Source organism: Amblyomma maculatum, chromosome 5, assembly GCF_055883805.1.
Source record: "Amblyomma maculatum isolate TAMU_Amacu chromosome 5, ASM5588380v1, whole genome shotgun sequence".
NCBI classification, from domain to species: Eukaryota; Metazoa; Arthropoda; class Arachnida; order Ixodida; family Ixodidae; genus Amblyomma; species Amblyomma maculatum.
The window spans coordinates 146254216-146326304 of NC_139348.1; positions in this window are offsets into that span (position 1 = coordinate 146254216).

Sequence of the window (72089 nt, forward strand, 5' to 3'; positions counted from 1 at the left end):
CCGATGCTCGTGGATCCTGCGTCTCATGTAATTACAGCCCCGCTGCTCGTGCAACACTGCTGTAATAAGACTAAAACAGCATCCTTCCGTTATTTCGCAATCTCACCTTCAGAGCAACAAACCATCATTTCTACTGCCTTCGTTTTGTCGAAGGCTACACTACTGAAGGTTTTCAAACCGTCGGCGTGGCACCATGGCAGGAGCTGCCAACTTGAGTCTGTCGTTTCACGTGGGACGGTTATGTCGGTATCAGCCTGCCAGGACCCTGGTATTCATGTTACCTCTATGGGCCACGAAGGTACGTTCATACGGCTTGGTTAAAGCGGGGCTTTATATGTGGGTTGGTAGCCTACGCTATCATGTCATACCCCTAAAGGCGAAGCTTAAGTGTCCCCCATATTTAGATGCAATAAGTGCCTTTACCCCCCCCCCCCCCCCCCCTAACACGCCGGTGAAATTAGGTGCGTTCAAAGGGGCGCTGGTTGTGTTCGATGCAACACTCGGTCGACCGCAGCCGAATCTTTCGCTCCACACTCGGTTCAGAGGCGTTGAACCCGTGTAATGTTTTGTTCTTCAGGTTTTTCTGCCAGTACTGTGGTGCTGGAACTGAAACAAATTAGGTGACCTTTTCTGCAATGAGCAAGCACAACCATTTTTCTTTTTTTGCAAAGATTGGATACTTTCTCCCGGGTAGTTATGGGTCATTCGACTATCAGGGAATTTGCAGTGCCGAGCAAAGTGCAATTAGCTATAAAGCAAATTAAGGAATAAATCCTCTTTGAAAGTTTCATAGCAGTATGACATGAGTGGCCTTCTCGGATTGCGTTAGCTGAGCACAAATAAAATGATGTGTCTCCCGTGTACGAGGACAGTCGTTCACCCCGCGACCTATTCTCTTTCAGTAAAGAAGATGCAGGTGCCGTATGCAACTACATCTCTCGTATTTTTTGTTTATTTCACTTCATATATCATCAACGCCTGGCATGTCCCTGACCTGGGAAGTAGAAAATCCGTGGTCTGCCCGCATGCAGTTGGCGCGGACCTGCTAGGGATGAGCATCCACGAATGCGAACGCTCTGTGAAATGGGATCACGCACCGAGCGACTAAACGCACGTAACACCGAAGGACAGGAAGTATATATATAAATAAATATATACAGAAAGAAAGAAATCGTGAACTGACCGGATTAACAACAACAGAAGACTAGTATTGTTGGTTCTTTATACATCCACCGCCTAAAAATGTATAGAACACATTTGTGAGCGACATGCTTCGTATCGGTACATAAACACCGGCTGAGAATGTTCGCATCAGTAAGGAGTAGTGCACCGGGTGAGCTACACTGAGCGTGAACTGAGATTTGTATTCAGAAATGTTCATTCAGAGAACGTTTTCTTCTCCAGAGAATTTAAGGCGTAAATACCTGAGGAAAGGAAATTTTTGCGAAGTAAGCATGTGGAATAGAAATGTTTCACTTTTTTTAGAACTGGTACACTATGTATGCTGCGAAGTGAAGAAACGTTTGGCGATGTGCATTTCTCTTTTGCTCTTACTAACAAAATATTTGGGAATGGCATGAAGCATCGCTCCTCTGTTTAGGGGAAACTATGAAAATGTTAAGATTATATGTAACCATTCATGTCAAAAGAATAGAGTGGTGCACTAGACATTGCCAGTACATGGTTACCACTGAACTTTTTTCATACCGCGATGCTGAGCTTGAATCTGCGTGCACTACACCCAACTGTACCATCCACAAAGGGAGACACCGCAGAACAGCGCACGGAAAAAGGCATGACGACGGATGAAGGCGACAGACAGGAACGTTTTTTCATATGTATATACTAGGAGGCCCTATTCAGTTCATAAATTCACCTCGTGGATATTTTTGCTTTGTTATAAAAGGAAAAGGCGGCAGTATGAATTACCTCATTAACACTTCTTTTTGGGCGAGTTGGTACATATTTGGAAAACTTTGAAAGAGCGCAAACACACACAACCACTAAAGACAAGAAACGAGACACAATGAATTACCGAACGAACAAACAAGCGAGGAGCACAAGCTGTCGCCAGCAGCGTAAATATGAAAATCTGCGTCAGCAGGCTGCGCCACATGCAAAGGTCACGGCTAGAAAGAAAACAAAGTGGCCCAGAAAAGGCGCGCTGTGTACGCCAAAATACTACGCTTAACCCACCAGAATGCCTAGGTGAGCGTGTTTATTGGCAATTTTCCTGGTTGGCCGCTATAAATAACAACGCATGGCTCTTTCTCCCACTAACGGGGCGTTAATGCATGTGTGCTTTCCATTTAAGGCTCCCTTTGTTTATCACGAAGCTTCAATCGTAGTAGGAACGGAAAAAAAAAATTGTTCCACGACGGAGCAGTTCATCATAAAAGTTATTTCCAACGTGCAGAGGAACATAGTAAAATTGGACGCAGAGTGAGCGTACTGGTGAAAAAATGGATTGATGCGATGCGGGAAATCTTTTTTTCACTGGCATTCTGAATTCATACTCTTTCAATCATGACAATTTTTTTCCATAGAAAATTTATTACAAATTCGATTCTACTCTGATTGCTTGTATTCTAAAGTAATTTTTTCATTTCTATTCGCAATAAGTTGTTTTGCGAAATTTCGTGCAGTCTTTCTTAGTCTGTTCTCTTATTCCCTATAGGTGCAGGGAGAGATTTAGAAGTGGAATTGACAGGTGAAGCCTTCACGCAGATGGTTATTGTTGTTATGGTGGCATTGGAATGGCAGTTCGCTGACGACAGGTTGAGAGAGTAAAATTATTCCAAATTCCACCTTCCTCCTAACATGTTTGGCAGGTGGAAACGTCCCACAGACGCCGCAGATATGCCCAAGCTTACCAGTTCATGCGTTCATTACACACCCGGCGCTAATGCATTGAATGTTTGCCATCACCCGGTGCGTTTTTACCGGTGCTCTCGACAGTACGAGCCGCAAGGATGGCCGTTAAATTACGCCAAAAATACAAGAATGCACCTTAGCGTAGTTACGCAAAGCGCCGGGCATCTCAATTCTTCTCGCTATGAGGTGGTAAACCCCAGTATCACCAAAAAATACATTCCCAGTCGAAAAAAACTACGGAACTGTGCCAAAATTACGACAAAATAATCTGTAGTTCTGCCGTATCCATCAGATTTTTCTGTAGTTCTGTGGTACTTTTCTGTCGTTTTGTAGTTTTTTTTTGTAGTATATTTCTGTTGTCTGTAGTTCTGTAGCACCTGTTCTAACTACAGAAATTTCTGATGCTACTAGAGAATGTTCTGTTGTCATAACAGGTTTCCCGTCAAAAACCGCACAGAAATCCTGTCGTAACATCGGAAAATTTTCTGTAGTTTTTTTCCGACTGGGAATTCCGTGGGGCCTTAGCACTAAAGCGTGAACTCTTAGGCGCACAACACGCGGCTGTTCAAATGCGGCCGCATAACTTGCATATAAGAACCTTACCACGCGCGCAGATTCTCCCCAACTGGCCCTGATCGCTATTTCACGGGGAACTTTCGCACTACACGAGTGTTCGCCATACAGATTTATACGGGTCTGCAAGCTGAATCAGTGGTATTAACTTGGTTTCCAAATAGTATGTAAGACCGATTACTTAACGCAAAATATATGGATTACCGACAATGTTACACTTTACAAAATGTGGTTACTGCATTAAGCCCCGGCAGTGCTACACGTCCTCCACCCAAACATCTACACGAGTGATATGTGCAGTGTAGGTCAAGGGGGTCCGGCGGACCAATGGCACATCATGTGGGACTGTGCCAGGTTCCCGACCGAAGCTGCATCAAGGACATACCCGCCGGAACTTCTAAGTGCTGTGCAGAATACAGACAAGGACATTCAACTGTGGGCCGTCCAGTAGGCCCGGCGTTCGCTCGAAAAGCACAAGCTTCACAACCCACCACAAACGGGCCAAATGAGGTAGTGCAGAGTAGGGCTTAACCCCGGGTAAACGCTTGGCCAGCGTCACGACGCTTCAACCCGTCGTTCGCCGGCTCCCTATTACAGACACACACACACACACACACACACACACACACACACACACACACACACACACACACACACACACACACACACACACACACACACACACACACACACACACACACACACACACACACACACACACACACACACACACACACACACACACACACACACACACACACACACACACACACACACACACACACACACACACACACACACACACACACACACACACACACACACACACACACACACACACACACACACACACACACACACGCACACACACACGCATACACACACGCATACATACACGCATAAATACACGCACACACACACGCATACACACACGCATACATACACGCATAAATACACGCATACATACATACATACATACATACATACATACATACATACATACATACATACATACATACATACATACATACATGCATGCATGCATGCATACATACATACATACATACATACATACATACATACATACATACATACATACATACATACATACATACATACATACATACATACATACATACATACATACATACATACATACATACATACATACATACATACATACATACATACATACATGCATGCATGCATGCATGCATACATACATACATACATACATACATACATACATACATACATACATACATACATACATACATACATACATACATACATACATACATACATACATACATACATCTAACTTGTTACTTGGAAGTCTGGCTGTAATTTATCAGTGTTCATAAACAGTTGGCAATGAGCTATGCATTGCTAGATGAGAACTGAAGGGACAAAGAGAAGACCCCCCCACAATCCACAATAGGGCTGTAAAGTCATTGAGACACGCCCATTCAGAAACTTCGCAGCCCTGTATGATGTCTAAAAGCAGCGCGAGGTCTAAGAAGCCTTGGAGGAAACTGTTAGATAACATGACTTTACTGAAAGACAAATGGCCTGCTTTGTATTGCTGTCTGCGGGACTATGCGACACGCTTGGCAGCACGCTGATAACGCCCACTATCGTAATTTGTTCGTCTTTCACAGAAGCATTAAAGTAAGAAGCATGCCAATACTTGCGCCTTGAAACTAGAGTGAAAACGCTAAGAGCTAGAGCACCTAATTCACATTTGGCCTAACTGCACTAAATTGATTTTGCGACGCGCTTGGCAGCGCGCTGATAACACCCACTACCATAATTTGTTCGCAATGCGCTTTCTGCTTCCGTTGAAGACAAATACTAAGTTTTGCTGATAAAATTCCATCACCGAACGTGCGCCACATAGGGAGAAATCTTCATTTCACCGGCAGAAAATGGGAACCAGCAGAATGAAACCGTTATCTTGATGATTAATCTGGTGGCCGGGCGCCTACCCTTGCGTATCTTCCAAAGAGTGGAATCAGGTAATTATCACAGCTGTCCGCTAGGCGAATATTCGCAAACCCGTGGAAGCTATTTTCTCTTATTATCGTCTGAGAGAAGTCCAAATATTTAACGCTTGCGGGAACTTCCCCCTTTGACTCGGAATAAACACATCAGCGTTACGGACTGCACGCAACACAACAAAAACTGTGTGGTTATTGCTCGAAATCCACGGTTTACTTACTCAAGTCGCATCTGGTTACGCGAGCTTCAGCTCCAGTAGAACCAGCTGATTGATTCCTTGAAGATGAATAGAGTTAAGCACGCCTTTACTCCATCTAATCGTCCACAACTTTACGGCGCCATGCAGCGCGTGGCATATACGATAGCGGCATCCGCGTACTAAAACTTATGTAGGACGAAGTGCAAAAAATAAAAAACAAAAATCAGGTCAAGGTCTCCTGTACTCTGCATGCACAACTTTCAATTTCTCCCGAATGATAGCGCAAATGTTCACGGGCAAAATACCAGAGGAATTGTTTTCGAAGAGAAATTTGCACAGATGGAGGTCGGTGCCAGGATCGCGCATGGAAAAAAACACGTATGCAAGGGTCTATTTTTGGGACGTGCTGCAACGAACTGTTAAAAAAGAATTACCATTAGACTCATACGGGATTAGATTCCTGCCAACTGAAGATAATGATGGGATTCCACTCGATACGGTTATGGTAATAGGCCTGCACAGTCTATGGCGGTCCAGAATGGCGGGTTTTCACTGTGACCCTGACGCCCGCCCTGCAAGGCTCTACTTCCGCGAGAGTATACACGCATTGGTTGAAATGCACAAATTGAAGACCACTGTGCCAGACTGGATTTCAAGAGTCGAACCACTATGCGAGCTGAAGGAATTTTAACTTGACAAAGGCAACTCGTATGAGCCTGCCGGCTTCTGTATTAAGTGTCATGCTTGTGGTAACCGCTCTGCTGTGAGCATTTGATTGTAGCGCGTTTTTGTTGGTTTTGTTGTGTGTTGGTGATGACCGGCAATGAAGAAAAAAAAAAAAGACGCGTTTCGGTGGAGGTGAAAAACAATAGGCGTCCGTTATTGCGCCTTAAGGAGAGTGGGCGTCAAAGGTTACCGGACACTCAAAATTATTCCGACGCCCTCCAGTACGACGTCTCTCATAGGATTTCGCCAAACTCAATCGTCCCGATGACATAACTGAACAGGCAAGTGTCACTGTAATAGGAGGGACGAGGAAGAACTAGGACATGTAATTTATGTAATTATGGACGTGTAATTCTAAATGCCGCATTGGCTCAGTGGTTACATCCCTCGGCTACTCCGTCGGTGTATGTACATGTAATCGAACCCAACCACGGCGCACCCGTTTCAATGAAGGCAAAATGCAAAGGCGTCCGTGTGCTGTGCAATGTCAGTGTATGTACAATAATGGTTCCTAGTTGGTCGAAATTACTCCGGAGCCCTCCACTATGTCAGCTCTTTTTACTTTTCACATTTTACTCTCACCTTCTTTCTTCTTCTCCACGACTCTGTTAAGGTGTTCCCCGAGAAGTGTGACAGATGCAACACCCTTGCTATAAAATATTTTACCAGTTTTACCAACACGCTCACACCACTCACTATGCTGAGTTTCAGTACCAATGTTTAATTTGGTTTTATTTAGTTTAGCTTGTAGGGTTTACGTTCTAATGCGACTCAGGCTATGAGACGCTGCAGTGGTGGTCTCCGGAAATTTCTTTCACCGGGAGTCTTCACTTATATCGCATAGCAGATGGACGCCACTCAGCTTCGCCTCTATCGAAACACCGCCGCCGGCAGTCGGGTTCAAAACTGGGTATTCCGGTACAGAAGTGAGGCATCCAGGGCGCCTTTTGTTCGTAGCCCCAGATTCTAAGGGAACGGCTTCGCGACGATAACTCACCCTTTTTCCCGGCTAACGCGCCCCGACGGCTGCCTGCGAATGCATTAATATCGTTGGTGCTTAGCGAATTTTGAAGCGATGGGGTGAAAGGGGAGCTTGAAACTAAAGTACGATTTCGTGTGGACAAATTCCGGAACCGTCGATAGGGTCTGGACGTCCAAAACAACATAACTTAATCCACACTTCATAAAGGTTGCACTGTGCAACAGTGAGGAAGTCACTGTAAAATTTCACGTTGGTACGCAGGGTCTTCACAACGAGCGGAATTACGGTTGCTAAAATATGAGATATATTGTGATTATCAGGCCACAGCATGTCTCAAGCATCATTAGGATTAGTAGGCTAAATCAGTGGCGCAGAAAAGAAAACTGCTGTAAAACGAAAATGGAGCGGGACTATGGATCGAGAGAAGAACACGCAACCGATTCGCGCTCGAAGCAAGTTCGTTGAACAGGGTTAAAAAGATTTGGTTTGGTTTGGTTTGCGGGGTTTAACGTCCCAAAGCGACTGAGGCTATGAGAGGCGCCGTAGTGGAGGACTTCGGAAATTTCGACCACCTGGGGATCTTTAACGTGCGCTAACATCGCACAGCACACGGACGCCTCTTCGTTTCGCCTCCATCGAAACGCAGAGGCTTACTGTAAATTGTGAAAAATAAAAAGAAATCGTAACAATTTAACCACTTTTCAATCTAGTTAGACGAGCAATAAAATAACATGATAATGCAGGGTTTTGTGTAATTTAGCGTGCTTCCGTATTCCACTCGCCATGGCCTATTCATTGATATATGGGTTAAGGGAGCACGGACTTCGAATTTTTATAATTAGCTAAATAACAATATTGAAGACCCGTAAGTACGGTAGTGAAATATTATACGAAATAAGCTGTCTAAGAATATATATGACTTCATGCTACACAGCGGCATAAGGACACTGCGGGAGGGTATTGCGTATTTTTCGCTGCAAATTTAACACCTCCACTACAGCAAATTTTACATCCTCTTTTGAAATTTAGAACAGCAGCACGATTAATATTATCTCAAATATTAGCTATCTGATAAAGGGCCTTCTACGAGCTTCCAGTTTACTGTATAGTGTGTTCCAAGAAAACGCAAGAGCGAAGGAGGCAGAGGGTTGCAGATTATGGTAGAGATATATTTTTGCCAATATGCGAGAAAAAGATGGACGAGGTTAGTTGTTCATTAGAAAGCCTCGCCAGGTCATTCAGCGGACGCATTTAAGGTGACGATGATATCTATTACTGGTCACATCTAGCAAAACCTGTCAGTGGTGCTGTTAGTGATGACCGCTAAAGGGATTCGACGGAAGGCCCTGAATTAGGACGGAGTTCTTATGCATCCTTCTAGTTAACGAAGAAAAGTGCTTACCAAACTACACTTACATCAGCGGCGACCGGAAAGGGAAGCGCCTTCGTGCCGGCGACCCGCTGTCACGCAGGGGGCGTCCACGCGACAGGGCGCTTGTCAATACAGCTTGGAAGCCGCATATAGCTTAGCATCACGGCCCTGTGCATGGCTAGACAGGGAGGCAAATCACGTGGCGAAGCAGACGCGCAAAAACAATGACAGCACATCGAACACGCGGGGAACCTCGAACAAACGTGACCGCGGAGAGGCAGTTATAAAAACAACAACAAAACACACAGAGGCAAGGCTCCCAAAGTCTTAATGGTTATTTCGAGCACGTTTAAAAGCATATTTCTTTTACTTTGATTCCAATATTTTTTTTTATTATGAATAATACACGCTAGCCATTTTCTATTCCAGGCCAGGAGTAAGAAAATTCGTAATTAGTAAAGTGACAACATCCTTTCCTGTTCGAGCTGCTAGCTCAACAATAAAGTACATCGGAACTAAAACAAGACAAAGCTGCTGTCAGACGTTGCTGTTCGCGTTTAGGTCCGACATGATGGTGTGTTCGGCATCGAACTTTCCCTCCATTTATTTGCCTCAAGCGCCATGTGGCGAATCAGAACTCACCTATTATATGAGAGCTGCACCATTGTTTCTCAATCGACATACGTTAACACTTTGTTGCAAACGTGGAGGCCCGCAGTTCAACCCAACTTTTAGTTCAACGCTCTAACTTGATGTTTTAAGCCATTACTCTACGCAGTCCATTTTTAATTTTCACCACAAGAATGTGGTGTCTTTTAAGTTGCAAATTTGGATGTTCTCATTCAAAATTGTTGCTTGTAGAGTCATTACAATCCGATATTTACTTACGTTTTGTTATTTAAAAATAGAAGCACAACTCTAACATCTTTGTTTTTTCATTTCAGTGCTGTGTACGGCTCACTAATAGGGTGTATATTTATGTGGTTTATAGCTGGAATCTCTTAATGTCATTCTTAATTAAGAGTCGCGAGATTATATCGTTAAGTGCACCCCTGTCGAAAAAAACTACAGAAATTTTCTGTTGTCAAGACAGAATTTCTGTGCTGTTTTTGACAGTAAACCTGTTGTGACAACGTAATTTTCTGTGGTTACAAAAAAATAAGTACTACAAAATCGCAGATAACAGAAACCCACTACAGAAAAATTACAGAACTACCGAAAAGTACTACAGAACTACAGAAAAATCTAATGTTTACGCCAGAACTGCAGAATATTTTGCCGTATTTTCGACATGGTTTCATAGTTTCTTTTTTCTACAGGGGGGGGGGGGGGACACTATGCCCTTTTCATTTTAAATACATTTCATTTGTGTCGGTAGATCGTGCTGCAAGTTGGCTCACCATGTTGTATATTTAGAAGCCTTTTATACTATTCGGCCATCAACGCCGCAAGTTTGCACGCTCTGCCCTCGATGTGGAGACCATACCGCAAGTTGATATGCTCCGCGCTTGACAGAATGGAGACATGCAAAATAGATGACGAGGTAAGAACTCTTAGGGTTGAAGGGACCAAGTTGTAATGGTGGGGAACCAGAGGCTTTGGTACCAAACGTACAACTGCAGCGCACTGGAACAGACTCATCCAGCACTGCCACGCCTCCATGGTTGGCCTTGAATATGCGATGTCCTAAGGTAGACAACATAGGGACTAAAAGTTTCTTATCTGATGTTTTCGACGGAATTTATAACATTCCAAGGTTCAAATTTCTCCTTAGGGATATCGTACGCTTCTGTAAGGAATGAACGGTTTTATATTCCCTGCATTCATTGTTTCACCGGTGTTCTATTTCTTTTTTCTGGTGAAGTCTAGTACGTTTCCGTCAAATCTAGCACCGTCTTGCGGAAAAACATCAAGATTCAACGCATCTGAACCGAATATGGAGCGAAAGCATTAGGTGCGGGTGACCGAACATTCTTCCTCTTCTTCTGCTTCTGCTTCTTCTCCTTTTCTTCTTTTTCTTGTTGTACTTCTTCTTCCCACGTATTAAGCCCCGCTTTAGCCAAGCCGTATGAATGTGCCTTAGAACTCTATAGTGTGAACGTGAATTCCAGTGTCTAGGCAGGTTGATTCTGACTTAACCGTCCCATGTGAAACGAGAGGCCCAAGTTGGCAGCTCCTGCCAGGGGACCACGGACACGGACACGGTCAGGGCACACAGCGACGAGCGGTTAGACCTGGCGTATAGTATTGCTTTCTCAATAAAATATTCAACTGGTTCTATTTCCGGATTCAATTGATTGCTATAACTGTTACATAACAGAAGAGTTGATCAAATTCTTCGAGCATTCAGCAACGTGGTGTCCGTTTGACAAGCTATAGATTCGCAGGCAAGCAATTCCTGCTAACGACTTCCTTCCTGCTCCATATAAGGTTGCTCCACTGCCCACAACTTTTGTTTCTTTGTAAGTGCACGAGTAGGACGTCTTGCTTTGAATTATTTACAGGACTGGAGGCGCAAATGTTTTCTTGCTCGTTAATTGTTTTAGAAATTGATATTGCGCCACGACGTATGACATACACGCCAGGGCTGATAGATGCGCATCAAATGCTCTATTATCGCTCTCTTTTACTCACCGATTCCGCCACCGGGTTTTGCATGGCGAGTTCTGAAAAGACGTCATAAATACCGAGGAGCAGTGACCTTGTTCGTGTTGGTGCTAGAAGTTGTGACGCACTGACATCTGCGTCGGCTACTTTCGTATGTATGTACGCTGTGCGCTACAGCGCCCGTATAATGTCTAAAGGCGTGCTGGGTGGTGTACTGACGTAAACGGGACGAGCGAGGAATCATGTCCAAGGTTCATGCGGCACAGAAGCTCTCAAATCTTGCAGCTAGATTGGTCCGATCTTCATCGGCAGCTCGCGTATGCCGATGCGGTTTCGGCGTTGTAATCAGCTTTGCCACACTACGCACACGGCAGTGCTCTGCCCACGCATTTTTAGGTGGCCTGTAGCCAACATAGGCTTTGTTCGATGGGTTCCCTAGTGACTTTAAAAAACGCCTGAGTGCTGCATTCTGCTACGCGACTGTGGCGCTTGTAGCGATGAATGCTGCTATGAGTAAAGTACTCTTTTACATTGTTTGAGTGCATTTGTTAAGTGTATTCTGCTTGGCAGCGACGAGATCGCGTTCCTTGTATCTTCGCAGTTGTTTTACGTTTACTGTTGTGCGGTTGATTTTACCGAATGCGCGGCATTAATTAGTAGGAAATCAGTTACACAACTGTCACTAATTAGTAGTTATTAATTAGTCATTAATTATAAATCAGTACGGAGTTTGTAATAAATAGTTATTTAATTAGTCGTTATTAATAAATAATCATTGATTTTCATATGGGCATATGAGGTACGCATTCGTGCCTGTGATTGATCGAGACCTTTATGACGTCATCTCGTCTCGACTAATCAGAGCCGCTGCAAAAGCGTCACAGTTTTGCGGATGACAACAATGAAGGAATAAAGGCTTTCACCTTAAAATATGACACCTGAATATGCTTAGCGCGGCATATTTCCTTCGCGTTTTCATTCTGCCGCAGCCGTGCTGCGAGCCTATGTCTTTGTTCCATCACTGTGTATTTTATCCGCTGCATGCTTCTTTATGCGCTAGCATATAAGCTTTGAAGGAAAGAAAAACGGGTTACCAGTAGAGCTCAAGTAAATACTGCTTGATTTACGCGGAGCTTCACATCAATCGCCCATATGACACTACTGAGTCGTGGTTCTTGTAGCCATAGAGTTCCTTACACTACCTAGAGGGAAAGCTGAGGGCGCTGCACTTCAGCCACCATGGGCGCGCTAAGAATCATGGGCCGGTGTGCTACTTGTTGCGGGACAGTCGGTTTTTCTCGGATGCATGGAGTGGCGTTACTGCGATGTTTCTTTTTTGTCATCATCATCATCTGAAGGTGCGTACATATATACGGCGAAAGCCATAGTGAACTTCCTTAAGTGATTGCACAACGATAAATATTTTCATAACATTTTTTTTTTATTTCAAAGTTTGCCTATTAAGTACGAAATATTGGTATTTGTGCTGCTCAAAACTAAGCCAATAGGAGAAAGAGCCATCGCTTATATTGGATAAATCTCACACTGACATGCTGTTTCTTTTTCTTTTTGAAATTTATAGTCACAATATTGAATGATAGGACATTATTTACTGTAGAACAACGTTTATCTTTGCATTAGTTCTGGCCAAAAGTTGTAGTTCTTTACTCGGTAGCTCTCCGGCCCATGATGCTTTCAGCGCCCATGGTGGCTGAACTGGCCGTCTGGAAACTCCATGTAAACTCCCATAGACGGCAGCCCAGCTTTCCCTTTAGGTAAGAGTAAGAAACTCTATGCTTGTAGCCAACGGCTCCAGTGAGGACGAGGCCACTGTATACAGCCGTGGCTGGGGGCGGACGGATACGCAAAAGCACGGCTTGCATCAAAATATATCATTGTATCGATATGCTGCGTGCTCGAATGACAAGCTAGTTATTATCCCATAGATCCGTGCCCTACGAATAGCAGTAATTATAAGTGCCCCAAGTTTGTTTCCTGCTTGTTTAGAAAACGGTTCCTGTAATAGCTAAGTATATTTCAGGTAATAGCCCGGGGCTTGGCACTTACCGCTGGAATACTCTCTGGAAAAAACATCACGCACACATCTGCCCTACTTTTGTTTACATAGCTGTATGCGAGCAGGCCACAACTGCGCGCTCATTCGGCATGGAGTGCAAGCTGCGTTCTATTTAGGTTCGATATTCGCCTACCATACGGGGAAAGTAAGCGCAAACAAAAAGACAAAAACAAAAGAAGAGACAAGACAACGCGCTTCTAGCGCGTTGTCTTGTCTCCTCTCTTGAGTTTGTCTCTTTGTTTTCGCTTACTTTCCCCGTATGATCATGAACCAACTAGCCCAGCAACAAGTTCTACTTCAGTATCTTTCTCCTACCATTCGGATCGGATGTGTGCTCGCTTGTTTCCGTATTACGATAACTCTGCAACAAGGGGGCGATGAGCGCCAGCCTGCACGAACGCTTCCCAAGAAGACAAGAAGATCAGCGTCCAATACAATTCACTTATTACCGCCTGTAAGATCGTAATGATAAGTGCGTAATAATGAACTTTTCCTTAACGCTAACACACAGTAAAAGCAGTCCCTCATTGAACTTGTTCCTAATAGCGACGAGGTATAGACAAAAGCAGCTGCTCAAGCTGTCACTGTTCATGTGGTCTCTAGTTACAGAGCTATACGTCTTTCCTAAACTCACGCGCCATTAACTATCATGCTAACAATGGGTTGCGATTAGGCGAAGAAGCACGCATAAGAATTCTGGACTGACTTAGAATATTCGTATGTTAAGAGTTTTTTCATCTACTATTTGGCACACGGAACAATTAAATAAATATTGAACTGACTTTTAGATCCCTATAGTTTGGATTCCTAATCGATAAATATTATGATGCTTTTATTCCAAAGCTCTCGGGCATCGTTTGCGAAGTCAAATACACTTGGGTTTTGCCCTCAAATAATCGGTAAAATTCTATAAATTTTCAATTTCCTTTAATCTCTCCCACTGCAGGAATTGGTAACGGGGCTGGTGGAAGGCGCTGCTTGGTACTCCACTTCGCCGTCTTACTTGGTCACTGCCTATTATGACGGTATAGAATACGATAAAAAATACTATCAATCAATGAAAACAAGAGGGCCATGAAAGAAACAAAAATCATTCTCAAGCATTTGATTTTTATTGGAGTTGTATTACAAAAATGCAACTGCATGATGAACGAGTCACATGTTTAGTACTGCTGGATTCATTCTACTTGCGTGCATTATATTCCAACGTATGTGCAGCCAAGAATATACGGCCAGAAACATCTGCTATTGCGTTCGAGGGTTTGGATGGGCTAGTGACGTAGCTATTCCGTCAGTGAGAGAGACGTTATTGTAGCCAGAAGTGAAACAACGCGAGCAACAAAAGTGAAATTTAAATTCAGCATTTTTCGCACGAATTATAAGAGTGCCTCAACGGGCAGGCAAGTCTTGCTTATGTTCTAAAATGTCTAGAAAACTCGCCAAAAAGGCTACTACACTTCATCTTGCATATATTAGTGAGCATGGCGAAGATATAAGTTATTTATATATCATCATCTTCCTGATTAGCAGCCCAAGTACGTACACAACTTAAGTCTTTCGCACATCTCTCCAAATTAATAGTGTGACAGATAGCGCGTCACATTATGCAGGAAGTTTCAGAAATCTCCTTTTATTCCCGCCTGACCTTAGGCCTCCATTGCTTCACTTGCCTTCTCCTGCAATCAATTCTTGACCGGTAATGACCACCGGTTAGCTTGTCTTTTTACAATGCTCTATATGTTCTTTCTTGGCTTCCAGAATATCATTAACTCCCGTTCCTTTCCTAACCAGTTAGGGTCTATTCTTGCCAATTTGCATCAAATGTATTTTTTTTTTCATAGCACTCTGAGTTACTATCAATTCAATTTTAGCCGTTTTCTTTAACCTTCAAGGTTCATACTCGTGGATGATTACCATCCAAATGCAAAGCTTGCAAACTTTGCCCTTGTGAACAAATACTAAGAATGTCTCATCGCCAGAAAGAGAGCCTACAGAGTTCCACTCATTATTCTTCGCCTAGTTATTTCGCTCCCGTGTTGCGGTAAGTGGTTTTGACATGAATCATAAATATATATTTTCTGAAGACTTACAATGCATCTCTGGGTATCACAAAGAGCTCGCGGTTCCGAGATCGTTAATGATTAAAGTTGTTCTATAAAAATTCTTATTAGATCGAACTTTTTTCCTGGCTGTTATTATAGCACCTGCTTTCTTTGTAATTCATTCTTTGCTATTTGTGTAACTCGACATGCTTGCGTTGAGCGAAGAATCCAGATATAACCACCGCTAGCAGCTTACAATCAGACCATTGGCTGGCCAGGTAAAAGCCGCGCACAGCCATTGGACTTCATGACTTGGCAGGACGCATGCAATTTATTATGCTATTGTTATGACTTGTCGTGTTCAAAGTAAGAACATAACGCAGTATCGGAGTTCTCCAAAAATTGCCAGCATGCGCAGTTCTTTAAGCGCTCTATCGTCACATAGTGCCAGACAGTCTTGATTTTCACCAGCATCAGAATGCAGCCACCGCGACTGGGAGAAGACTGCGATATCAGCCCTGCTTTGCGCCTCCATATTTCAGCAGCCGAGCACCGTTACGATTAAGCCCCCGAGGCGGGGGCTTGTCTTATTTCTGTGGTGCACAAACTGCCCTGCCTATGATGTTACGGATGATGGAGTAATTCACAGTGCAGTCCTAGAATTCCATATTTATTAAAGTTTCACAGCGACTACATCAATCCAGCGGGCGTAGCAGCCGTAAGCCATAGTGACTGAGCCTGTACGAAATTATGTTTAATTTTTATATTTTCGTTCCTTCTGCAGTGGGGTAAGCTAACCTAATTACTCTTGTGGTTTAATTCAGTAATAAATCTAATTTCACAGCATCTGAAATTAACAAAACATTTCGTATAAAAGGACCTACCTGCTACAAAACACCGCAGTCTTGAAAACCTGACGCATAGTGCAATAATAATGGATACGGCGCGTCAGTTGAACTCTATTCCGGGGCACGTTGATGCGGGTGCCCGAGCAACGAGAGCTACCGTCGCATTGTCTGCTTTGTTGCGAACACAATCGCCTCTGTAATTCACGCATTTCTAAAATGAGATGTCGCCCCAAGGCCTTTTCCAGCGCGGCACACAAGGCCTCTGTTTTCCTACGAGCTTCAATGCAAGCCAGTGTAATCAGATATCGTTTGATCGGAGGTGAACATGTGAGCACGGAAGGCGAGACAGAACAAACCCTGTTTCGTTCTAGAATGGTTGTTGGGAAGCAGGTCTGCTGGATGTGACTTGTAAACAATGGGTTTGATAGCGAAGGGATATAGAGAGCTATAAACCACGCTAGTGCTCCATCTGTTAACAAATCGGCAGAAACGAAACAATTTTGGAGTATCCCAGAATACTCGGTGCATGAAATTAGATTTCATGCGTCGTTAGAATGGTTGTATTTCATTCGATAACTTCATAACGTCGCCATCGCCGCCCAATCTCTCGTAACCTCTCTCTGCGTCGTTGGGCTCGTGGCAATTTCAGCGATAGCCTCATATTCTCCATAATGCAACACGAAATTCTTGCTTGATAGTCAGACTTGAAAATGTCAGTCAAGCTAGGGGTCTACATTTAAAAGACACTGCGAGTCACATTGACCGGATTATTACATGTTGCAATGAAGAAACGGACATTGTATACGCGACTTCAACAGCGGCTGCACTAATCAAAGCAAATAAAAAAAGAAATCCGCAGATATGTGTAGCGCTCGATGGGATTGCGACACAAATGCGTTCCGACTTCAGCATGTGTCTTTCAAGCAGCACTGCCTAGAACATTCCCAACAACCGCCAAGATTTAAAGGTATAAAGCTGGAAACACCACTGTCACCATCTCGAAATAGCGATCGCAGTATCATCGTCATAGTCATCAGGCAGTAGACGTCCACTGCAGAAGAAATTGCTTGCCAGTACTTCCAATCTGTCATTTGTTTCCCAATCCTTGACCAATGGGCCCCCCTATTGAATTTTCTTTAACTCGTTTCTCGAAGGCACTTTGCGGCCAGGACACATTTACCTTGTCTTCCAACCTAGTCTGTCATCCAAAGCACTCCGACATATCTGCTGTCACTTTCGTGCTATCTCTGCCATGTCACATATAGCTAGTTCGTTTAACATGCCCCACCTCACTATAGTGTCACGGGGCAGTGACGAGGCCGTAGGCACAGTCGGGTAGACTTGAATATCACTGCAATAAACTTTTTCATGGTTGACTTGCACCCGCTGAATACATAAGCAATGCGACGGTGACGATGATAAAAATGCTCGGAGGACGTCCAACTATGAATACCAGTAGAATTCGGCAGCGCTAAATCTAAAGATAGCGAAGAAACATTTAGATAACCGGCCGAAGAACCTGGTAACATCTAGAACGATATAGAAACAATCGTACTTCACTGCGATCACCGCCGCGTCTCGCGAGAACGAGCATGAACAAGATCGTTCTAAGCGTTACAACCACAGATAGAATTCCTCGTGCTGCGAGGTGTTGAAAACAAGAAATATGGCTTTTAAAGGTTCGCATCAGTATACTCTCCCCTTTATTCCATTAGGGATATTCGAAGCTCGAGTCATTCTTTCTGTGCCTTCGCGTAACCTGCCGTTCTGGTTTCCGCAACGCACTCCGTTGTGTTCAATTTCAGTTCGCAATCAATCAATGTGAGTGGCAGGAGAAACAAGAGCCCTACGTTCATGATCAAGCACATCGTAAACAGATACAACCTACGCAGACACATTTACATATCCCACAGGTTTTATACAACACCCCTTGATAAGTGCACGGGTATCTCGCCCACACGACAACCCGTGGCAAGACGATGGCCTTTACTCTGTCATAAGCTGCCAGTGGCACCCTAGATGACTGCCCATTTTTGTCAATTATACTTATAGACAGAAGCGTGGCGTTTTCATGACATGCATATATTAGGTGGCGCATTTTGTTCCTTTCATAATAATTTATAGGGTCGCTCCAGCTATGTGGACTCTGGAACTGATGGGAGCAGCTTTCGATTAACACGATCACTTTTTCTGAAGTGGAGAGGAAATTGAATGGCATATAGAAGCATTCCTTTTGAAACGGGATGGTTACAATGTCTACCCTGCTTGGTTCTTTTTTCTCATATTTATTTATTCTTGTTAAAATGCGGTCCTTATAAATTTGTCCTTTTTATATAATTTGATTCATACTCTTCCTACCTTATTTCATCTCCCTGTACTTCAACGACCAAACTTACAGTCGGCTTTCCACCATACATTCACTCGCCTGACCAGTTTTATTTCGAAACTATAGGGCTAGAGGCAGAGGTGTTGTGTCTGCATCCAGATCCGGATGGATATCATCACACTGGAGAAAAGATCATCAGATGTTTCTACAGAATTACCATACACTGCAGATATGATTTTGGTTTATGGGGTGTAACATCCCAAAGTGACTCAGGCTATGAGAGACGCCGTAGTGCCCGGCTCCGGAAATTGTGACACCCCAGGGTTCTTTAACGTGCACTGACATCGCACACCACACGGACGCCTAACTTCTCACCTCTATCGAAAGCGGCCGTCGTAGCCAGCATTCACTTCGTCGTCTTTTTGCACAGTAGTCGCTAGAGTGCTCTAACTACTGCACCACCGCAGCGGGTCACACACTGCAGATGTGTCACCTTCGTCTAATAACTTTTCGTAGTTGCACGTTCTAACGTACTCTGGACTACTCTCGAAAATTCGGGCTCAACCTCTTCAGGTATCGTATAATTATTTCATCCTGATCTGCCTTTTGCAATATGTAACTGAACACTCTGCTTATTTTGCATTGAATTAATCCAGTTTTCATCATCTTTGGTTTTTCCTGTAGATTAAAGCCTTTTATTGCTCCGTTCTTACGTCCAGTAAACTTAGCAATTAATTTCCTAGTCTTTTTTACGCTATTATAAGCCAACGATTTCTCATTATATGTATTTACATACATTAGCTGTGCATCTGTTTTTCAGATTACTAAGGCGTTTTTCATATCATATTTTACTCTTAGCTTCCCATAATTCGGAAGATGCTAATCCGTATACCTTTTTATTGCCATGTTTGCGACTTCTAGCGCTAACCATCCAGCAGCTTATCTATTTGTAATCTAGACCTTGTCTAAGCCGTTATGCGAGAAACCGCATACCAGAAAGAAACAAATCCTGACACCATTGTTCCTTTTCAATTACCCCTCAAAACCCAATACAGCTGTTTGCAATTTTCTTATTCGACATGACTGTATACAATGGCTGTTAAGAAGTTTTCTTGCTTCTTAGAGCGGACATCGTTAATCCTCTTGATTGGAATTTCGTCTGTCCGTATGTATGTTTGGGAATATTTGTTTCTGCCCTTATCCAGTTTTGATTAGTCATTTCAAAGATGCATATTATTCTGGACGTACAGTAAATAGCGGCATCTCCTGGTTGGCAATTGCAAAACACGGCGTGGTAATCGTGAGAGTATTTTGCATGGCATATAATTCAAAAGAAAGAAAAAAAAAACAATCATCCTGAACGATTCTACCCGAAGAAGCAAATTATCACGGCATGTTCTTCTCCCAGCTGTAAAATACGACCTGAAATATGCATCATGCTTTCAAATGAGGTAACTATTTTAACTGCCATAAATATCGACGGGGTGGAAGAAAATATCAAAATCTCAGCGTTGATCTCTAGATTCTAGCGCCTTGAGGTACGGGCTAATAGCCGTGTGAACTATAAATGCTAGACCAAATTTACGAGGCTTCCTCCCAAGACACATTTAGTCTAAGTCAGCTGCTGCTAATCTCTCCGCTCTGCGATGGTGAAAGAACCATCCGGGAAATTAATCGAAGTTACTAGCGAAGTTACGGGGTCAAGTGGATGCAGCTAGCACAGAACCGGGTTAAGTGGAGAAATATGGGAGAGGCCTTCGCCCTGCACTGGGTATAATCAGGCTGATGATGATGATGATGATGATGACTAGCGATTTGTTGGGGGTACATATTGGCGGCTTCTTGAAACTCATTTGGCAGCAGCAGACATATTTAGAGCTTCAGCATTTGGAGTCGAAAACTGAGCCCTTTTTGTACCACTCGATTCAAACACAGTGTGAAATAGAGATCCCGAGATGGTCGCTCGAAATGCATGGGAATGTAGTGTTGCCGCGGGGATCCTGAGTTGAAAAAAAAAAAAAAAAAGGTTTTTGAAGTATAACTGCAGTTTTTTCGTGAAAATATTTGTAAATGGCGTCACCTGCTTTTGAGTTTCGCTGCTTTCTAGTTGTAGTGTTACTGTACATATACTGCTTTCGATAACAACGTGGTAATCAACAGATACGAGTCATTTGAATTTGGTGATTGATGCCTACACTTCTGAGCTACGGGTTCCAACGAATATCGCTTTAGTTCCTGAAAGGACTGTGCGAGAGATTCTTGAGACAGACAGAGACAGATAGAGATAAAATTTTCTTTGTATAGCGCCTCATTTGGCAAAATAAATACGCGTGTCTGCAGCCATTTCTCCAAGAATACAGCTGAACCGTATTATGTCGCTGCAGAATGATCAAGCATGGCAACAACTGCACACTAATTCGAAGTCGAAACTGTTGATACTAATCATGGTTATTTGGGGACCTGTTTAGGCTAAAGACTAAATATCAGCTCCAGATCTTTTAGGCTGTTCTAATTTGAAAGATTTTTTATTAAAAAAAGTGCGTCAATGCGGATCATGTAAATTTCACTTCTAAGCCTAAGGCAGGAATAAAAGAAATAACGGTCTTGTTCGCGCTATCTTTCAAGTTTATAAGTCGAACAGTGAGCCAAATCCCGGCTGCATTAAGGAGGAGTTTTATCATGGACAAATACACGTCACGCAACGTGGACCATTCGGTAAGGTCACTGAAAACAAAAAAAAAAAATATGCGAGGTCTTAGGGTTTGTTTTTGCATGCGCCCAATACTGTCATAACGCTTCTAGTGGGCTCGATATTACTCACACAGAATATATATAGCCTATAAGGACCACGTGCATAACGAAAATGAAAGGGTAGGTTGGCACGAGTAATCTGTATTACGTCCGACACGCCAGACAAAGCATCGTACGGATAGGCGATGAAAGTCCTGAGGAAGATATTCAAGGAACATACTAAATCCGTATGTATTCTCTATCACACATATTTCTCGTGACTGGTTAATTTTTTTCAGGCAGCTGATAAATTAACGTTTTAGTAGGCAAGCTCCCATTTTCCCTCTCAATTATTCCATGCATGCTTTTCACGTAGTTTAACAAAGTGCGAGTTAATGGTCCTTTTTCAGAACTAACCTCAGAGTTTCCTCTGAACGTTTTTAAAATGCAAACCCTAAACTGACGCACTATTTCTGCGGTACCTATTCAACTTCCTGATTCTTGCCCTCAATACTATGTGATGTTTAGAGTGAAGGCTTAAAAATCTTCGCGGTTTTGCGCAAGTGTAGTAATGCTTTTCGCACTCTAGTACAAGTTAAAATGATTCCACTGCAGGCCATATTGAAGATCTAACCGTTATATAGAAAAAATAAACTCAAGCTCTCGTCTTAAAATTCTCAAATTGTGGTATATCAGGCATGTTTTAATAACCATTAACTAGCAAATATCGAGAAATTGCTACATGCTGTTTTCACGTTGTCCATTTATTATAAGTGTAACGAACCGGATGCAATTTGATGCCAACATGTTCTGAGAGAAATCAACGGAGCAGTCCGGCAGATTTAGTTGGTGTCATGGACGTCTGATGTGTGGATAAAGCGCGGCTGTGAACGGGTGACATTGGGCCAGCATCCAACAAATTCTTGCATTTAATCTCTATGAAGTGTGGAGTGTAAAATAAGAACGCGTTTGTTCGGAAACAACTTTTCGCTATTTATAGACATTTCTGGGTCTGAATTTTTGTATAGAATTTCATGAAAATTCAACCAGCAGCGTAATATGAATTGCCTACTACCGGAAGCTATACTCACGGCTACAAGGGAGAAAAACATACACTTGCGGTTAACGGACAGTGGTATGAGCCAGAGCTTGCTCCGGGTTCTTGGAGACAAAGGTCTACAATAACTACTTTAGGTTGAACACAACCCTATCCTGTGCCACATCGAAAGTCTTTGAATAAAAAAAACTGTTAACTTACAACGTACCGTTTCCTGACATTTTGGCAATAATAATTAGGCCTTTATTATTCGATTTTATATTTCACTGCACTAGCATGAAATATATGGTCAAGCAGATTTCTGCTCCGGTTCTTCGCACCAAAAATATTAATTGAATGCCTGTTCTGGTTAGAGTCCGGCAGACCACTCTACCCTAGGGATCTTCTGGTGGTTGTCCTATGCAGTTGAAAAAAAAAAAGAGGCTCCCGATAAGTTTGGCTAAACCAAAGGCGACTTCGGTGCTCCTTCTCGTTTTGCTGTTTGGTCTGGAGGTGAAAACAGACAGCCATTTCTTTTTTGCTGCGCAAACATTCAAGCATGACGCTTTAGTTCGAAATTCGCATCAAAATCAGCGTTACCCATGGTTGAACAGTTGCTGCAAAGTGCGTAACAGCGATAGCTCCCGCAGCCTACCCTCTCACTTCAATAGCTGCAGCTCCTGCGATGCTCCCCTTCCCATTGGCTGCAGCGGAAGCAAGGCAATTGGCCCCTAACGTCCTGAACAACTTCCTGCTCCTTCGGCTGTGAGGTTTCTCCAAGGCATAGTGCCTCTTTCCCAAGTGACACTTTATAGGTTTTAAAGACAGAGATACTTTATTAAAGCAGACACTTTAAGCGCATGTATAGTTCGCAGGTTTTAAAAAAGACGGCTCCTTTTTCGACTTCCCGATGATTAACTTTTCGTTTCCGTTCTGACCCCTCCTGTTCCCTCACTTCTGCTCTATGTGCAAATCTAGAGCAAATCATCTTGTCATGTTCTGTTACTCCTGCAAAATGATCTGTTCAGCCCAAGCCTGGACGGCTTCACCGCTGTTGGCACAGCTGCATGATCTGCATGTCTTGGTCCGAAAGGTTTGATTAATAGATTTAATATTTATTTTTGTGCTACCCGGAAGGAGCACTCAAAGCCCTCAAAAGCGGCCGGAACGGGAATTCTTCTTTTTCATAACAACCGCAGCGAGGCTTGATGCGGACGTCCGCGAGTCATGCACTCAGTCTAAGCGCATTAAAAAGGGTAAAAGAGATCCAGATCCTGCCGTTCCTATGACATATAGTGAACTAACTTTGGAGCTTGAATTCTAGTTCGTAAGAGAGAAAACATAAGAAAAGTTGGACCAGAACGAAGCTTACGCGGCGGATGGCCAGGAATCAAGGCGAATCACGTGTTTCGTTTATCCCACCTGCCCATGTGCAGCGTAAGGTACCACGCAGACGTAAGAGGAGGTGTAAGGCAGCATTACCAACCACATACCCACATTGCTGGAAATAGTACGAGTTTTTCCGCTATCACGTTCCAGGCTGCCGTTAGGTTACACGCGGCCGTTAATTAGCCTGCTACGGCGGAAAGAGGGTAAGAACGGCGCGCATGGTCAGTTGCTATTTCGGGAATGTTGAGCCAATGTGATGTGACGGATGTCGAAAGCTTGTTACGGTTCTGTCAGCCGCCCGTAACACCAGCTTGCGCAAACAACGAGGTGTGTTAACGAAAATTAGAAATAGCACATGCTGTTTAATGTCCTAAAACAAAGAAGCTTAAGAATTTAGAATAGTATCGGGGTTTAACGGTGGAACTAGGGTGACGCGAAGGTGCTGGTACGCGTCGGCGACCACTGAACAAAACTCGTCATTTAGGAACTTTAATGTATGTTCGTCTATCCTAAAAATTCATGTTCGTATTCTTTTTATTCCAGTTTCGAAGACCAGGATATTGCTTGCGGTGTGCAACATGCTTCCTGCAGTATATCTGTGCAGAGCTAAATATTCTAGCAGCCAAGTTTGACAATCCCTTCCCCACGTGATTCGTCTTGCAGTGACGATGAGAGACAACAACCTCCGCTGATTCAATATCTACTGAACTTAAATTTTCATTCAAAGTTTTTGACACTGCATTTGAACAACATTTCAATTCAAAATTTTGTTCAAACTCAGTGTCAGTTTTTATGACATTCCAGAGCGCCGTTAACAAAATCAAGACACTTTAAATTCATGAAATTTAAATTTTAAAATGATGTATAATGTCTCGCCCTATATTAAAACTCGCGGCATTTTTATTGGCGCAAAAATAGGTGCGGTCTCCGGAATCGCCAATAGGAGATGGATGGCAGTGTAATCAGTATACGTGGGTTCAGTGCAGGAAGTTGTGCCGCAAAACAGCCAGAAGCGGTGATTTCTCTTCCTTTTACCTTGAACAGTCTTATAGGTTTTTCATAGCCATACAAGGTCGCATACTGCCATAGAAGTTGAGAATTATTTTGCCACCTGGCAACGGGGATGCCAGGTGGTGGCCACTTGCTGCTGGTGTTAGATAGCGGACAGAAAAGTGGAAAATCTCCTTCTTTATGTTTACAGGAGATTAAGAGAAGGGAAAGCGGGTGAAGGAAGCAAGATTGGAAGGGGGGGGGGGGGAGGGGATAGGAAGCGCCAGTCGGCCTTGTTGCTTGGTACGTGGTGTCAAGAGCAGAGGAAAGGAGGGTCCCAAAGGAAGAATATTGCATGTGGCCATCTTAAATAAAGGAGTGTGGGGAGGGTGGAGCGTGAGCACAGAAGTGGGCAGACTGACAGTGGTTTCACGACAAAAAGCAGAGACATATGCGTAAACCAAAAATGTAAGGGCGACCTCCCTGTTATTCATTCGCTAAGCTGGTAATCATACAGCTCTAAGTATCTCTCCGTTTTTCTCTTTGTAGTTTTACAAAAGCTCCGTTCTGTGTACGAGCAGCCTCTTTATCAATTTTTCGCGTTATTCAACCCCTATATGCCGATTTTTTTTAATGCGAAAGCTTTTAATGCCTCATACTGTCGTTAGCAAATGTGTCCGCGTTTCGGGTGCATGTCGTATATGGTCATATGCCAATTACCATTGAATCGATACTTATTCAATAGCAATCGGGGGATATCGGAACGTGTTTTAAGGTGTCGCTTTCAAGATAATGTCATGATATTTAATACTAATAATAAAATAGTTGAGCAGATGCCCATATGAACATATGCGTTTGGGGGTCTCGTAACTATCACTAACCATCACTTACTATTTAAGAGGTATTTAACTAACACAAACCAGCCATTAACTAGAACTCAAAAAGTGGAAGCCATGGTAACTATTACTAAGCAATAATAATGGTTAGACGTTTGGAGACGTCCACAGCCTTTTCATATACATTGCTCAGGCTTTTGCCTTCCACCACTTTAGTCGCCATAGTGTCTCACTGGTTTTTTCTTTTTATGAATGCTACGGTTAGTGTAAAAGGGCCAGTCTTTAAAAGATAGGATGGCTTAATGCGGAAACGGAAGGGTGATGTAACGAAGTTGTAGAATCACTATCGCCTACCGGCCCTGTTTCTTTCGGGCGTTTTGGAATACAATATATATTTTTTTACTCTCCTGGTAACTTTCCAGAAATTTTTTTTTTCCGATCGTACCCTTAGCATACACAATGTCCGACTCATTTATCTATTATCTTCTTTGTCGGCTTCATTTATTTCTTAATATAGGTGCGTATCGCGGAAAGCGGTTCACTTTTCCGAACAAAGACACGTGGCTCTCCACAAAGAGTTAATGACTTAGAGATGAGCTCGAAACTTGGTCTAGCACGCCTATTGTTGAATGGCATTAAAGAAGCTTGGAAAAGTTAAGCCGCAGTCGGCGGAGGCACTCGTATTTTGCAATACCAGCGAGCCCAGCCGAGGTGAGCCGGCAAGAAAGAAGCCCATACGAGGTGCAGATGCTTCAAAGAACTTTTTGAGAACAGGATGCCCATTAGGAAATCTCAAGGAATTTAGTTTTGCTTTATTAAAAAACTATATTGAGGTTATTATAAAACGCAAGAAATCCCATATCGCCATCACAACTAGGTCTAAGTGCGTAACTTTAAAAAGCGAATATGGGAAAAAGTAGCACATTCTTTAGCATTGGCTTCAGGGCAGCTAGTGCATTTTTGCCTTTCGTTCTGCACGAACCTAATTACTATGAAACAATAAGGCGTTGTTCATTTATATACGCATGGGGCATTTTAACTGATAACCTTATAATTTGTGCTTCAGTGCGGATTATGAGCGTTACTATGGCTTGCTAAGCCCTGGAGAACTATAGCGATGTACCGCTATGTATCAGAATTAAGCCTATGACACGCTGAGTGTTAGGCGGTGCGAGTTTTGAAACCCTGCAAAAAAAATACGGGTGGTCCTGGTACAGAACGGGATGTATATGGAAGGTGTATTGTTGCATTACACTGAACGCCTCGTGATGGATGATGTGATCAAAATAGCAATGATAATGGCGACGATGACGGCTATGTCATTCATTTTTTCATTTATATAAAATACTCCTAAAGACTCTGCGGTGAGGCCGAGTGTGTTACATGGGAGGGTGGGGTTACATGAGAATCATTACCAATAGACAAAACCATGGAGAGAAAAGAGGAAAAAAATACAGCATATGACATTGGAAGGAAATAATAATTAGTTATAAATAATTTCGAACTTAAGGAAAAACAAAACCAAAATAAGCAACATTTGAGCAGACAGTGAAAAACATTATTGCGAACTGTATAACTTCATGGAAACAAGAACAAAATAATATAATATGAATCCATGAATGTACAAAGCAAGAAGACCCCATGAATTAACAACAATGAATGCCAGGAACTTAAGAAGTAACAGTGGCAGACATTATTTTGTAAGATTTATCAGGAATAATGGCAGCAGCGACAGGTAAATGCAGAGCGTTCGAGTCAGTTATAATACGTGGGATAAGTGAACGTGCGCTGTAAATGTACGACATGGCACGCGCTAAACTTTGAAATGATGGTTGGGTCAGTCAAAAATGTAGACGACAACAAGAAAAGTATGATGGTGACAGAGAGGCGAGACGACACTAATGGTGCTTTGTCAGTTCATCCAAATCTCATAATCAGACTGGTGATGACGAATTTAAAGCATTGACTACTTCTCCGCGGTCATCACTGGACGCAAATTACCTTTGTCTCTGTCATTCTTCTGCTGGGGTGCCGGTAACTAAAAATACTTCAGTGCATACGTACCGGTCAGGTAGGGGTAGCCATGTAGTATAGGTCACGAAATGATTAATATGGGGTATTCAACATGCGTATCGCTCACTCATTCATAGCTGTTAAATCTACTCACGTGCTGTCACAACCGCTACAGCTTGCAGAAAAATAAGACCTGCGACTGCGCTTGCGAATTCTCTGCGGGAACGTAACGCCTTGCTTAAATTCTACTTCGAAGGAAGCTGAACAAAAAGCATATATTCGGAAAGTGCGGTGACCGCTCGTACCGCTCGTGGGTAGTCCTCCTTTTTTATTTATCGCTGCCTTCAGTTTTTAAAGGGCGGCAGGCAGCCCGTGCGATTTATGCTTAACAGAAAGGAGAAATGTGTAGAACGCGAGAAATGAATCTCGCTTTAGCAGGTTCCAATATTGCCTGGCCTTTGGTATGCATAAAAATACGCTCTTCGGCCAGCACGAGGCACTTGCTCTCTGCTCTGATTGGTGCCGGTGACATTACATAACGCCACTTCGGCTGCTCCTGGCCTCTGATGCTAAAGGCTTCTTGCCCGTCCAGAGAGCGCTGCATTTCGTAAACATGCCAAGACAGCGTTTTTTTGGATGGGAGAGGCTCAACGGTTTTCTGTTTCATTTGCTAAGTCCTCTGTCATTGTCTCGCCTCTTATACGACATTAGAGAGTTTTAGCTTACCGTGATCCGCGATCCGCTACCGGGATCCGCCACCGCGCGTTCCCCTGCGCATGCCCAGACCCCCCTTGACGCCGACAGATGGCGCCACATACTTGATGTGGGCACACAGATCTGCCGCGTCGGGACCAATCAGCATGACCGCCCCGCCCACGCGCGGTATAAGAGCCACGGTGGCGGATCGCGGATCACGGTAAACTAAATCTCTCTATTTACCTTATCGGTTGTAGAGGAGCAGTAAGGCACCTGTGGGATGTAGGGTTGAATCGACGCCACACATAAACAGAACAAACACAAATCCAATTTAAGAATGATTTTTGTTGCCCTCGGCAGCTTTTAGATGCGTGGTCACAGAACGTTGGAAGGAGTGTTGTTGTTCATAGTACAACGCCGTTTCTTCGAATTTTCTCCTCTCATTCCCAGTCGTGCTTATAGCCTGGAATATCGCGGTAGGACAATTGATTAAATCCTATCTGAAAGAACAGGTGATTTTATAAAATCCTTACAGAAGAGGGTGCTTGATGGAAGAGGAGTGCTAATATGATAAACCAGCCAAGTCTCCTCTAGCGCAGATCAACTCTTGCGGCGGAGAATGTTTTCGTTTTTTTTTTTTTCAGGTCCCTTCAATTTTATTACTTTGTGCCCTTTTAGCGTGTCCTTTTCCAAAGCAAGCGCAACCAGTGGTGGTATTTCGTCTTCTTAAGGCTGTACGAGCGATATGTAAATACAAAAAATAGACGGGAATAGTTGCATTAAATGAACCGCAGGAAACCGCTCAAAAGAAATGCCTCACAGCTCTCTTATAGAACCTGCAAGAAATATACAATTTTGAATGTGAAATCTACAGCTTTCTTCTTTCTTACAGCTTTTGTTCTTTCCTACGTCCTCGTTCGCACGGCGCTCGTGCTTCGTTCGAGAACGCGGCAAAAATAGCGCCAGTGATGCTTGACGTACGGATCACGCCGCCCGACTGTGCGTGACGTCCCCACGCGGCCCATGCCACGTGTCCACCCGGTTGTCCGCGCCCATCGGCGTGGAGGCAGTTCCGCCCGCATCGATCGATTTTTCTTTCTCACAGAACAGAGTTCACATGTGTTTGCTAGTTAACATTTTATTTGCTTTATAACAGTTTAAGGGTTTCGAAAACGCTCGCACGATAAATGAACTTCGTTCAAATGTCAAATACATCATCTAGACTTCCGATGAAACTACGCGGAGACTTCTCTTGGTAATGAAAGTTATCTCAAAGTAAGGGAAAGGTTTTGAGTAGTAGTTTCTGTTGAGGAAGATATAGAGACAGTAAACTGTATTTGGTTGTAGATGCATCGACCTAGTCAACAGTAGACCCTTAGTAAAGAAATCTAGTGATCATAAACTTTTTGGCGGGGCATCATTATCTGACCGAAGTGAAGGTCTCAACATATTCATGCCGCACCCTGTATTATTATAAGGTGCACAACCGGTGCGCCGGTGTAGCGCCTGTGAACCACTGGAAGCGTTGGTAATTATTTTGGCATCAAGTACCCTTGTAGTGCTTTGCTTATAAATCCCATTGTTGCTCAATGCATCGGAAGCGGTGTACATAGGAATGTTTCAAGGCCAATCTTGAGTAACCAAAGCGGAAAACATGGCATGGAGAATAGCGACGTCTTTATGTTTTCGCAAGCGCTAGCAAAAATGTCGTTTTCTTAATTAATCTATTATTATATAAACGACGCCGCGTGCCGTATTCAACGGATAAAATTAAAGCCGCCGAACGGTGTGGTTCCCAGGTCCGGGATATTTTATACAGAGTACAGGGCAGCAACGTTACAGACGTTTGTTGCAATAAATGCTAGTCTTAATAACATACATGACCGTCATATTAAACTATTTATCGATGCCATTGATAATCATCTTCCTGTGCGGTGTCGGCCCGCAAGAACGAAAGAGAAGAAAATTATCCATTCAAGAAATCAAACAATGTGTAATATCTAATCACAGTCCAATATCAATTCTTTCTGTTTTAGTGAATTAACTGAAAACCTAATTCATGGCACACAGCCAAACTACGTTGAAAAACATTTTTCGCTTACACAAAATAGTCTGTACCGAGAAGTGAATGAATATTCAAGCATTGTCGCTGTTATTTACTTCCCTGATAAATGCACGCCAGAAACTGACGAACGTAACTGTTATTGGCTCTGTATTTCTCGACTTTTATAAAGCTTTTGAAATATCAACCAGGCTATTCATTGCTCTGGACTCTTCTTTTGTATTTTTAAAGGCAACTCACTGGATCTTAATTGCAGGCATTTATTTCACCGTGAAATGATTCATGTCTCTGCCAAACTTTCTGACAATATTGTATTCGACGTGATGCAGCTCAGGGCTTGATAGGACACCCTCTCTTAGTATCAATATTTCACAGCAGTATACCTAAATCTTCAATGAAGGTTTCTTGCATGGCGATAACAGGGCTATCTTATCAAACCCTAAATGTTTTATGCTTTTGCCGCTACACTACACGAATACCTGATTCGAACTATTGTGCTGGAGACAAACTCTTGATGAACCGTTCTAAATTCAACTGTTAGTTTCCAGTCAATAATTATTGATATTTTATTATTTTAATACACAACTTTAATTCCAGCACATTCGTCTGGTTCCTAAATATTTTATGGTGCTGTAATTGACAGTTGCCGCATATGTACAGAAAAATGTATGTTATCTGAGTAATCCTTAAGGCCCGTCACGTATTTAATATGAGCACATTGGTTACGCTGTACTATAAAAAATGAAAGTATTTGAAATTATTGCATAACATAATTAGGTTTGACAATACAGCTTTCACCTCTCTCCTCTTTAACACATGTATTAGTTTGGGCTGTGTAAAAGAAATTACCCTGCCCGCACCGTACCTCTTTAACACAGTCGGAACCAAACCATTAGGATCATTACTTGTATCAGATAGCACTTTCCGATATCCGCTCTATACTACGGCATCAAACATTTCGCGGCTATGATCTAGTAAAGATTGAAAGCGGAATATTTCGCTCTCGCATCGTGAACAACTGGTGACCCCTTGCAGTTCATTGACAAACATATCGTTAATAAAGGTAATGTGACATCGCTTCTCGCTTCACGAAACATTTTACGGCCTCACGTTCGCACTTATTTTGGCAATCATATGGCCGGATTTTTTTCATATAATTATTGAACTTTTTTGCCAAGTGATAATATACGCCGCCTTTTTCTTCACCTAAACAACAACTTTATATGAGTATAATAAAGCATTCATCTACGGCACAATTTTATATCTTTGTTGCATTGTTTCGCTATATATTTAATATTAGGCTGTAATGCTCGTAAGTTAATATTAAAATATTCTTTTTTGGGGGGGGGGGCTCGGCAACTTATTTTTATTGTTAACATATGTTATTAATTTGGCTTTATTGTCATACGAGGTTTCGGTCCAGTAATAACAAACAGGGGCCTATATACGTAGTATAAAATGTATCTATATTTTGTTCATTTTTCTAAATAAACTAAAGGAAAATTCGAATTCCCCTCCGTGGTGGTGCAGTGGTTAAGGCGCTCGACTACTGTGGCAAGGACGCTGGATCGAATGTCGGCCGTGGCGACCGCTTTTCGATGGAGGCGAAAACGAAGGGGCCAGTGATCTGTGCGATGTTTGTGCGCGTTAAAAAAAAAAAATCCAGGTAGTCTAAATTTCCCGAACCCTTCCCTACGGCGTCCCTCATAGCCAGAGTCGCTTTGTGACGGTAAACCCCCTAAAATCAAACCAAAACTCGAATTGTCTTGTTTGTGGTAAACTGGAAGACGAATAAACATTGTGAGGAAATATGTTCTTAAATTCGCCTCCCTGTGAGGAGCATCTGAGTTGTTTAAAATTTTATTTTCTGCAGAACAACAGACTATCAAAGTGCGTTGGAGTATCACCACAATGCACATAACACGATTCAACTTTTGCTGATCAGAAAAGAGTCCGTTCTTGAAGTCATAACTTACACCGCACATGACAGGAGCATGACCCACTCATCCGTGTATCGACCTGTTTAGCTCCTGACAATTTTCATGCTCTTTTATGATTATATATGAGTTATATTCCGTCTTCTTCTATCCAGCAAGGAATAATGTAAAGTTCATACAGGCTCAACATTATTAAGCCAAGTCCAGGATGGGACAGTACATGACCAGCGCTGGAGCACAATTAAAATGTCAATTTACATATCCGGCGCTAAATGTTTACGTTACCTGGAGCGTGAATTTGTGCCTTTACAATGGCTGATTAGTTGGCTCGCTAAGATCAAACATCTCGCTCCCACCGAACACCGTGAAAAAGAAATGTCGATGGGGTAGTAGCGACATGAGCCATATACACCCATCCGCTCACGCCCTGCTCCAAATCTTATGCGTGCCTCAGCAATCTCAACTCAAATCACTTGACAAAAACTACCATATCATAGAGCAGGAGGAGAAAAGGAGGGCGAAAGGCAGAGTTACCGTTGGATGTGTGTCCTAATAAGCGTTATTGCTAGCACTTAAAACACACTTTTCTTCTACGATGATGTGACGCAATGTGCACATCATCTAAGGGATGATGTGCACATTGCGTCACATCATCTCTCCACTGCTGATCTCAGAACAGGTTTTGTTTACACGTGGATGTGCCGGAACCAGCCTTTATACCTAAAGGAAACCCCACATTGTCAAGCCTTTAGTTGCGTTGCTCCTACGTTTTAGAAGAAGCTATTATCTTCCTAGAAATTTGACCCTGAAGTACTGACCCTCACTAAGCTGGACTCAACAGGGGAAAGTAATTGCCACTCGAAGTGCACACGACAGGCAAAGGAAGGCTCTGCTCTTTGCTCTTGCTCGAATCCAACCCGGAACTCTAGTGACGTCATTGCGTGACCTTCGGAGCGACAAGGCTCGAAGTCTATCAAGGATTAGGTATCTGTTGCCCTGACTTCGAGACGCGTAACTACCTTGCACTGCCTCGTGTCACAAAGCAAGAGGCACACCAGAGAAAAAACGAGTCAGCAATCACCCCACTGCACTCTCTTAATATAAACAGGACCAACTGAAGTCCACCACGGCAGGCTTTCTGTTTACTGCCATGCTCTAACAGATAAATTAAAATGATGCCGCCATAAGCGTATCCTGTTGTAACCGAATTATTGTACGTGCACATCCGAAACAGTTTATGCAAATAATCCATTAGTTCTCTTCTACGTATTGCATACAGAAGACCAGCTTTCTTTCTCTCAAAACCATCGTATATAGCAATAAATACATTGAGGACTATATTTTTGTTTTAAGTGATGAACGTTCAATATGTATAATACTCTATAGCCGCAATTTAAAAAGAATTTTTAACATCGCCCAACGTCGCGTGATATTGATTCAATGCATGGGATGGGTAAAGAATGCATTGCAAGTCAACTACATCCCGAGAGATAAGAGTCTAGTGAAAACACCACGAGAAAGCTAATGTCACCTGGGATGTTATAAGAAGGAATGTTGCTGCTATATATGTTTTATTGCTACTGCCCGACGTGGTCGTTGTCCGAGTGCTGCTGCCGATGCTACTTCATGAGGCGGAAGGCTTCCCTAGCTTTCATACATTCGTTTACGCGGAGCGTCGCTTCTGTGGAAGTACTGAAAGGAAGAGTGTACTCCCAGTGGTTGCAGATGCACTCATAGCAGGTAGTGAATCACAAAGCGATTTCGAGGTTTTTAGATTTGAATTTCGAGCAGTGATTACGTTACCTTATGATGTTGCTGCGACATGCTGCTATGATTACTGTCGCATTATCTTGTGACGTCGCTGCATACTTAGACCAGCCTGCATCGCTAGCCGGGGCTCTGGACTTTATTTGAAATTTTTGAGGAGTTTGGGACTGCAGTAAGATTAACACAAGAGGCGGCAGCAGGTGAAAAAATAAAAACACTTATTTAACCCCAAAAATTCGGACGAAACACGCACAAGTGAGAAAAAACAAACAGCGCAGCGAACAAAGAACATAGTCTAAGAAGAAAAGAAAAGCCCACTCAGATTTTTCCTGTCCTTCTTAATGGTAGTGCGTCCGGCGCAGAGGTGCGGCTGGGCGTCAGCAGTGTCGGTTAGTGGTTTCGGCTACAATCAGAATGAATCTGACGGCATTCTTACCGCAGAAAAACATACACGCACACGAGAGAAAAGGAAGGACACGGGACAGCGCCTGTCCCGTGTCCTTCCTTTTCTCTCGTGTGCGTGTGTGTGTTTCTCTGCGCTAAGAATGCTGCCTGAAGCTGAAAACCATCTAGCCCGACTACAAGTTCTTTTAAACACATGCATCTAGGTACGGCATCCAGTTTGGAGGTTCTTTCCGTGCAGCTTATACACTCCTCACCATAGCACACTGCTCCCGAAACACAAATTTGGACGATCTTGGTGGCTCGGCATGACTGTCCAACATACGGGTCTTCCAAAGACTGAACATTCCTATGAACACAAATAGATCATAAGGCACGATAGAGTTTTTGTCAAGAGACAAAAATCTAATAGTAAATGGTGTAATTTCAACGTCCTTCTTAATAGTTCTTTGTAATATGCACCAAAAAACATAGCATCACGGCCCAGAATAAAACAATGATCAATTGTCTCAAGCACGCTACAGAGATGTCAATTCTCCGTCCAGGGCACAAATATCTCCTTAGCATGAAGAATTGTCTTGACAGGCAAAGTCGCTGTGTGTAGTTTACCTAACACGCTTTAAAACAGTGACGTCCAAAACCCCCAGGTAAAGCTGCCGATACAACGGTGTAAGGAACAAAGACTCACTGAGAGCCCGAGTCATCGGCTTTCTCGAGAGGCTATACAGGTAATCTATAGAGTATCGCACAGTGAGAAAATTGAAAGTGTCAGCAACCTCCTTAGGGAATCGCCATAAAGGCCCCTCCCGATCTTGCCCAGTCAATACGAATAAGTAAGGCAAATGAGCAATAAGACGCCTAATGAGCACAGCTACAAGAAACGGGGGGTTTGGAAATTTTAAAGCAATAAAACGGGAAACAACTTGATGCACAAGCAAGTGAACAAGACCCACTCCACCAAATTTTAAAGGAACGAACAAGCTGTCACACCGCATGGGCTCCCATTGAGAACGTCACACAAATGTAGCAAATATTCTGTGCATTACTTGTATCTTCCTCCTCGCACAATGCAGGACTTGAAGGACATACGCAAGCTTTGCAAACACAAATATGTTAAAGAAATGTGCTATAGGAAACACTGAGAGTTCCGTACCCATCCAAGTCTGAGTTTGTCGCCGCATAGGTACGATTTGTGAATCCCAGTACGATGCGCTGTTGCGAACTTGGGGCCGCGGAACCCTTACGTACTGAAGAGGACTACAGTGCCAGTCTATGCCGCCAACCTGGCTTGGACTAGTGCCCTAATGGCACACCCAAAAGCCTTAGGAGTTATCTAAATTAAGAGCCGCGCCTGATACATCACAGAACTGTTCAGTCAAGTGTAAAGCCTGAAGTACACTCTTTTTGTCAGAACAAAAGAGGGCGATATCGTCAGTGAGGCTAAAATCTTAACTTCACATCTAGCCAGAGAGAAACCACGAATGGCTGCACTGTTATTTATACTGAGGCAAACGGTTCCCAGATATGAGGCGAACAATGGAGACAGTGGACATCCTTGATAAACAGATGATTTCAGTGGTATTGGTTTCGATAGTTCCTGATTAACAATTAGTGTTGTATATGAGTTCATATAGCACATCCTTATGCCTTTGAGCAAAACGTCACCAATGTTTGCATGCTCCAAGACCGCGAACAAGAAATCGTGCCAAGCTTTATCAAACGCCTTCGTCAGGTCAATTTGAATCGGAGATACTTGGCCCGTCTCATCAGATCAGATGAGAAAGGCCGCTTCTCTCTGCCACGCTCTCCCCGCGGTACGCGCTCGATGATCTACTTTCTCCACACGGCACTAGAGAGATTTAGATCCGCCACCGCACGTTCCACTGCGCATGCCCAGATCCCCTCGACGCCGGTAGATGGCGCCACATACTTGATGTTGGCATAATAAAAGAAGAAGGTATCGGTTATGAGATAATAGAGTTCCTACAGGACATATACCGGGATAACAAAGTAGAAATTACGTGGGAAGGGATAAGAAGTACGGAGGATGTCAAAGTATGCAAAGGATTAAGACAAGGCTGTCCTCTATCACCGGTGCTGTTCATGCTTTATATGATAAACCTGGAACGGAGGATGCAAGGCAGTAACCTAGGTTTTAACCTGTCATATAGATTAGGTGGAAAGGCGGTAGAGCAGCGCCTCCCCGGTTTGATGTATGCAAACGATATTGTGCTGCTAGCTGAGAGTCTGGAAGAATTGCAAACTCTAGTTAAGTATTGCGGAGACGAAGGGGACGCTCTAGGCTTCAGTTTCAGCGCAGTTAAGTCGGGTCTGATGATTTTAAACGGCTCAACTGATCGGGGTCTTAAAATACAAGGCCTTGAAATACCTAGAGTAGCAGAATATAAATATCTGGGGGTATGGATAAACGAAGGATTGGCATACATTGGAAAACATGAGCAATCACTTAAGGCCAAAGGGCAAAGGTATGCCGGGATAATGAAGCATAAGGCATTGTGGGGATACAATAGGTATGAGGTTTTGAGGGGTATTTGGAAAGGAATTATGGTGCCCGGACTCACTTTCGGAAATGCGGTTTTGTGCCTAAAATCAGAGGTACAGTCGACATTAGAAACAAATCAGAGATCCGTTGGACGATTAGCACTAGGTGCCCACGGCAAAACTACAAATGAGGCGGTACAGGGAGATATGGGCTGGGCATCTTTCGAAGTGCGGGAAGCTCAGAGTAAAATATTATATGAGGAACGCCTGAGAAAATTGGACAGTAACAGATGGGCAGCTAAAGTATTTAAATATCTGTACCTAAAAAGCATTGACTCGCAATGGAGGAAAAGAACTAGGAAACTAACTAGTAAGTATGCTAGTAACAAGGACGGAGAAATAAAGAGCATTAAGCAACAGGTGAAAAACACAGACGGTAAGAATTGGATAAATTCGATGGAAAAGAAACAGAGTGTGGAATTATACCGAAAGTGGAAAATGCAGATCAAAAAGGAAGATTTCTTTGATAACTCAAGAGGCAGTGCCCTACTTTTTGAAGCTAGATCAGGGTGCCTTAGAACACGCAGCTACAATAAGAAATTTAACAATGGAGATGACGCATGTGCTGTATGTGGAAACTCCAGTGAAACAATTGCCCATATTATACGCGAATGTAATGGTATCCATCCGGAAGTTGGTGCAGGCGCAATCACTCTTCCTGAAGCTCTCGGGTTTAGAGATAACAGTGGCCGGGTGAATAAACCGGCGGTGGAAACTAGCAAAAAACGACTGTAAGATTGGTGGCTTAAAAGCAGAGAAGTGACATAATGTTAGTAATGTGGGAACAAAATTTAATAAATAGCATGATGGTTTAGTTAACCATTCTAAATCAATAAGTAAGATATAGGGAGAAAAATGAGCATGATAGCTACTGCTACCACCCCGTTTCAAAGGGGACGCTCCTATATTCCATCCATCCATGCGGCACATAGACCTGCCACGTCGAGACCAATCAGCTTGTGCGCCCCGCCCACGCGCGGTAGGGGGTCACGGTGGCGGATCGCGGATCACGGTAAGCTAAATCTCTCTACTATCTCCATGCGTCAGGCGCTCGTTTCCTGCTTCTTCTCTTTCTCCTCAACCTGCGTGTTCCTTGTGTGACGCTGGCTCCTTACGGTGGATTTGCTTAATATGAGGGATTTCTTTCATATTCCTCACCTTTACCCCTCTGGGCTACCTTGCTTTCTTTACATTATGTCCGGAATCAAATCAGGGAACATAATGTTCATATAAATGCGTTGATTTCAGCAATCTGGACTTCGTTACATCAGTGAACCTTTTTTCATTTATTTTACCGTATCCTTCTTCCTTCATAACATTACCTTTATGCTCCGAGCGCATAAATATCGCAAACAAATTGCATTTACCTAAGCGTAGACAAGGGGACTCACTTGGATGGAGTGTGTTGACGCCAATTGGTTGGAAGCCGTTAACCGCCAAGTGCACCGCTTTTCGTTCGTGAGAATTCCAGCTGATCTCCAGGAGAAGTTCAAAGGGGCTTTGTCGGCATTGACTCCTTTCTGCTGTCCGTCGTCTTCTCCGTGACCGTGGCTCCGGTTCGACATTCTCTCGGTTATTCCATTGATGTTTTAGGCTTCCTACGTGGAGGGGATTTATGTCTCCCGTTTTGCATTGTTGCTGACGCCGAATAGCTTATTACATGTTTTTCATACTCTTCATTACACCGTTTGAGATACCTGGTCTTTTTTTTATTGTGGGAGTCTTCAGCACTCGATTACATGGGAAAAAAAGAAACGGACTTCGTTGCAGTGGAATGGGCAAATATACTTTTATGTGTAGACACCCATGTACGTCAAGAAGCTGGTAACAACATTGTTAAACCAAATTTATCTCATCGCTTTACCACTCTTCCTAATTTACCTTATCGCAAAACTGTACCGCGCGTGCAAACACTGCACTTATTGAATATGCCACATGCGGTCCTTCCTCCAAGTGGGCCACACATGCTCTGTCCGGATGATAGAATGCGACACCTCCACAGCTATCCGCGCACCGTACAGAACGGCTAGTTAGTTGGCTACTGTATAGTCTGGTTAATATAGACTACGTAAAGGAACGGTGCTGAGTCTTACATCTAATTTAATCTCAATAGCAAATATAAGTGATTGTCTTCCAATTATTCTATTTATCAGAAGAAACCCGCTTTGGGACCGAAGAATTGAAACAAACTGGGCGTTAACTTCGATTGCAGTGTTCCCATCATATGCGTCTCATTTTTTTATACTTCTCAAAGTTTGCTGGCGGTTGAGTGGAACAACCACCAGTGTAAGGCGACTGCTTTCGGATCTGTGTGGTCGGCTCCGAAAGGCTAGAGAACAGCGCACACAACAGGTCGACACCGTGAAAGTCCCCAAGTGCATGCTTTCAACCCCGCTGAGAGCACGCTGTGAGCCGAAGCAAAGTCCTGCAGGAACGAGCTGGAGGAGAAGGCTTGTGCGAGAAGTGGACCCTATTCATAAGGAGGGGCAAGTCAAGTTTCGCAACGCCAGTAGAAGACGCGTTGTTCGGGGAAGGGCACGTTGTCGGATGCGCGCGTTCTAGCACCGAGAGCCGCTAGGTGCTTGAGTCGGGAAACGACGCCCCCTCGCTGGCAAAATCACGTAAGCAGCACGTGCGTCTGCACGCCTTCCGCGTTGATAGCAGCCCAGCCGTGTAATTGTGCCAGGTTGTATTTCGTAACAAGTTGATGAACTGCCGCCAGTCTCTAGTGGCTAGACAAAACAGCAAGCAGGAAAACAAAACTCATACTTATTGCAAATAGGGTTCATTTCCTCTGCTGGGCATCGGGCGATGCTCTTTGGCATCCTTACAGCTGCTGTCAAGTGCCGTCAACGAATGAGTACGCAAACAGGCTAGAAATTGTGATATGAAGTGCCCTGTCTTAGAAGGTGAATCCTTTCTCTCTGTCTGATTACTGCTTTAATCAAAATTGGTAGTGAACCGTCTAATTTTGTGAATAGTGCGCATTTGCGATATAATAATCGTCATCATCATCATCATCAGCAGCAGCAGCAGCAGCAGCGCCGGAATTATTTTATACACCAGGTTTCTCAGCCACTATAGCGACTAGAAGGCGTCCCTGAAGATAATTCCGTCGTTAAAACAGAATTTCTTCCAACTCTCAGGTTTTCTCAAAATTAAAAGTTCAAAGTATTCCCATTAAAATAGGTGGTGTGGGGTTCTTGCGGCCAGTGGTCGTATAGTATAGTTGCGAAGTACAAGAAACATGGATGTCATTCTGCGCCGTCATTTTCCAGCATGAAAATGTTACTTTTAAATGGGCTGGACTCTGAAGGTCATGTTTATTTGACAGTTCTTTTTGTTCAGTTTAGTTTATTTATTTCAATTTAGTAAAGCGAGCCAAGCGAGAGGACCAGCCTTGGGTTTCTGGAAGAAGAGCCCTCCTGACGCTGTCTGTCTTAATTTTCATTACGTAAAGTTTTTTCCGTCTCCTGCTCCTCTCAATTTAGCACTTCAATCTTTTGATCCGTTGCCACGTGTGTTATTCGCTATATTTTATCCCGTTTCTTTTTCTGGAAATCAAATACTGTTCAGTCCCGTACTTTGCAGCGCCACTAGACCCCTGGCAGACCCGCCAACGTCGCCATGTTCCACAAGGTGCGTAGAGAAAGGCAGGTGCAGGGGCATTGCGTAACATGCACCCGTTGCTTCCTCTATGCAGTCTATAGCTGAAGTATTTCCTTTCAGCAAGTGATTCAGAGAGGTCCAAAGGTCAGGAAATAATGCAGGTCAAGGTTTTTTGTACCGCGTGCGCGGAAGCACCATTGGATTGTTCGCAAGAGCCGTTTGATGCAGCCACAATGCTATGTTGCTACGCCTTTGAAGCGGACGCTTTCGGTTTCTGTTTTATTTCATATGTCTGCGGTAGCTCCGAATGTAAGAGGTATCACATAGCAGCAGTCAATAATGCAGCTGAGAGGGAAAAGAACATTATTATTTGGGAAAGCGGAGAATGAATGGAACAGTGTTTGAGCCTTGGCCAAATTGCTCATTTGAGTGAGTAAAACGATAGTGAGAGCGGAAAATAAAGGCCGATTTGTTATCATATTTTTTTAATTAAGAAAACAAGAAATCAACACCTTCTTCTTTTTTTTCGTGGAGATCAGGAGCAATTGCCATGCTCCGAGCGCTAGTAGTAATGTACCGTTTGGAATATTTCTTTGTTCTTTTTTAATGAGAAGTTGCACTTAGCTAGGAATATAGGTACTACGTTTTTGTGGTATTAAAACAGCTAAGTTTTCTCAGCTATTTTATTTCCAGATTTTCGTGCTGCTACAAGGAAATGGGGAAAAACTAGGTAAATTAAATTAAATTACAAGGAAAATTAGTTTGGTAAATTAAAGCACTATGCTTCCTGACCGTATCGAACATCTTTGATTGCTTTCAGTTAAAAATCTCAGTCAGCGGACTCAGTCATCTGGAGTCCACTTAAGCTGGAGCGTAAAAAACAAGTGGTTTAATGCGTGCGTCAAAAGAAGGAGTATAAATCGCATTATCAAATGTGACCTCGTGCTAGACCGCTGTACTGACGCCTGCAATGTGTTCCTCTCCATGTGGCGGTCACCGACAGCTTCCCTGGTGTGCGGCAGTAGCTCAAATACCTAGCGACAAACGTACCTGTATAGAACCTGAAAGCGACATCATAAAGAAAACAAACGCATCAACTGATGCACAAAAAAAGCAGAAATCGCAGGAACTCTATCGCATCTAGCAAAGAGACAGGACGGGCAATGACATCTGCTCCTGAATGCCTGCAGACATCTGGCGAGAACAAAAACAGAGGCACTGGTTGGCATTCAGATGAGTGCCCAGTGGATGAACGAGAAGACACGTGCAGTACCACGCTGCCCCCTTGTAAACAAAGATGTGTTAACATCAGACGCCCCTTGATCTTGCTTTGCCATCTGCTGGATTGCGCAACAGGTTTATTTCTGCCAACTATTATTCTGCGGCTTTAGTAGCACCTGAGGAGAAAAAGAAAAGACATGTGCGACCACATTAACGTTATGGATGACCAGACCTATGTCCAGTGTTGCCAAGTTAACGTTTCTTTCGCTACATTTAGCGGATTTTCATAGTTTAGCGGGGAAAAATACTTCTTTGTGGAATGCTGAATTTTTTTTTTTTTTGCGTTTTTTACGTCTTGTGCGCTTCTTTTCTGCTGGTCTTTGGTCGTCCTACAATTTTTGGTAAAATAGTGTGTTATTAAAAATTATGTTCATTTATGCAACAGAACTCCGCTTTGAACAAGTCATCATCATCCTCATCATCATCATCAGCCGGATTACACTCACTGCAGAGCGAAGACCCGTCCTATGCTAGCTGCATCCACTTGACCCTGCGAACTTCTTAACGTCATCTGTCCATCCAAAGTTCTGCCTCCCCCTGCTACGCTAGAAAGGGCGATCACTGAAATGTCAATGCATCGGTTATTGGAAACCGACCAATACCAATTAAATTCATTTGCGCGGCATTAATTAACGCAATCGTCGAATCTGTCGCTGCCAGTCATGCGTTTCGGCTGTCGGGGTCTGTTGAGATATGTGCATAAGTTCAGGAAAACGTTTCTGTAGGACCCTAAGTTTCGATACTGGATACTTGTAGCTCCAAATGCAAATAAACGCTATTTCTGTACTTAAAGAGTTGCTGTGAATCCTATAGAATTCAGGAGGACTACAAATTGCAGCCATTCATTTACAGTGGAAAATTCCCCTCGCTTTCAGTCTGAACAGAAGTGGATGGACAACTACATTCTGAGACGAAGTGAACAAGTACACTGACGCTTCCGACAAAATCCCTTCTCCGAGCTAGCCGAGTTTATCCTGTTCGTGCTGATACTGTTCTAGTAAAATGCAGAGGAAGGATGCATGTTCAGTCAACTAAACGTTAACAAACATAAAATAGCAAACCTCGTGTGCACATAAATGACAAATTCCGTTGTAATTAATTGGGCCAGCTTTGAAGGCAGAGAAAATTCCGCTTAAACTGCTCGCCATTGTAATCCAGAAAATCGGCACGATAACAAGTTATACTTTGGCATCGGTGTTAGAATCCCACCTAGAACTTGGAATATAAGTGAACAGTCGCCTGCTGAATACTCGGCCAACCAAGATGAAGGAGGCGACGTCTCTTTCCATGGAAAGGCCTGAAGCCTGAAGTCAGCATTTGCAGTCAGGAAAGAAGGAAGTGCATCGTCAGTATTTAGCATTGAGCTTTGGCAGCGACGATTAGGGCACTCGGTAAAGTGGGATTAGAAAGGAGCTCTTTACTTCGCAGAACTTCTGCCGTATTCGTGGTCAGTGACGTGATTGAGAGGCATGCATATGTTCTGCCAACCATCAATTCCAAATATTTCACAGTACACACTTCTTCCGGTTGGTCAGCCGTGCCTAGCAGCTAATCGAAAAAAGGTTTTATGACGATAATTTATAGCGTGATTCTGACAGGTTCCGGTTGAGCACCAACCGATAGCGTAAATCAAAGAAATCTATTGCAACGAATGAGAGCGCGCTAAACACGCTGCTTCTCAATGGTTATGTGGCGTATGGCAATTATTACGCACTTTTTACACCCACAAAGAGGCAGTTTGAAAAAACCTTATATGTGTTTTTTTTTTTTGCTCATCTCTCTTTTCTAGCGTTACTCAACCAGACAATTCATGACTACAGCTCAAACGACAGGACAGACATGGAGGGACACCAAACAGCGCTCACTCGCAACTAAAGTTTTATTGAATGCCAGCAGGTATAAATACCTCCCTGGCGGCCAGAAAGAATACAGTCCACACTTACATGCTTGAATGACATACTAATTTACCAGGCACGTATCACCATGCAAATCACATGCGAGTGAATGCAATATAAGGTGACTTGCATGGTGATACGTGGTGATTTGCATGGTGAAACGTGCCTGGTATATTAGAGTGTCATTCACGCATGTAAGTGTGGACTGTATTATGTCTGGCCGCCAGGGAGGTATTTATACCTGCTGGCATCCAATAAAAGTTTAGTTGCGAGTGAGCGCTGCTTGGTGGCCCTCCTTCATCTCTGTCCTGTCGTTTGCGCTGTAATTATGAATTGTCTGGTTGAGCAAGCTCCTTAGAACTGCGCAACAAGAAGACCTGTAATCACCGGCTGAACAAAAATTTGTCCTTCGAGTAATATCAGCTAATATTGCTCAACGTATTGAGTCTTATGCACTGAAAAAAAAAAAACGTATGCAAACCCGAGGGTTCATATTCAAGTAGAAACCTCGTTTACTCAAATGTTTCGAAAAATTTTTCAACTTGAAGGAATTGAGTAAAATACCGGCTTACCAGAAAAGAAAAACTTCACGTATAGAGAGAGAGAGAAAGATTTTAATGGTAACAGGAGATGTCTGTCTTGTGATAAGCCTAGCATGCTACTCCCACGTATAAATTCACCCTTGTTCCGACATGAAAATTTTCAAGCCCATAAAAATTTTGCTTAATAAAAAAACAACATAGCGCACTCACTGGCACGATGAAGGGACAGTGTGTTCTCCCCACACAATTATATGACTTCAAAGTGGTTGAATGTAGCAAAGTCAAGCGAAACGTACGTCTGCAGATCCTTCCTTTATCTTTTTTCCGCTCTGCTGGCTTTTGCAGTGGAGAGCACAGTAAGCCTAGTGAACTAATAAACACAGCGGTAAATGACAGCTGTAATGCACAAATATCAATGACGTGCGTACAGTTACAGCGAGTAGCAAGTGAACGCCTTCTAATTGTAAACCAAAAATTACTCTTTGTAATGAGCGAAATTTTTTTTCGTACTGGTACATATTTTAAACGTATTGAAAACCTGTTAGATATTTTCAGCACGTAGGGGAAAAAAGTGAGCAGTATTAATGTAGGTTACTTTCCTAATTTCATAAAACTCGGCTCGCTGTTTAACATTGAAGCTATAATTACACGTCCGTACAATTCATTAATTCAAGTTTCATCTCTCGCTATTATTATCGCCTCAAGCAGAATTTGAAAGCAGGAGAACCTGACAGTCTTGTTGCTTACGGTCAGACTTCGGCGTCCAAAAATGTAGCAAGCTGATGCGCTCTGCTGGGTTGACACAGCAAGTTACATAGAGGGAGAGCTTATCCCCTGTTTTTTATTCAAAACAAGGAGCTCCATTATACTGTCTTCCTATGTAAATTGAATCAAGAGCATGAAATCTGAGCACTTTTTACGTCCAGCTCAGAAAGAACTGTTTGGAAACGCCAGCGCAAGTCCTTGAATCTCTCTTGTAAGAAACTTTGAAAACATGTCTAGAGCAGTGCTGTATTTTATGCAAGTAGGGAGGACTAGGGAAATGTAGCTTATAGAACTATGGCCGAACATCCATTCAATGCACCACTTTTGAAAAAGAAGCAGATGCTCGTTGTAGAGACAGGCGCAGAACGTAAACTTTGCGTAACGCTTTTATAATGCGTGGAAATACAAAATGCATACGAAAACAAACTATAACGAACATTAAGTAATCGTGATTTCTATATAGAATATTGAAACCACTGTCGTTTTCGACATTTATAAAAGACGAATTAAGCACGCATATTCAAATTTGTGTAAACTGAAATTTTCGAGCATCTCAGAATTGGTAAACACAAAGTCTCGGTGTTTGCGCTAGCTGGCCTGCAAGTGAAAACGTCTGATTTCGGACCATTTATGTCGAAAGAAAATTTGGTGTTCAGTAATAGCATCGCGAAGACGCATGAATGGCAGCGACAGCCACTTCAGTCGCCCACCCACATAAATCCTTCTCGCAACAGCTCACTGAATATTTTAGCCCCATCCTTACCACCTCAGTTTATATGTTCGAACGAAACTTTTGTCAACTGCCATTGCCTTCTGACTCGTGATAACATTTTTCAAAAAATGATTTAAAGATCATATTGAAGAAGACAAAACGGCTGATACATTCCCTGTGACAAAATTTTAGCAGCGTCACCGTAGCATAAGTGATAGGCTGCCTCCAAGGTGCTGAAGCCAAAATTTCGAGGACACTTTGGCGGCTAAAGTGATGAAAGGCGAAAGCCTGAATGCTGTCTTCTGCTACGCGACTGTTGCGCATGTATCTGCGAAAGCTGCTACGAGTAAAGCGAGCAACTACTCTTTCACATTCTGCGAGCGCTTTATGCTTCTAATTGTATCTTCGCAGTCGCTTTACGTTTAGTGTTGTGCGGTTGATTTTACCGAGTGATCGACATTAATTAGTAAGTAATTTACTACGCGGTTGTCACTAACAATGACTAATTATTAGTAATAGATACTTTTTAATTAGTAATTAATTATTGATTGGCATATCGCAATATAAGGCACGCATTCGCGCTTACTGTGGTGGTGCTCTGTGATTGGTCGAGACCTCCATGATGTCATACCGTCTCGACCACTCAGAGCTGCCGCAAAAGTTAGACATTTTTGCTGACGACAACGATGAGGCAATAAAGGTTTTCACCTTAAAAAGTGTAAATATTCTATTTTACATGGTGATTTTCTTAACTCCTTATGGATGCTTTCCTGAAAGACACAGTGGGACAATGAAGCTCTGAAGTCGCTCAAAATTGAAGCAAGAGGTAACATTATGCAAGAGGAAGCGAATTACACCGCGAGAAGCGTAGAATAGGCCACCTCGAACATGGTACAGTCAAACGTGAGCGCCTCACGCGTTGTCACCTGTTGCTTAGATAGATAAATAGATAGATAGATAATGCTTATTTGAGTGTGCCTCAACAACCAAGTGGCCTAAAGGAGCGCACACTAGGTCAGATAGATCAAATGACCACTTTAAATGACCACAACTGCTTGTGAAAGAATAAGTGTGGATAACAAAGCACATCAAACAATATTAGAAATTAGGCCAGTAACAAAAGGAACACAGATTAAAAAGCAATAATTTGCAAAAGAACCAATTAATGGGAGTCAATAATGCTGTCGTGTCAAATCCTCAAAGGCGGAGCTTAACTGTCCCCACAAGTTACGTTGCCTTTCCGAATCTACGCTAAACTGCGCTGCGCTGAATATAACCTGTTCAGCCGGTCTGCGTCAACTACGAGACATTGGGGAACTACGGAGCGAACAAGTGCCCACTGAACAATATCGAATTTTAAAAACGTCTGTTAAGATCTTCTGCATGCTGACTTAGTGGTCATAATGTTTGGCCCCTGAGTTCATGGATGTGGTTTTGCAGTGTTAACAGTAAAATGCTAGCTATTGAAAAGTAATAACTAGGCCAGATCTGGACTTTACTGGGCCGGTATGACAACCTTGTGAGGATACCATCGCAGTCTTCTTCCGAGGTACATGCAATTCTGAGCTGTTCAAAGGCAACGCACACCAGTCATACGAAGCTGAATCTTGTTGTCTGCTAGATAGGAACTTGAGACACATGCTCGTTATATGTATCTTTTCAGAGGTCGGGAACGTTATTCGGAAGCAAATGCTGTTGAGTTTGCCCTCAACTTTAAGAACAACGTAATTAGCCGCACTAATCCTCCTCGTATTTTTATCGCAACTCTATCACATTCAAGACGGCAGGCATATACGATGTAGTAGCAGACGACAAACAGTAACGCTAGCGTAAAACTGCTCACACCAACAGAGAAAAGAGAAAATACTCCACGATGAAGAGAAGAATCAGTCAAATCGGGATTGCTGAGAGGACGGACAGATAGATCTACGGATGAATGGACTAGCGGAGGGATAGTGGGACGGATAGATAGATGGAGGAAGGAAAGAATGAATGATAGGAGCGTTCATTATATAGTGGGATTCAGGCAAATGTCATCAAGCTCGATATTTTTCTTTATACATCTCTAACCAGATTGTCACGCGGAAGGGCATTAAACGGTCATTTACTTTTTTCATGTGCAGTCGATTGATATATACGTTTGGCTAGTTTTTCCTTCCCTAACATCAATAATATTATCAACCTGGTTTAATGACAGTAATCTCCCAATCACGTTTTGCTAATGCCTGCCATAGTTTTTCACGTTATCTTTGTTTTCATCCTGAGGCCTGCATAGACATCTGCATGGACACTGTCGTGTTCTTTAGCAAAACACGTTTCACTAGAGTACGTATGTTCTTTAAACCTTGTTTAAATGAAGTCACATCATCATACCGTACCAAGATCACGCGTATGCGCCTCTTCACGAGATTGCCTTGGGACACATTTAATTGAACCCGAGGGCTAATGTTCTGTTTGACCAAGGAATGTTTCCCGAGGGCGACAAGAATATTGCTTCACATGATAGTGGGGCCAACTGCGAAAGGGTTGCGCAGGGCTGGCCACCTGTTGCGCTGACTGCGACGCCAACAGCGAGGCTTCCCAATCCAGGAACGGATGCCAGAGTGCTGTGCTCTAAATGGGTTATGATCATTGGCTGATCACAAAAGGCTGTATAAAATATTGAGGTGAAAGCCTTTAATGGCTCACGCTGTCGACATTCGGTCGTCCGGTCGCATTATAGCTGTCAATCATCCTGGCAGCCACGCTGGGCACTCCTTGTCTAGCGTTATGCCAGCGTGGTTGCCATGGAGACCCCCGCCGCTAGTTACTCGTAGATAGTAACCGATAATGATAGCGGTAGTTAGCGATAGTGACAGTGATGATAATGACAGAGATGACTATGACTATGACGACATCACCCCTTGACGTCATGACTGGATGTGTTGTTTTTGCGACGTCACATCCGAACATATGTCTAATAACTGCAGATGACGCCATGACGACGTCATGTCCGCTCATGATATCACCAGCTTTTCACGTATATATGAAGTTCACCCCGCCGTTCGTCCGATCCAGGCGTCAGTGCGGCGCCTTTTATTTGGCTTGACGCTTCCTGGAACACCGCACCACACAGCATACAGAAGCAGACGCAGTTACACTAGCATCAGCAACGCTTCAATTTGGTTTACAGTAAATAAAATGCTCAATATCTGTCACAATTATCCGTGGACACATTAGCCTAGCCGTAAGGAAAATTAGGAAGGTGAAAGCGAAGGAAGAAAGAAAGAGGTGCAGTAGTGAAGGGCTGTGGACCACAGCGATATAAATGATTTCGACTCGTCGACTTTGGTGGTGAAAGTGCTCCCTAGAATTTTTACCCACTAATTTTCTACACTGACCATAAAATAAAATAAAGTGAACATAATGAGCATAAAAGCAAATGACTGCAGTATGGTTTCATCGGTCATAGTATGTGAAAAAAGTGGGTGCCTGTAATTAATTTATTTGTATTTTGTCACCGTCTACATGGTTCTTGATTCAAAAATGCATTGCGGTTTTCGCCAATGATATATTGAACTATCAAACATAGTAGCAAATTGCGTGGAGCGACATGTTCAAATAACAATGACGCATGTCTGCTACTGCATCAAGAAAAGCAGCATGTTTTCGCATTCAGCTGTCGAATAAAACTTAGAAATGAACTAAAAGAAAACTTGTTTTGTGAATATCGCTTTACCTGTACGAAAAAGAAATTTGACATTTTCAACCAGTATTTGGAAAAGTATGATAGGCAATAACGTGATTCAGTTTCATATTTTACAAAAACTCAACTTTCTTTTCGACACTGAATAAACAGTTACACGTCGATTCAATTATTCCATTTACTATTCTTCTCTCTTTCTTATAGTGCAAAGGAGGACTTGAAAGTGGTGGACCATTGACAGTATTGGTATATACGATCAAATTTCCGAGTCATTCAAACGGCGAATTGTTTTCAGTGTGGCGGATTGGCGGAGTGAGTTACATAAAGGAATCGCCTATCTCCAGTGATTTATTCAAAACGTGAAGCTTCAAGCAACTATTTTTTTCTATGCAAATTGAATCAGGACCATAAAATTTGAGGACCTTTTTCCTCCCACTTAGAAAAGCTGCCTACACCTTTTGAAAACAACACCGCACGTTCTTGAAACCATCTTGTTCTACGTTCAAAACATGTTTGTGAACTGCTGTACTTTATGCAAGTATGGAGGACAAGTAGGGAGTAGTGAAAATGTTTCTTATAGAACCATGCCACGACATTCACTCGATACATCGCTTTATGAAAACGTAGATGCGCGTTACAGAGACAGGCGTAGAATATTAAATATGAGTGTTTTGAAAGGTAGGGCAATCCGAAACATGAATAGAAAAAGCAAACTATAATCGTCGTTAAGAAAGCATATTCTCAAACTTGAATATCTTCGCCGACGTTCGTTAATGATTCAGTAAGCGCACATACTCAGCTCTTTGTAAACTGAACCTTTGAGCATCTCAGAACTGGCAAAGATAAAGTATAGTTCTCGTTCTGGCTAGTCTGCGAGTGACACCGTCTGATTGGGGATCAGTTTGGTGAAGAGGAAATTTTGGGGGTCATCAAAACCTTGTTGAAAAAGCGGGGCAGCGCCGACAGCCAGTCAAGCCCACAAATATAGAACCACATAGATCCCTCTCCCAAAACTTCTCTAAACATTTTTACCATCGCGCTTACCGGCATACTGCATAGGCAGGGACGAAATTCCTGTCGACAGCAGTTTTAAGACTAGAAGATGCCCTTATATGAACGTTGTGTTATCACCTCTTTTGCATTAATTTAGATTGGGAAGTCAACAAAAACAAGCAGTTGGTCCAGCGTCTGCTTTACACCTTTGAAAGTGTAATATTTTGAAATAGAGAATTGGCTCCAGAGTCTAAGTGATGAAGAAGCAAACAAAATCAAAGCACAACGCTCTGAGCGGAAATAATATCCGCCTTTTTCACAAGGCCGCTCTATGCATGCGCCTCTCCCTTGGTTGGAAACTAACCACCAACCACAGCAGCGCATGCGAGGTTTTTGGCCTCCGTGATCGGCGCAGCCGAAGTGAATCTCGGAGGCCATGTGCAGTTAATATTTGTGGCAGGCACATGCGACAGATGGCAGTAGCTGTCAAGAGCATACATCGCCATTTTGCTTGCGGTTGCGTCTCCCAAGGACGTTTTCAACCAGTAGCAGACGACATTTCAACGACTCCTAGAGGGCGCCACATTGTGTGAAAAAAAGGCGGATTGCCACGGCCACTGCAGTGTGATACGCACAATGTGAACGAGCGAATATACAAACTCTGCTAGCATCCACCTGCTATTGTATGCAGGATGGTACGTTTTAAAAACAAACCATGCACTATCTGTTTATAATAATGAAGGAGAAAGACACTGGATCTGCTTTTCAATATGTTTTCGTAGTAAACCCCTACTATACCTAGAGCGTTCACATTATGAAGGTAAGATAAAACCAGTAGTTCTTACCTGCTTACGAGTTTAAGGCCAATGAGCTGTGTTTAAATGATTCACTTAGCCATCGTAATGCATCTTCCACAATTTCAGGAAGCTACTGAATTGATTTCGCGAAGGAACGTTTTCAGGAGTCGCAGTTTGGTCCTCCTGTCACTCTCCCATCGTCAAGCCGGTACAAAAGAACAATACAGAATAGCCTGTTTGAAATTAATACTAACGGCTGCGCTTTGTCAATCGAGTAATTAAAACAAAACTTCAAATCTCTGACAGCTAGCCTTTACGTAGCTTCAGAAAACATTCATTTCTTTTATTTATTTATATTTTTTTGCAATGGAAGGATGTATCTTCACACTACAAATCTTATCCGTCAGTTTCCGGCAACTCAAGACCGATACACTTACTAAATGTTAATCATTGCAATCATATAAGCACCGATGTGCGCCAATCACTGCATTTTGTTTTTGGTATGGTGCTGAGGTGCTGCAGCGAAGCCAAAATAGGGCTAGTTGATCGTCATTGTCACGTACATTGTTACGAGCATGTCGTGTGTACACCAATCAGCTTTGTATGTTCTCTAGTCCGGCGCGTTTGTTACATAAAATGATAATTTTTCTTTCCGGCCAATTTTCTGATAGATCGAGCAGCTGGCATCGTCTGGACATTTACGCAGCTCATGAATACCAAGTAGGTTTGCCCGCAGTAATCCATTCACGTCACTCATCAATACCAAGTAGGTTTGCCCGCAGTAATCACTAATCAAATGTTTATGCATTGCAAGACACTTTATTTTTTTAGTAGGAGCCAGTTTTAAGCACACCTTTCATAGCAGCGCCCTTATTGTTTCTTCCGAAAGATAGATCTAATTCTTCAATTTGTAACAGTAAAATCGATATTTTATCTTAATATAACTAATCATTGGTAAACCTTTCATGAGCGTTATTCAAAGCAGAACATCTTTCATCCATTCAAAGTGCTTATTTGTGTCTTACAAAACTCCTCTGCGTGCCCTGTTCAGCTGACTTGCGTAACGGCAGACAATAGATGCTTGCTATAATCACGAAAACCCCAGCCAAACCACAAAAAGCTGTAATTTTCTTAGCTCTTCAAAAAAAAAAAAATTTTCTGCTCTTCTACACAGACCCGTGTGTGGGTAGTTTCCTTCCTCAAATTTCCGCCTCCATCTCAGTGAGCCGCTCATTGTATTCATCTCATTTTGTATTCTAATATTTTCAGAAGCGAACCTCTCATCCCCCTCGCACGCGCGACATGCCAACTCGTTCCATAATTTCATGCCATGCTATATCTCACAGCCTTAAGAAGACGTATCGGCCATTTCTTGCTCTTAATCCGTGTCTCCTGGCACACGGGGCGGACAGTTTGCGGATTGCGAATGCTAGCGCTTCGTATTGTGGGCTTTATATGGCCACGTTCTTCTGACAGTTCCTTGCGTCTCAATACCGTCGTTGCCTGTGAACAATACTCTATAGCAATAAGAAAAAGCGTCTTAGAAGGCCGGTCGCTTCGAGCTATGTAACACAGGAAGCAATAGCCTACAATCCGCATCATTTTAAATTCTCTCTCTCTCTCTTTTTTTTTTATTTACGGTGACCTTGCAAGGGCGCATACACGCCTGCGCAACCCGCAGAAAAAGGTGCAGCTACGGCACTCTTGAAGCTGCTATGGACGGGTTGTGCCATTACATTAAATTTTTCTTCATAGCCTTAACCATTGTAATCTTTGATATGCTGCTTACTCTAAGACGAAAGCATTTCGTTGCCTTCCAAAATGATCTGCTTTAGCTATTACCATGAATTATCAGTCCGTCCGCGGATCTGACTCTCTGAGCTTCATGCTGCGTCCATTTCATATTTTATCTGCCCAGTTACCTCCAGATGCCACCTGTTATCTGGTATCTGTGTTATATGACCTGCTCACGTCCCTTCCATCATTATTTGTCCGGTTGGGCGGTACATATACCTTTATATCTGTTCACATTCTTCGCTCTGGCTGGCAGATGAGCAGGGTCGCTATCTCCCGGGCCTAGAGTCACCTGATTGGCGGGAACACCGGAACCAGAAGTAGTAGCCACTTCTAGTTCCGCTGTTTCCACCAATCAGATGACTTGAGGTCACGTGAAATAGCGACATTTTGGATAACGACGCAAACTCGGAATACGGACCATGCCAACAATTTTGTTATAACTTAAGACAAAACACGTTCGATAAGACTTAAGGCTTATTTGCAGTAGTGGAGAACGCGAATACGTCAAGATATAGAAGCATTGATAGCTCCAAGGTCCATGAAGCCCCTTGCTCAACATTCTGGCACCTGAAAATACGGCTACTCGTAAATCGCAGCATATAAACCTCACTCGCCTGGAAGCCATCGGTGATTGTTGCCCTTAAAGTAAGAAGGCTATTTATAAGCCCACGCTGGGCGCAATTCCTTTACACAAACAAACATATGCCATTCTTTGCCTGGTGCAGCTAATTGCTATTCTGCGACGGCCTCGTGACGTCAGCACTGAATACATCGTTCAGCAAAAAAAAAAAAAAAAAAAAAAAGAAGAAGCGAAAAAACCGCAGTAAGCCCTAGATACAAGGTACTTTCAGGTGTTCAAAATTTCCCCTTTAAAGAACAACTAGAAATTATATGGCATTAAAGGTGTCAGGAATGCATCGTTCAATCAATGGCTCCAGCAAAAGCCTCTCCCCTATGCCTACTTGTCAAGGCATAATTAGTCAAGGTAAGGGTAGTGTGCTTATCTCGGCAAGTTGCTCATGGTCAAAACTGCGTGCGCAAGATTTGTGCGCCAGGTATGGTCAGGAGATTTCGCGCGATGGGTTCTCGTTCTTTAGCGTTCCTGTCATCCCTATGGCAACGTAGGAGGAGCGATGACGAGCTGCGCTGTGCTGTACCGCCAATCCTACACTTGGACCGGACACACGTAAAGGAACGCAACGCGACAGGCACCGTCCGATCTGACATTTGCAGCAGCACTGCAGAGAACGCATGCCAAGGCAATAAAATATCCGTTGTGCGGCACTAGTATTGGCCTTGTTAGCAAAATATATACAAAGGAGAGCGCGAGCATCCACGGGCGGCGCTGCATGCAGCGACGGCCACGCGCTCCGAGTGTCCTATTTCAATCCGTGAGTACTGTACAGTGTGCAGCTGCAAGGCTGAGGCTTTCGCATTTCTCCAGTGCAGATTCTGCACTACTCTGGCATTTTTTTTTTTCACCAAGAAAGTAGACGATTATTCCAGTTGACAATAGGCTACAATGCCGCCACCTTTTTAGTGTGAATTTCGTTGTAGAGCTTGTGCAATATATCCTCAATGACACTTTATTTCATACATTACGAGGTTCTTTTCAACAACACCTTACGTATACTCTCGCCTGGAAAACAAAAGAAAAAAAAGCCTATCTATTCAAAATCGTGCCCTGCACAATAAGTGGGTATACTGTGCTCAACAGGCCGTGATCCCAGGGCAGTTTGGTGTATGATAGCGTATCCACATAATTTAAAAGAACAGGAAAAATATTGGGGCCACCATATATGTTATGAGTGCTGATTTCAAGCTTCGCCTTGGGCGAAAAGGGTTGTTTCAGTGGCCCAAAAGTGTGCAGTGTTGTGGTGTTAGTGGCGAGCCATTGGCTGCTATTGGAGTGTGCAGCGTTCAGGTCTCTTTAGGTGGTGAAGTGTTTAGTGCTGAAATGGTGGTGCTTGCCTGATCAGTACTACGTCATCCTTAGCTTGACGTTTATTGCGAAAACAATACTACTCGCAGTTTGAGCCGTCAGTGTGGCCCGGAAGTGACCACCATTGACCTTTGACCTATAGACGACCTCCGTAGACGACCTCAAGCTGGCAGGAGCTGCCAACTTGGGTCTCTCGTTTTACATAGGATGGTTATGTCAGAATCAACCTACTAGGACTTTGGCATTTCGTTACCCCTCAAGGCCACTAAGGCACATTCTTACGGCTTGGTTAAAGCGGGGCTTTATGCGTGGGCTGGGGAAGAAGAAGAAGAAGAAGAAGAAGAAGAAGAAGAATGCTCGGTCATCCTCAGCTATTGCATTCGCTCAATATTCGGTTCAGCAGCGTTGAACTCTGCTAACCTTTTGATGTGTGGTGCCAACGCCGAGTGTCACACTGGAGTGATTGACAAATATTGACGAATATATAACCGGGGGCGAACCCTTGCACAAAATAAAGGGTGTCCAAGCAAAATTTAGCCAAGGGTTAAAAAATAAAACATATGAGGCAGGAAAACCTATTGTATACAGCTGCCAGCCACCTGGCGCACCACAGGCAATGTTTTATTGAAATGAAATAAGTATGAATCAAGATAATTTTTCTAATTTACTAACAATTACCTAAAGGCGATAAATGGGATTTTAAGATTTGGCGAGCACTTTCTGAAACACCACTACATTTATTTGCGATAAAGAAAGCCTCACGTGTAAGTTTTTTCCAAGTTTTAAAGAAATTTCGCGAAATATTTGAAATATCACGTGATTGGCACGTTCACGCCCCACGATTGTGCTGCTCTGAACCGGGGTTTTAGTGAACGAAAACATATCTGGCCGTGGCTTCACGGCCTCGTTGCAGTTGCAGGCCGATGTGTCTGCGATGGTTTCTTCGTCCGCTTCAGGCAGTCGGCGCACTTGACAGTGCTAGTTGAAGTGAGCGTGGTGAGCTTGCCCCATAAAGAAGGGATTTGAGCTCGTTGCAACCATCACCAACATATCAGCCTACCGCTGAAACTGGGCTGTCGAGTCACCACCGCAGCTAAATTAATTCGTTCACTCAAACAACGATTGAGAGCCCCACAATCGTGGCGCACGAATGCGTTGGTCATGAGATACTTTTTTTCCGGGCTTTCTTTATCGGACATAAATGGAAAGGGATTTGGGAAGGGACTCTCCAACTTTGCAAATAATATTATTGTATAGTGACAATAATTAGTAACTTAGAAAAATAATGTTAATTATTCATTTGTTAATTGCAAAATCAAAAATTGCCTGCGGTGCGCCAGATGTCTGGCAACTGTGCACAAGTGGTTTGTCTGGCCTACTTCAATTGTCATATTTTTTTACCCTTGGCTAAAGTTAGCATGGCTAAACTTAATATAAGACTTGAGTGGGCAGTTGCATGATTTTATTGTGGGTTACTGTTTCTAACCAGCCGAAAAGCCATCATCGCACCCTAGAATTGAGAACCTCAATACCGACACGTGCCGGGAGAAATGAGCACTTAAATGAAATAAATTTGTAAGCATTGACGTTAGAACCAAGGCCTTCAGCATGACAAGAGGACGCAACGTATAAGCCATTAACAGTCGTTAGTAGCCAATGTGAACACGTTCTCGTGCGTATGGCTTAATAACACGTGTTTGGGATGTGCACTAGAGTTAAAGTAATAATAATTTAAAACCCGAAAAAATAATGCTCGCTCAAGCTTCGTCTCCTGTGTTTATTTTCTGCCTCATTTCCACACAGATCACTGCTGCTGCGTCGGCATTTTTATTATTAGAAACCACTGATTACCAAGACGTTTGCAACATAAAACAATTTATCAACAAAATTACGGAAACAAATTAGGTGATGACATTTGTATGATTTTTTTTTGGGTTGCCTCGTTGTCTGTGGTCTCTAGTGCTTGTTAAGCCGAAAAAATAACAATGCAGTTGTGACGCAGTAAGTGCTCGTTCTTCCTTATTACGCCTCAATACAGGTAGCAGTCGAAGCCATGGCAGCGTATACTGGGCCTTATACCGGACCTCAGGCAACGCCGTTTGCGTGTGCTGACGTCACTAACCCATTTCCGCGTGAAAAACAGACCGCAGCGAAACGCGGAACAATTTCTATTCTCTCTTTCCATGGCGTGGGCTTGACAAGCAATTAGCGTTACGCGTAGAGCTCTCTTCGCGTGGGTTGCGCAGTGAAAGTAACAAGCACTGAACATCTGCAGTCTTTCTGTGCACCGCGTAAAACAAAAGAACGCGTCGGATTTGAAACGAGTTTAACTGAAGTATTATCTCGCAATGACAGGATGATATAATAACACAAGTAACAAGCTATAAGAGCTGTCAAATCTTTGACACTACTGCAAGCAGTACAGCACAAGAGTGTTGTAATTAGGCCCTCCCCCCCCCCCCCCCCACACACACACACATATATATACACACATTTCTGTGTGCCCAAACCGTAGGGAAAAGAGGGAAAGGAAAAACTAAAAGAACACATGAAAGCAAGATTATGCTTAGAAAGTATGCACTTCTTTTGAGAAAACTGCATTAAGGTTGAATTTAAATTGACAGCCAATAGAAATTTTAGCCATAGTGTGTCATAGTTTATTCTATCTCTAGTCGTATTCTGGGGATAAAATTAGCGTATTCTATATCCGAGAGACTTTTTCAAGCCACAGTAGACTAGTTTGCCAGCATTTGTACCTTTTGCAACCAGCCTATAAGGCACCAATTTTAACGAATTATAAAATAGAAAAGTTTGTAGGAGTGTTTTATGTAGCTAGAAAAATATTACAAATAGCGGTGCAAGAATCCAGTTATTCTAAATGAACAAGAATATTAGCAAGATCATCGCATTTCATACTTTTTTAGCACGATATTCCCAGTAATGACAGCCCTTCTCTATTTCATTTCTCGTTGTGTTTCTCCGGTTGAGGGCAAGTGGGAATATCTGTGATGGTGTTAAAATAGGAAAGCAATGGGCTTAGCCATAAGATTTAAGGGAGGTATTGCTCTCATATTTAATATGAACACTGGGTGAATGTCACCACCAGCCAAGTGTACACAAGAGCCTCTTCAAAAGAGAAATTGGTATCACCTGGAAATATTATGTGACATATCTTTTTATGATCGCAGGAAATATCCTTCACATGTAATGAAAATAGCAAACAGATGAAAACGATATCCTTGAGACACTAATTACCAGGCTTTCCTTGCAAATATGATCCTGCAGTTGCCACATACATTGTTGAATATAGGATATAGCAAATACACGTTTTCCTCTTAAATGCATACAGTGAAGCTTACTAGAGAGACATTTATCAGCATTCAGGCCAAATATTTGTGACCAGCTCTCAAAGAATTCCAAATACTGTGTTTCTGCATTGAATATTAGCTAGAAAGAGTTATTTTTTAGCCAAAAGCGCAAGCTCATTATGTTTGTTCTGGCATATGCCATATCGAGCTGAACTTGTAAGATTGAAGCAGGAGGTAGAAAAGTACAGAGCAGATTTTATAACTCTCTCACAAAGGCTGCTAGCGCGCTTCTGGATGGATGGATGGAATATAGGGGCGTCCCTAAAAAAACCGGGTGGTAGCAGTTGCTATCATGCTCGTTTTCTTCCCTATTTCTTAATTATTGTTTTAGATCGGTTAACTATACCATCCCTCCATTTATTAAATTTTGGTTTCTACATTACCTACATTATGTTACTTTTCTGCTCTTAGGCCACCAATCTTCCAATTCGTTTAGCTAGCTTCCACCTCAGGTTCATTCAGCCGGCCACTGGTATCTCTAAACCCCAGACCATCAGGAAGAGTGACTGCGCCTGCATCCACTTCCGGATGGATACCATCACATTCGAGTATAAAATGGTTAATGTTTCTATGGATTTACCACATACTGCACATTTGTCATCTTCATGGTTAAATTTCTTTTTGTAGCTGTGTATTCTAAGGCACCCTGATCTAGCTTCAAATAATTGGACACTGCCTCTTTAGTTATGAAATAAAGCTTCCTTTCTGATCTGCCTTTTCCACTTTCGGTATAGTTCTACACTCTGTTTATTATCTATAGAATTTATCCATTTTTACCTTCTGTGTTGCTTAACTTATGTTGCTTAGCTTTTCGCCTGCTGCTTAGCTATACTCTCGACCCCAGGCACCATCTGTCGGGCGCGCGCGGCCCAGGGACTACGCGGGTGTCTCGCGTAGTATACATGTGTGAACAAACGTTCCTAAATTCTGTCGTGAATGCGCTATACCACATATGCATCTATGTGTACGCTGTGCATCGCTACTGGCATTTTTCTCTGTTATGGATAGTACTACATCTATTTGAAGCGCGCTGTTCCCCTGCTGACGCGATGTCCGAGGGCATTCTCTACCATATATGTTACGAACTGGAAACCACCTTTAATACGAAAAAAATTGCTGGAATTTGTTTTTTTTTTTTCTGTGGCTGCCCTTCAAATGTGATGAATATTTTTGACTGTGTGCATGAGGGTGTAAATTGATTTATTTTATTCCATACTGTGAGAGGTAACGGCCGATCGGCGAGATTCGATCTCCCTGAACCGCGCTTATACAAAACGCGTGTTTTTGTTATCCCGAGGTTCGTCTCTGGCTTTCTTACACCGTTCCTTTAGGGGAGTGAAAGTACGGCCACCAGTAATCCAAACAATTATTTACGTGCTTCAGAGAGAAGTGCGCCTGAAAAAATGCCTAGGCGTAGTATCTTTCAGCTGTTACTATTTTTTTTGAAACGCAATAAATAAATATCTACGCAAGGCTTTCCCACACACGTTAGCTTCTAAATAAAATATACTAGTCGCTAGGGTTCTCTATTCCATTAATATTTATTCAGGACTTAATACAAGTAACAAAACGGCGTTGTGCTCCACATCGGTCGATTAATGATTAAAGCTTTTGACTGCTAAGCCCGAATATTTTGATTTCATTCTCGACAGCGACAGCTGTGTTTCCAAACGGAAGGCATCCATGAAGCGCACGATGTCAGCTCATGTCAAAGAACACAGCTGGTAGAAATTTGCAGCGCATTCTGATTTGGCGTGCCTCATAGTCGATCTTACTTCGGCACATTAAATTCCATATACCATATGAAAACTTAGTTCTTATGCTCCAGCTATCATTCATTTGCTCCATTCTCTTTCTTTGACATGTACGACTATGTACCGTGTAGCATTCAGAATAGATTTATCACGCGAGATATGCGGGCACTAAAGTTTTATAGGCGCTATACATTTTCCAGGCATAAAAATAAACGGTCCTACAACTGTTGGCAAATAAAGAACAATAAAACGGCAGCTTTTTTCTTGGCAGCTCAGATGAGCACACAGCGATAATACGTTGATGTGACTTGCGCACCGGCACTAACAACACACCCTTTTTGTTGAGGTTTGCTACGGCTGGAAGGAAGGATTAGGAAGCAGATTGAAAGTCAAATTATATGTGAGCTATATACACGTGATTAATTCTTGCATTTGTTGACAAACGCGTTCTCGTATGTAGAGGGCCATAAAGGCAGCATTATCGCGGCTGAATGCTGAGCCCCAACACATTTGATTTGACTACCAAGCTAAATCCCATTATTAACGCATCAAATTTAACTCTACAACAGTACAAATAAATGTACTAAAAAAAAATGCCTCAGTGAAAATATATCACCCGAAGGCTAGCTAATTGTACATCAAAAGGGTCGAAATTTTGGCTGGTTGGTGCATGATCTGATGGGCATAGAACAGTAGGTCGAACTGTCATTTATCTTGCTTTACATTTCAGTATATATCAGTGGAGTTGCACATCGGCATTTCTAACGAACGGTGCAACAAGAATTAACATGCTAAGATTGTATGTAACTCAAATCTCTATAATGCTTGTCATCAAGGATGGAATTGAAATGTCCCTCCTTGTGCCTCGCTTAAAGGTATTGACGGCCGCCGAAAACATGAGCTATCTAAATGTTTGTAGAGGAAGCAGCTGGTGTACTGTGCAATGTCAGTCATGTTGGTGAAGACGTAAGCGGTTGAAATTTCCCGAAACTTCTCCCACTGCGTCAATAAATGTACCCTAAATACCAAACCAAGTCATATTTAATCTATTTAGTGTGTCCTTTAAATTATTCTTACTTATATCAATTCAGTACTAACTAGAGTGTCAGGCTTGCTTCCAAACCTTAGCTGCCTCACTATGTTGAGATAAACAGCTTTAAATTCCTATGGGAGATTGTAGAGCGAAGCTTTGGAGCGAAATTTTGTCGGTTCATAATGTGAGGACTTAACGGACTTACTATGATTGTTCCACACATTTTTTGCGTGTATTTATAGTGATTGTTATTTATTCATGAGCCATGGCTTCCTTTAGATGTCCAAGTGGCTGTAAATAAAAACATGAAACACATTTCGTAAAAGTACCTTGCGAATGGGTGACATGTGGTATGCCCTCGCCGCGTTCTGTGGAAAGAAAGTTTCATCATAGCCTATAATTTCGTCAGCGGTCTGGGATGATTATTGTTTAGTATAGCGGTAAATATAACGGTTTTCATAAGTTCATCGCTTGTGTGAGGCATATGAATACAGGCATGTGTGATGAGCTAACATTGTGATTTAAAACGGCTACTCCCAGGACTAAATAGCTATATTATTTTACTTTCTGATCTTCGGTTTCATTGCTTGTGGAATGATGCTTTAGCGTGTTGCTCCCATATTTCAAGAATAAACACGGAGAGTGACATTTCACATCTACCTTGAGGAAAATGACGTGACAGCGCTCATTCCGCTCATTTGTGGCTTTCTTTATGGATCCTCGTGCGCGTACAAGCGCTTTGCTGCTTGGTTAAACATACAGTAAACTCAATGCAAAACCCACGCAGATAAACTCAATGAAATCAAAGCAGAACACTTTGGGAACTTCCTGAATGTTTGTGTGATGAGGTGAATATCAACATTTACTTGTAGCGCTTTTTTTTTTTTCTTGTCAGAGATTTTTGCTCTTATTGTTTATATCAGAGCACATTCTAAAGGCATAACGTTTGTTATCGTTTGAGATAGTCCACATTGTGCCGTTCGAACAGTGAAACAACCCCTAGCCTCTTTTTTGTTTCATTGGCAATTATTGCTGTAAAGGAATGTTTCTGGGTAAAATCAGCTTCTAACTATAATCCATGAGAGTCGGGGTCATGACATTACTGTTCATCGTTCTATTTTTATTCTAAATTAGCAATGGTGCCTAACTTTGTTTTAAGCAGTATTTCTCTCTCGCTGATGGGCAAAGATGATACAGCTCGATCGCTTCAGCAATAAAACTACTTAAAAGAATGCTCAAACTAACGAAGAGCAAATGATGTTATGTTTTATATGATACCTGTAGGAGCCTGTCGCTAATAATTCATGCCCGACGATGCGCGCCGGTGCCACGGAATAAGTAAAGGGTGCCTCTTTATTAATAGATGCCATCAAGCTTAAAACTTCTAATGCACCGCTTAAACTATACCTGCAGTCAGACGAGCTGTCAGTTCATAACAAAGAAAACTGTTCGGTTAAATGTTGAAGTTTTTTTGAAGCGTTCTTCATGTTAAGTCAGTAAAAATACAGAAAAGAAAGTCTCGAAGTCAGGCTTTAAAGGGACCTCCTGCCAAAAACGACACGTAATATACATAACATAAATTTCAACGGCGAATTGAAACACTGAATTTGAAAAAAAAAAACACAAGTTTATATAAGGATTACATTTTGAAATACTTTTTAATGAATAAAATTAACGCATAGCCGTGGAAAACACACTACAATCTCTTTATTAAGATAAAAAAAAAGACTTTAAAGGCTAACCTAATCAAACGAATAGTAACAAAATGATAAAAAAGGTGAGTAGAAAAGGAGTAAAATGTGCCCACTTCTTGATACAATTACGCTTATATGCAAATGCGAGCAGAAAAGAAAGAAATCAATAAATGTTAACACTCAATAGATAGGATCATAGATTATTTTTCAGTAATTTATGAAGGGGCGATGAACTGCGAGATGATTTCGTCAAGGAAGGCAATGAATTTCACAAAGAAATAGCAGAAAAATATAGCGTCTGTTTTGTGTAATTAGTGTGCATTATTGGTAGGAGAAAATTGTTATTGTCAGCAAAGCGTGTATTATTTTATTTGCATAACCTTGTGAATAAGAAAAGCTTTCCAGATTGATATCGGTGCGGGCACGAAGTTAATCGATTCTTTACGCTGTAGGCGCAACTGTTTCTCACCTGCAGCTTCATCTGGTACAATTACAAACGAAGAAAACTCATATACAATTGTCTTCGAAGTAAGTTTCCCTTAAAGAAAAGTATGCGGACATTGACCTCTCACAGTTAAAATAGTCATACTTGTTATTTCCACAGTAGCGTTTGGCGGCCTTCATAACCCTTGCCAACAGTAATGTTTAAGGCGATAAGTGTTGAACTGCCACCGAGTTCATTCACAGGAGCAGTCCATAAGCGTCATAAATAGATTGAACGTTCCATCGCAAATCATTATGATAAAGGACCAATTATTTTTCTTTCCGTTCTCACTCCTCAGCGCTCCATGCAAGCGTAAAGGTAGGATTTACCGCTTTTGTAAGGTCCGCTGCCATTAATAAAAATCGTTTATCAAGGGGAGATTATTTTTCTCCTCCTAAGACGACTGCTCTTGGAAAGATAAGTAGGTGCAGTACAGCACGCGCTCTCGCTTGCGTGATCGAGTTCGATGACCAAAATATTGAGTTTAACCTCAAATTCCTGAACTTGTTGAACCTTTACGGCGGCGTGTGCTAACGCCTTGTCACGCAGCGCATGGCCAAGGCAACTTAGCCCGGGCAGTCCTCACGAAAGATGAAAGTGTTCCAGGCGTTTTGAGGAAAATAACTAGATAATGGTATAGGAACTCAAGAGCATATACTCTCAAATGGGCCACTTACACGCAAGCGACAGGCAAAGAATACTTACCCGCGATTACCCAAGGATGATGCAAATAAGCTTTTGAGCAGCTCTCTCGAATGAGGCAACAAAACATGTGAAATTAACTGCAGCGTAATTCAGCAATAAAATACGACGTTTTCAAACAGCAATAAAAAACGAAGCAAAAGGAAATCATGTAATACTGAGCTGACATTCGCGCATTTTTCACTGCGTACTCTGCGCGCTGGAAAAATCGATATTGAACCAAAATAGAGCCTAAATTTGAATATTGTCGACCATAAACCCTGACTGCTCATTGGAGGGTCAAATTCTAAAGTTAAAGCTCAGCTACTTTGGTCATCTGATGAGAAGAGAGGAGTCGCTGGAGAAAGATTTGATGTTGGGAAAGGTTGAGGGTCGCCGGAGAAGGGGTAGGCAGCGAACGCGATGGTTAGATGGCATTCTCGAGGCATTGCAGATGAAGCTATGTGATGTTAAGAAGATAGTGAGAGACCGGAAAGCGTGGCGTGACATGGTCCATAGGGTCACGAAGAGTCGGACACGACTGAACGCCTGAACTGAACTGAAAATTCTACTAGATCGGCAGGTAAAACTAAAATAACATTTTGCATCTCCTGGACATAAGCAAACTAAACGCTTTTTAATTCTTATAGGTCGGTAGACGAAACTGATGTTTTTTAGCTTTGGTTTTTTGACGATAATTTGGCAGCACTATAGTCTCTTGAAAGGGACTCATGGAGTTACCTGTAGTTTACAATTGTGGTTATCCTGTGGCGATCACCCAGAAACACACATGTTTTGGGGAAATAAATGTAAGAGTGCTAATTTGGGCCTATCTTTTCAACACAATGCATTGGTAAAGGAGCTTAAGATACTAAATTACAGCAGCATTAAAATACAATACGACGCTACTAGTTCTAATGTATTATGATCTGTAGGAGAAGTTATCTCCTGATTCTTCCATATAAAAAAATGAGCAGTACGCTCAGTATTAGTCTGTTTTTGAGGATTTATAACACCTTCCAAACTTACGTTCTCGTTGTCCTTAATAAGCTCAAATTTAAACTGGAAACGGATAATCGGCAAATTTATAGGTCCTAGAACCTTCCTAAAATGTCAGCCTTATCGCAATCTTAGCAAGAAACACATGTTATGAAAGTCTGAAAGTCTGACATGAAAGAAAGACATGAAAGTCTTGAGAAAATTGCGATGTCTTGACCAATTTGTTGCAATGGTCTAGAACTGGGCTACGATAGAAGGGTAAACAGAGGAAAGCAGTAACAAAGAAGGCCCTCAACGAGTTATTAAGAGTGAATGTAAGCGAGTTGAGGATCCGACTACACGACAGAAAATCGGATCAACAAGTTGACAACTGCCTAGCTTTCAAGACATGAACGATATTCTCAAATCTATCGCTACGGAGCGTACCGAAGAAGTATGAGGGATACTTATTACAGATACCAGTAAGCTTTCTAGTATCCTGAATATCACACAATGAACGCTTCTAAGCCAAGAGACAGAACAGAGTGGCAGTGGAGCCATCAATAACCAATGAGCGTAATATAATCGACATAAAGAAGTGTAATATGGCCTGCCGCGGTGATGAAATGGGTAGAACGCTCCACTACTCTACCCAAGCAGGCGCGACCGTATCCGAGCCGCGGCAGCGACTCTTCCAGGGATGCGAAAAGCAAGGCACCCGTATGTTGCTCGTTGTCAGTGTACAATTAAAGAAACTCACGTGCAGATACCTGTTCGAAGATAGGGGGAAAATTGTGCTAGAAAACCTACGTCCACTGCAGGGAAAATGCTATCTTTAATCACCTAATTACCTCTCGTTGAGACAGCTCTCACTAATAAAGCGAACAGCTTTCTTCTCTTATACTTGGCTTGAACAAAATGTGTGACCGAAGAGCATCATAAGAAAACGTACTTCGCACTGGCGCTCTGTCTCCACCGAGAATTGGAGTAGTCCACTGAATCCCTCCGATCTCCAGCCGAGCAAGCAAACCATTACTCCGTGCTGAGCTAATGAGAAAAAGATCCTAATCCTCCATGTCTAAAGTCGGAATGTTAGTAAATATGACGTTGACGCTGCAGTTATTGATAATGATAATGATGTCAGCAGCGATGGCAATGACGCTACACTTATTGGCAATGATAAGGATGTCAGTAGCGATAAGAATGACGCTGCACTTAGTGATAATGAGAATGATAATAGCAGCGATGACAGGAATGGTGCACATTGTTGATGATTATAGTGATGATAGAAGTGAGAGTGATGATGATGGCAATAGTAGCGATGACAATGATGATGGAGTAATAGAAATGGATGATGGAGTCCTGTAATTTTTTACAGCGGGGTAAAGGAACCCTCCGTTCTATGCTCCCTAGACCCAGAGCACATTTTAATGCGCATTTGGTTTTAGCGAGGTTTCTAAATATGGATCCTAAGTGCTAATGGAAGCCAGAGAGTACTCAGAGTGTTCTCATGCAGAGCTGTTTCCACAACTGTGTCACAGAGGGGCGCTCTAGGCGGCCATTGGGGGTGTATTAGCACAAATTCCATTTCTGTTTAATACGGTTGAATATTTATAACGTGTCTTGTGAGCGATTATAAGTTTGTGATATTTATTCAAACTTTATACTCTCGTATGCGGATTACACTGACCTGACCTAATTTTATGTAATAGGTCGATGTGTGTAGCCCGGATGTTCATAGCATAGGGCAAAGAGAAAACGCACATATAAAAGTGCATTTTAGGAAAAATTAATAGTGTGCATAAGGGGTATTCAGACCTGAACAATATATTTAGATTAACGATTGTGCGCTGAACATTATACCTGGTTTCTAGAGAGTCTGGCACGAAGAAGTAAAATTCTTGACGTTTTACTGTGGCACTCGCGAACTCTGTTTTCTTTGTTTGTGTTTGCTTGCGCATATTTTTCATGATAAATATTTTCCTAAATTATGAGAACTATAGGGTCTCCGTGCTGACTATTCGGTATCGAATTAAAGGAGCAAAAAGAGACAGTCCCATAATATCCGGTACGTCTCTTATACTAACTTTGAGAATGGTATTAGATACAGTATATATTCCCTCACCAAAATATTTCACATAAACGTTATCATCTTAAAGCAATAGTTTTAAAGGTCCCATTCCCCGAAAAGTTTGGCATCGGCGTCAGCGTTATTGGCGCAAATGTTTTTTCGCATTCTTTTTTTTTATTTTGCGATCGACTTATGATCGCTTTTGAACGTGATGGCTATACAGTCAGCCTGTTTTACACCTGATACGCTGTATTAGCCATGCAGCTGATTGACAGAGAGACTGAAACCAAATTGGGATGAATGATCGGATAATAATCATCCAAACATTCGATCCATTAGTGCAGTACGTAATGCCAGTTCTGACCACGAAACACTACCGTTAGGCACACGAAACTTACTTCTACGTACTCTTGTGTACAACAAAACAATTTTGCCGTCCTTGACCCTTCATTTTCAATAATGCAACTCGGGGAAACCTGCTGTATCGTCACACTCCTCCGGCTCCTTGCGCAACTCCTTCAACTGGGAGAGGTGACTACCTTTTATTACACTTATCCGAACCCAACGGCAGCAATGAAAAGAAAGTGAAACGCAAGGGGCATTCGGATGAGTATCCTTAGATGTCGTCCCACGATATTGATTAAGGCGATGCTTCCACCCTTTATTCTAGCCACTGCCGAGGGGTTGAAAAACAAAAATTACGCAATTTTTTTTTCTCCTTGCTCTTAGTCAAAGGTGATATTGAACTCCCGATCAAACTCTCTTCCACAATGCAAAGAAAACGATAACTTAAGTGTCAGCCTTCTAACAGAAAGCCCAGTTCGACGCTGCCAGTCCGGAGCATTCACTTGCTCCAAGTACAGGGACCGGCCTGAGAGTCCGGTTACATCGGACCCGAGATGTTGCGGTAACAGAGTGCGAACTCCCGTTTGTGTCAACATACTAGCATGCTCAGGGGCCAAAGGACTCGCGTAAAGCTGTGGCTGCGACAGCCATTCACGGCGTTTGCTTGCCCGGGGCAACGGTCTTCCCAAGAAAGCGCCAGAGACAGGGGAACGTTCACTGAGGTCAAGACGCTGGTGTACTCGGCAGCATTGTGCAGCCGGATTTTGACTTCAAAATGTTAAGATGCCTAGGCAAGGGTGCCACTGTGTAATAGATGTGTACAAGCCTCTTTAATGCGCTGTTAAAAATAGGAACGGAATATAAAGATAGTTTAATGCAAAATGCGCAGTAATATTTTATCTGAAAACTATAGCACTACTGCCAAATCTGCTGTCACTTACCTTTTTTAGCAAAAGCTACACTGCGCTGGATTTTTAAGCCGGTGGCGTGGCACCTTGGCACCGCGGAAGACGAAGAAGACGAAGAAGAAGAGGAAGAACGCTCGATCACCCGCAGCTAATGCTTTCGCTCACCATTCGGTTGAGCAGCGTTGAACCCTTCACATTTTTTTACCTTTTGTAGCTTTCGTTTTTATCACAATATTATTCACGTTTACGCAATGAAAACAGTACGGCATCAGATAACGTTCACGTGCTACTTCCCACTATCGTGCCACGTGTGTTTTTCTCTATGATTCTCCAGCCTCCGAAATACGACACTCAACCCACCTTCAGCATACTAAAGCCCTAGTTATTAATTTCCCTCTCCTGACGCTACCACCCACGGGAAGCTTACACAGAAATCTAATTTGAAACAGTATATGGTGAAATAAAAATAAAAGTCGCAGCGCGGATGGTGATCACTGAGAAGTGAGATGAACCATCCAAAATACCAAATCCCATTTGTCACATCTCGTCGCATCATCGGCTGGGAATTTGTTTAACGCTTTCTTCCTTTCTTAAGTTCGACTTCTAACTGAACACAGAAAAAGAATTGGCCTGCGTCCACCGACAACTGCATTCCATTTGCAAATAAACTGTTCTAAGCGAGAAGAACTATATAAATCAAGATATCGACATTTCTAAACTGAAAACTTCTGATCTTATCGCCGTTCATCCGCTGAAACTTACTAAATTTTATTCTATTATTTTCTGTACCATGTGATATGCGCTCAATTGGTGCGGTGTTAATTAGTTTATTTTGATAAGTTACATGTTTGTACCACTTGATACGGTTCCATTTTTATTGCTTTATACTGTTTTGCTTTATACTGACTAAGCTAGCTGCGTCCTAGAACATTGTTTCTTATGCTGTTCTTGCTGCTGCCAGTGCCTGATAAGTGGAGCGAAGGACAGCTCAAGCCGTGCTTGAACAGCTTTTCCTTTGGTTCCTTATTTCACTGTGTAGTGAGAAAAAATAAAGTAATAAAGAAAGAAATAAAAAACTGCTAGGCGTTGTACCGCTATATGTAGCAGTCCGGAGATCATGGACAATCCCTTCTAAACTTAAGTATTTGCTAAGAGCTATTTGTCTTATTTTCGTGGGTATTAAACGCAATACAGCTGTGCTTTATGTTTAGGTAAAAGAAGGGGAAGGGGTGTAGGGAATATGTTAGCGTCAGAAAAGACAAGGGCAAGAAAGAAGCACGCGACATGGAACCATGCTTTGTGCCCGTTTCCCACGTTTCCAGTCTGAAACGCCCACCAACACCAGCCACAGCTGCGGATTTTTAAAGAGCATATTCGGCCTTGAGGCCACTGCATTATAAGCAGCTTACGCGTTCAAGTAGTTGATCAATGATACCGGTTACATTATACCGGGCCTCCAAGCTAACTTCAGCGAAGGGTTAACAAAACATTTGAGATAGGCCAAAGAAACCACTTGTATACCGCTGCCAGCCATCTGGCGAACCATAAGAATTTCTTTATTTTGCAAAAAACTAATCAGTAATTAAAATAAAAGTTGAAATTTACTAAGTTTTGTTTTTAGACAATAAGTGTGATTCGCAAAGTTGGAGAGCATCTTCTGAAACCCCATTCCATTTATTTTCGGTGAAGAAAACCTCACGTTTATCATTTTTCCAAGTACGAAAGAAAGCCCGCGAAATACAAAAAAGTATCACGTGACTAACGCATTCATGCGCCACGATTGTTGTGGTTTCAATCGTGGTTTGAGTGAACGAAATTAGCTGCAGCCGTGACTCGACAGCCAAGTCCCAGCGGTACACTGATATGTTGGCGATTGTTGCGGCCAGCGCGGTGAGCTCGCTGCGGACTGCACCATCGCATACGCCGACTGCCTGAAGCGGACTAAAAAACTACCGCAAACATATCTAACGACGAGCTCTGCGCCTGTGCTTAGGTCTACCCAAATCAGTGGCTAATGCTATGCTGTATTTGGAAGCTCAGATACCTAAACTAAATTTGCGGTTTTAGCTTTTCACTGTGCGAACGTTCTTACCGTCGTTGGAGACTGCCCTGGATTGGTTAACCCCATATTTTACTTCGATCCCATCCTACTTCTCTGACAATATTTGACCTATTTATAAGCTCCCTCAGGTTGTGTTTACTAATTCCCTGCTGTCGAAACCGCTGCACGGTACTGTAGCCTCACTTGATAGCACCCTCCCAGGGATTTTTCTGCCAATGTGTTTAATGACCTTAAACAGGGTTATCTAGAGAATTGTCCGAACCATGTTGGCATTTTTACAGATGCCTTCCAGCAGAATGAAAAAGCAGCTATTTGCATATACTCCCACGCTCTTGAATGGAGTTATTCATTTCGGGTCTCTGATTATACACCTATTTTTGTTGCTGAGTTTCTGGCCATTAAGCTGCCCTTAATAAAGATTCCAAGTAATATCTCTAAGGTTAATTTGCTTTTTGACAGCCTATATGTGTTGGCAGCGCTCGAACATACGAAGTAAACTCCGCTTTGTCATTCCCTTTACTTTTGTTTCCCCCTCATATTCCAGAAGTACGTTTTCACTGGGTCCCTGGTCACTGTGGCATTACATCTAATGAGAGCTAGGGCAGATTTTGTAGCGAAGTCCGACCTTGATTGACCTCTTGTTCCGAGCCCCCGCCCCATACCTAATCATCATCATCATCATCATCATCATCATCATCATCATCATCATCATCATCATCATCAGCAGCAGCAGCAGCAGCAGCAGCAGCAGCAGCAGCAGCAGCAGCAGCAGCAGCAGCAGCAGCAGCAGCAGCAGCAGCAGCAGCAGCAGCAGCAGCAGCAGCAGCAGCAGCAGCAGCAGCAGCAGCAGCAGCAGCAGCAGCAGCAGCAGCAGCAGCAGCAGCAGCAGCAGCAGCAGCAGCAGCAGCAGCAGCAGCAGCAGCAGCAGCAGCAGCAGCAGCAGCAGCAGCAGCAGCAGCAGCAGCAGCAGCAGCAGCAGCAGCAGCAGCAGCAGCAGCAGCAGCAGCAGCAGCAGCAGCAGCAGCAGCAGCAGCAGCAGCAGCAGCAGCAGCAGCAGCAGCAGCAGCAGCAGCAGCAGCAGCAGCAGCAGCAGCAGCAGCAGCAGCAGCAGCAGCAGCAGCAGCAGCAGCAGCAGCAGCAGCAGCAGCAGCAGCAGCAGCAGCAGCAGCAGCAGCAGCAGCAGCAGCAGCAGCAGCAGCAGCAGCAGCAGCAGCAGCAGCAGCAGCAGCAGCAGCAGCAGCAGCAGCAGCAGCAGCAGCAGCAGCAGCAGCAGCAGCAGCAGCAGCAGCAGCAGCAGCAGCAGCAGCAGCAGCAGCAGCAGCAGCAGCAGCAGCAGCAGCAGCAGCAGCAGCAGCAGCAGCAGCAGCAGCAGCAGCAGCAGCAGCAGCAGCAGCAGCAGCAGCAGCAGCAGCAGCAGCAGCAGCAGCAGCAGCAGCAGCAGCAGCAGCAGCAGCAGCAGCAGCAGCAGCAGCAGCAGCAGCAGCAGCAGCAGCAGCAGCAGCAGCAGCAGCAGCAGCAGCAGCAGCAGCAGCAGCAGCAGCAGCAGCAGCAGCAGCAGCAGCAGCAGCAGCAGCAGCAGCAGCAGCAGCAGCAGCAGCAGCAGCAGCAGCAGCAGCAGCAGCAGCAGCAGCAGCAGCAGCAGCAGC